The sequence below is a fragment of the Tamandua tetradactyla genome, chromosome 10 (assembly GCF_023851605.1).
Source record: "Tamandua tetradactyla isolate mTamTet1 chromosome 10, mTamTet1.pri, whole genome shotgun sequence".
NCBI classification, from domain to species: domain Eukaryota; kingdom Metazoa; phylum Chordata; class Mammalia; order Pilosa; family Myrmecophagidae; genus Tamandua; species Tamandua tetradactyla.
Genome location: NC_135336.1, coordinates 56,975,161 through 57,047,249, shown reverse-complemented (window position 1 = coordinate 57,047,249; position 72,089 = coordinate 56,975,161). Strand labels below are relative to the sequence as shown.

Sequence of the window (72,089 nt, the reverse complement as noted above, 5' to 3'; positions counted from 1 at the left end):
AAAAGACAGGGGAAATAGTAAGAAATTCCCTATTCCCAGATATTTGTAGCTCTCTATCAAGACAAGGAACTGAGAATAACCTGCTGCTTATGTTATGTCCATGTCTCAATTTCTATTAGAAGAAAAAATCTTTAATGATCCCCTTTTAAAACTTGTACACTTCTTCATTAAAAAAAGACAAAGCAAAAAAACCTTTATACTGTTAATAAAAGTGATATTTTCATTAAAAACTTTATACTGTCAACAAAAGTGATATTTTCACTAAAAGAAAAAACTGTATGCTAAAAGTCATGAAAAAATTGTACCACCAAACCAGTTGATTATATAAGCTAAGGGAAATCACTGTGGAGAAAGGAAAACCTGTCTCTGTTCCAAGAGAAGTTAGTGGAAACCCAAAAATGTATAGTAATGTAAGCCCTGATTCCCAGGAAAGTCAAACCTTTCCAGGCACCTATTTTCATTAGCCAGTCTGCCCTTGCCATTCAAAAAATGCTTCAAAACCTCTTCATGGGTCCACAAATTCCTCCTAGTGACCTCTTAAAACTGCCTTTTCTGTCTTTAACAATTGAGACAAGGCTGAGGAGGAGGAAAAGGCAGAGAAAAGTAAGCAGAAAACCAGAGACCAGTTCAGTTTATCACAGCCACTATTTAAAAGCACCCTAACCTCTCAAGGTCACCTGAATCATGACTCCAACCCTCAACGACTTGTTTAAACTGCAGGTCAGAAGGCCACTGCAGACAAAGTTCCAGAAGCCTTGAGACAACCCTTAACCAAAGGATCTACCACGACCTTTTGCCTCAAGAGTCACCAACAGGGGTATTGGGCCAGGAACTGCATTGTCTCTCAAAGAGGAGGCAGGACAGCCCCTCAAGCCCTGCTTGTGGCAAGTGAAAAAGATTGAGAACGCTTAAGGCTGCTTCTGGCTCTGCTGTTTTCACATCTGACCATCACCTAAAGGAATCTTGGGTGACACTTAATATAGCAAGATTATTAATTTCTTAACTAAATAATAAAGCCACTAACTTTGTTCTAAACTGCACTCTGGAACAAAGTGCAGAGTGCAGTTTGGAACAAACTGGACTTATCTAGTTATGGGAATTGACGGTAAAGACAAAACTATGACCTTCACCACCCCTCTCCTTTGTAAGCTTGAAAACATTCTAGTAATGTCATATTATCCTATCAATTTCTTATTTCCCCTGAATACCTGGGCCCTCTTCTAGGGAGGAATCTTCTTCACTCTCTGAGGGCCATTGTAAAACTAGTGAACCCAGCTAGTGATTAACCTCTTGTTTTCTCTGAAGCCTCTACTCTATTGAGTTCTCTTAGCGTACCAAAAAATCCTTAAGGAAATAAACCCATCTGTATGAGATAAAGGCATCCCAGGGCAAGCCCACAAAATAGCCCTTGTCTGCATTCAAATTTTCAGTCTTAGATCTTAAAGATGTATTTTTTTATATTCCTCTTCACCCTAACTCTAAATACCTGTTTACTTTTCAATGGCAAGGATTTAAAAATAAGATTCCCACCCTACTCAGTACTGCCCCAAGGATTTCAAAATAATCTCCATATCTTTAAAAATGCCTTAGCAGCAGAACTTACTGGCCTCCCACTGCCTCAAAGTATAGTCTTACAATATGTTAACTTAGTGAACTAGCATATTCTTAACATAAAAGTGGATTTTGTTTGTTGAAGACATTGCTAACTGAATGAATATGGAAAGTCAAAGAAAGTTTAAGAAAGTGAATTTTGTAGTCATTACTGACTATACACTATAGGTGGATATAAAAAGTTGCAGAAGATTTTAAAAAGTAAATTGTGTAATTGTTGACTGAAATCCCTGTATGGACATGGAAAGCTGTGAAGCACTTTAGGAGGTAAGTTTTGTTTGCGGTCACTGTTGAGTACAAAAAGTAATAGAGAGTTTATAAAAATGAATTCTGAAAAAAAAAAAGAATTCTGCCTTTCATAGTCAAATGCTGCTCTATTTTTAATGACTCTTAAAGAAAAGTTATAAAAAAGCTTTTCTTAACCTCTGAGCACTCTGTCTAAAAGACAGAAACTTTATATCATATTAGAATAATATCCTTCTATGTTGACCTTATCCTTTATTTCAGAAGACAAGTTCTCTTACTGTTAAAGGAATGCTATTATAAAAAACTTACTCTCTCATCTTGTAAAGGTGAAGTGCTAAAATAGTCTAACGTACTGCATACAAAGTGTTTAAAAGTATTGCAATAATTTAAAAAGGTTTTCTGTCTTTCTGTTGACTAAATTTGCATAAGTAAAATGTTAGTCACATATTTTTAAATTGTTCAAAATTACTAAAACTTAATAGTATCCTCACTGTCCACTTTAAATCCTAATAATAATCTGTTATCATAACTAAATTTATTGTCAGTTACACGACTTCGCTCTAAAACTTTTCTAAAATTATGTGGTCAGCTTCAAATCAGAACTTCAACATAAACTTTAAAAGAGCAACAAGGCAAATGTATAAATTATGTCATACCAGTTCATTAAAATAATCCTAGTAAATGTTTAAAAGTAAAGCAGAACAAAACTTATGCTATAATTTGTCAAATATGTTTATTTCTAAAAGTACCTTAATTAAAAGAAAGCAAAGTATGCATAGTCATTGTGGTAGTTAGATGCAGGTGTCAACTTGGCTAGGTGAAGGTGCCTAGCTCTATTGCTGTGGACATGAGCCAATGGCATGTGAACCTCATCTGTTCCTCATTACATCCGCAGTAGGCTAAGAGGTGTGCCTGCTGCAATGAATGATGTTTGATTTAATTGGCTGGTGCTTAAATGAGAGGGCTCAGTGTAGCACAGCCCAAGCAGCTCAGCATACCTCATCTCAGCACTCACAGCTCAACAAAGGCCTTTGGAGATGCAGAAAGGAATCACCCCAGGAAAAGTTGTTGGAACCCAGAGGCCTGGAGAGAAGGCCAGCCGAGATTGCCCTGTGCCTTTCTACATAAGAAAAAACCTCTGTTGAAAGTTAGCTGCCTTTCCTCTGATGAACTATATGTTAACTAAATAAATGCCCTTTTTATTGAAAGCCAATCTGTCTCTAGAGTGTTGCATTCTGGCAGCTAGCAAACTAGAACAGTAATGCAAGGATTTCAGCTTAACAAACAAAACTAATTGTCCTTACCTGAGTCTAAGAACTAGGAAAAGGGAAAAGGCTGTGCCTTCCTAGTCCTGCATGCTTGCATATTTAAGAGCTTGAGTATCTCAAGCAATACTCAAGCTTGTAAATGCCATGCTCTTATTAACAGAAATAGACCTGGCCATCAGAAAATAATATTAACATCTTTCAAGGAAATAACTAGGCTGACAAGGCAGGTATGGCTGCAACTCAATCAATCAAGCCTCTTCTAAGCCTCATTCCTGCACCTACTGGCACATGTGCCCTTATTCCTGGTTTAGCAAGAATAAGCCAATGAGCTAAGATCAACTCCTGGACTGGAAAGAGGGTCATTTTCTTCCCTCTTCTCCAGTCTCTATTGGCTAATGCACTTCCTAGGCCTGCTGACTTCTATTTTTCTCTTATTATTGATTGACCCTTGCATTTTTAAACTTCTCACCAAGTTTTTTTTTCTCCTTTCACAACAAACTTCTCATCAGAGGCTATGCTGCTGTACCTCCTGCTCAACCAGCCATCATTAATAGCATAGCCAGAGACTCCTATACACCCACAAGTAGGCCTAAAGCCCACTGACAGCTTGAAGCAATTACAGAAAACAGATCATTGGCCAAAATTCCCTAAAGATTAAAGGGAGTTAGAAGTCTCTGAGGGGGAAATGATGCAGGGTTAGAATTAGGGTGGTGAATGGCTAAGCAAAGGGCAAACTCCAAAAAATAAAAAAAGGTCAGGTTCAAGGAGAAAGACATCTCTGAGAAGAACAGCAACAAACAGCATATGGGAGTCATTAACAGAGAAGGGTGGAGTCAACTGACCCACCCAAATGTGCTGTCTACCACCAGGCACAACCCTGGAGAGAAGGGAGGGGGAAAGAGAAAGCACTGAACAAGGAAGGCAGGAAGTGTAAATAAAGCTAACTTTAATGCAAATGATCCGACATTGCCTTTTGCCTCTGGCCTTTCTCATCTCTGTGTTTGTGAAAGTGCCCACATGTCCTCTCACACATGTTCTCAATAGATTTTCTGCATGCCTGTTCTAAAAAAGAAAACACACACACACACACACACACACACACACACACAATGAAAGAGAGAAGCTAGAGAACACTCATTACAATAGTTTTGCTTCAAAAAGAAGAATATAATAAAAAAGGTAAGAGTTGGTGGAATGGGTTTAAGAAAGGCTTTTAGTTTTATTTATTTTTTATGATGAAAGAATTCATAGGATTTTTGTAAGCTAATGGGAACACAAAGAACAGAAAAGTAATAATAAGAAAAGAAAGAAAAGAAACACTAGGACAATGTCCAATTGATTGGACTTATCTAGGAGTATATAGTTTATTTGTGATAACAGGAATAATATAGACTGCATAAGAAGGTAAATATGATTATGGGAGCTTGTGAGGTTTCTTTGAAGATTGCTTACACTTTCCTAGTGAAATACGTAGTAAGATAACCTCTGAGCATAAGGAATGTGTGGCAGTATGAATTTGCATATACCCAAGAAAATCATGTTAAAAGTTAACCCATTCCTTTGGGTGTGAACACATTGTAGCTAAGACTTTTGATGAGGCTATTTTAGTTAAGTTGTGACCCACTTCATACAGGATGGATCTTAATCCTGTTACTGGAGTCATTTATAAGTGGATTAAATACATAGAGAAAAGAAAGCCACAGAAGCAAGAAACTAAAAGCAACAAAAACTGGAGAAGGAAGAGACCAGCAAATGCTGGCATGTCCCTTGCTATGTGGCAGAGGAGCCAAAGATTTCTGGAGTCAGTCCTAGTACAGAAAATACTGCCTTGATGATCACTTGACTTGGACATTTTCTAGGCCTCAAGCTATAAGCTAATAAATTCCCATTGTTTAAGTCAAACCATTTCATTGTACCTGCTTTGAACAGCCTAGGAAATTTAAACAGATTTTGACACCAGGAGATGGGGTGCTGCTATTGCAAATACCAAAAATATGAAATTGGGTAATGGATAGAGGCTGAAAGAATTGTGAGGCACTTAAAAGCCTCAATTGTTTTACAGAGTATGTTGGGAGAAACATGGATGCTGGATGCTAAAGGTACTTCTGATGAGGTCTTAGAAGAAAATGAGTTGGAAACTGGGAAGAAGGCCATCCTTTTTCCCAAGTGGCAGAGAACTTGGCAAATTAGTTCTGGGTTTGGAAGGAAGGCAGAATTTGAAAGTGATAAGCTTGGATATATAGCTAAGGATACTTCTAAGCTAAACATGAAAAGTGTAGACTCATTTCTCCTTGCAGGTTATAGTAAAATGTTAGAGAAAAGTTGATAAGCTGAAAAGTGAACTCCTGGCACAAAGAAACCAGGAGTTGATGGTTTGGAAAATTCTTAGTTCTGGAAAGAAAGTCCATAGAGTATAAATAGCATTCCACGTGAGAGCTTAATTAAACATGGAACTAATGAACAATTTCAGTGCAAGTCACAATTGAAAATGTGGTTATCCAGGAAAGTTTGTGGAAAGTCTTATGGTCTGGACTGTTATGTACTATATGCATAAGTAAAACATTTTTTGTGTGTGAGATCTGTATGAATGGAACCATTCCTAGCTTGAACTAAAAGAGGCAGAAAAGGGACAGATTTAAGGAAAAGTCATGTCAAAGGCAGGAACTTGGAAGCCAGTATAGACTGATGTTCAGGAAGAGTGCTACCACCCCACTGCAGTGTGCTCAGAGGTTGGGTCCTGTGTCCCTAGAGTTTAGAAGAACTTGGCCAACTGTTATGGTTTGTAAGCTGCTAGAATGTGGTATACCAGAAATTGAATGGCTTTTAAAAAGGAGAATTTAATAAGTTACAAGTTTATAGTTTTAAGCCTATAAAATTGTCCAAGCTAAGACATTCAGGGAATGATACCTTAATTCAAGGAAGGTCAATGTGTCAGGAACACCTGTCAACTGGGTAGTCATGTGGCTGGTATTTACTGGTCCCTTGCTCCTAGGATCCATTGCTTTTGGCCTCTGTTCCTGTGGGGAGTCCTCATTTTGCTTCTCTGGGGCTGGCTTTCCTCTCTTGGCTTCCCTTAGCTCTCTCCAGGTTCCGGCTTGTTTAACATTTCATGGTGATGTGTGCTGGACTCCAAGCATCTACAAACATCTGTGTCTCTGTTTTCTGAATCAACTTTCTCCAAGTCTACATCTGCTCTCTCTGTTGGCTCTGAAGCTTCTGTTGTTTCTGGCTGTCTCTATAAAATGTTTCCTCTTTTAAAGGATTCCAGGAAACTGATCAAGACACACCTAGAATGGATGGAGTCACGTCTCCCTCTAATCAAAGGTTATATCCACAATTGGGTGTGTCATATCTCCATGGAGATAATCTAATCAAAAGTTTCCTACTTATGGTTTGGAACAGGATTAATAAAAACAGCTGCCTCCACAAAATTGAATCAGGATTAAAATATGGCTTTTCTGGGGTACATATTTTCAAACCAGCACACCACCAACCCCATTTTTGAAGAGGGCAGAGCTTTCACCCCAGTCCTTGTGAAGAGCATGGTAACTGCTCAAGCACTTTCAAGTGGTAGAACAGCCACTCCATCATGACTAGAGGGCAAAACATTGTTCCACAGATGACTGTCAGACCTTGCAGTCTAGTAGAGTATACCATGAAGGATTTTGGAATTGCTTGGGATCCATGATTCCTGTCTTCCTTCCAATTTTTCATATGGGGATGGAATTGTTTATCCTATTCCTGTCCCTTGTCTTCATATTGGAAGCAGACAACTTGTTTTCTAGATTTCACAGGTGTACAGACTAGGGAAATTTTGCCCCAGGACAGTCTAAAACAATGTCCAATTTTGATGGGACTTGATACTTAGTATCATTACTGAAATGATTTAAGGCTTTGAGGATATTGTGATTGAGTGAATGTATTTTGAAAATAGAAAGAACATGTCTTTTAGAGGTCTAGAGGGCAGATGTGGTGGATTGAACCTTTATGTTCCTCTGAAAAATATGTTCTTAATGTTAATCCATTCCTGTGAGTGTGAACCCATTGTAAGTTGTACACTTTGACGAACTACTTCAGTTAAAGAGTGACCACCTCATTTAGGATGAGTCTTAATCCTATTACTGGAGTTATTACAAACAGATTGAATACCAAACAAGAGTGAGAGTGAGAGGAGAGCAAGAGAAAGAGAGAGAGAGAGAGAGAGAGAGAGAGAGAGAGAACCACAAAAGCAAGAAGCTGAATGCAATGAAATCTATAAGAGAAGGAAGAAACCAGCAGTTGTTGCCATGTGCCTTGCCATGTGGCAGAGGAGCCACGTATAGCTGGCAGCTGGTCTTTTGGATGTCTTGATTTGGACATTTTTCTGGCCTCAAACTATAAATTAATGTATTCCCATTGTTTAATCCAACCCATTTCGTGGTATCTGTGTTGAACAACCTAAAACAGATGGGAAAGATTTTGGAGATTTAAGGATATAAATGAAAGTATTATATAGGTAAATAGGAGGGTTTAACTAAAATACCCTCAAAAATTTTTTTCAACAAATTCCCCATGCATAGAATAGAATGTAAGGTGACTATTCTAGTTGATAGCCTCTAGAATGTGATACACCAGAACTGAATGGCTTTTAAAAAGGGGAATTTAATAAGTTGCTAGTTTATAGTTCTAAGGCCATGGAAAGACTCAAAAGCAAGTCTATAAAAATGTCTGATCTAGGGCATCCAGGGAAAGATACCTTGGTTCAAGAAGGCCAATGAAGTTCAGGGTTTCTCCCTCCACTGGAAAGACAGAGTGATGTCTACTTGCTTCCTCTCCAGGCCTCTTGCTTCATGAAGCTTCCCAGCAAACTTCTCCTTCTTCATCTCCAAAGGTCCTGACTAGTGGACTCTGGTTCTGTTATTGTTCTGTCATGATTCTGTGGCTCTCTCATTTTCAAAAGGATCTTTCACTGAAATGTCTTCTCTTTTATAGGATTCCAATAAACTAATCAAGACCCATGTAGAATTGATGAGACACATCTCCATTTAATCAAGTTTAATATGATAGAGTCAAATCTCTGTGGAGATAACTTTATCAGGTTTCCAACCCATAGTACTGAATAAGGATTAGAATAAATGGTTGCTCACACAAGATTGATTAGGATTAAAACATGGCTTTTCTAGGATACATAAATCTTTTCAAACTGACCTTGGGCAAGATCTGAGCAACATCAAAAATTAAGTTAGAGGTTGTATTAGTTAGGGTTCTCTAGAGAAACAGAATCAACAGGGAACACTTGCAAATATAAAATTTATAAAAGTGTCTCACATGACCATGGGAATGCAGAGGCCAAAATCCACAGGGCAGACTGTGAAGCCAGCGATTCCAATGGAGGGTCTGGATGAACTCCACAGGAGAGGTTTGCCAGGTGAAGCAAGAAGAAAGCTTGTCTCTTCTGAATCCTCCTTGAAAGGCTTCCAGTGATGAGATTAAGCTTCACTCATTGCAGAAGACACTCCCCTTTGGCTGATTACAAATGGAATCAGCTGTGGATACAGCTGACGTGATCATGATTCAATTCTATGAAATGTCCTCATTGCATCAGATAGGCCAGCACTTGCCCAAACAGACAAAAAGATATCACTATTTGGCTAAGTTGACACATGAACCTGACCATGAGAGTCCACCCCTTGTCAACTTGACAGCTATACATACCACCTTAAACAATACCTAATTTCTAAATAAAAAACAATAAAACACACATTTTTTTCTTTCACTTAACAATACTCAATTGTTCTGCATATAACTGGAAACACATTAAATCTCTCCAGAATAGGGCGCAAATCCTTGGGTAATCTTCATTCTTAAACTTGATATCTTACAACTTAAATAATATACCATAAACAAAACAACATTACAGTCCTTGTTTCTGTAACTGATCACATGGTTGAAGTTCATATTTATCACTACCTTTGTCCACTACCCATTCCATGTTCCCTTTACCCTCAGCAAGCACTTCAGCTGGCCATGGTTCTTTGCCTTGTGGGGTGAGCCAAACCTTCACTCCTGAAGTTTCAGAGCCATTGGTAGTCCTGCTTGGATTGGGTTCATGCAGTTTTCCACTGATTTTAATAACAGGGCATGGTAGTACTAAAAGACGCTCTAGGGGATCTCTTATAGTCCAAGAAAACACTTCTTTACCTCCATTATATAGTTGCAATCCTATTTCCCCCTGATATTCAGGGTCAATCACCCCAAACAATAATGTAATCCCCTTCTTGGCTTGTTGATCCAGTGGCATAAGTAGCCCAAAGTGACAAGGTGGCAATCTTAGATTCCAATTTGATGGAATCATTGTTGTTTCTCCTGGTGGAAGCACTCCCCATTTTGGAACAAAAACCTGTAGACCAGCAGAGCTCAGGGTCACAGGGACAGGAAGCAAATTTTTCCTAGTGGATCATTAGGGCTAATAGTGAGTGGTACCACTCCCATTCCTACCCCTTAGCTCCTGGACCCATGGATCCTGGCTATGGGAGAAAGAGCACCATACAGTGGATGCTGATTCAGAGCATATATAGCTTCGTGGAGAACATTACCCCAACCTTTCAAGGTATTGCCACCTAGTTGTCACTGTAATTGAGTTTTCAAAAGGCCATTCCACTGTACTATTAATCCAGCTGCTTCTAGATAATGGGGAACATGGTAAGACCAGAGAATTCCATGAGCATGTGCCCATTCCCGCACTTCCTTGATCAGAAGAATGCTATGTGGAATACCATGACGATGGATAAGGCATTCTGTAAGCCCATGGATGGTAGTTTTGGCAGAGGCATTGTGTGTAGAGAAAGCAAACCCATATCCAGAGTATGTGTCTATTCCAGTTAGAACAAATCATTGCCCCTTCCATGAAGGGAGTGGTCCAATGTAAACAATCTGCCACCATGTAGCTGGCTGGTCACCTCAGGGAATGGTGCCATATCATGGGTTGAGTGTAGGTCTCTGCTGCTGGTAGATTGGGCACTCGGCAGTGGCTGTAGCTGAGTCAGCCTTGGTGAGTGGAAGTCCATGTTACTGAACCCATGCATAACCTCCATCTCTACCACCATGACCACTTTTGCTCATGAGCCCATTGGGCAATGACAGGAGTTGCTGGGGAAAGAGGCTGACGGGTATCCACAGAATGGGTCATCTTATCCACTTGATTATTAAAACCTTCCTCTGCTGAAGTTGCCCTCTGGTGTACACTCACAAGGGACAAAAATATCTTCACGTTTTTAGCCCACTCAGAAAGATTTATCCATATACTTCTTCCCCAGACCTCTTTGTCACCAATTTTTCAATTATGGTCTTTCCAAGTCCCTGACCATCCAGCCAAACCATGAGCAATAGCCCATGAGTCAGTATACAAAGGCACTTCTGGCCAGCTTTCCTTCCAAGCAAAATGAATAACCAGGTGCACTGCTCAAAGTTCTGCCCACTGGGAGGATTTCATCTCAACACTGTCCTTCAAGGACACCCCAGAAAAGGGTTGTAGTGCTGCAGCTGTCCACATCTGGGTGGTACCTGAATATCTAGCTGAACCATCTGAAAACCAGGACCAAGTTTTCTCTTCCTCAGTCAATTCACTGTGAGGAACTCCCCAAGAGGCCATAGCTCTGGTCTGGGAAAGAGAAGGTAATGTGGCAGGAGTGGAGACCATGGGCATTTGGGCTACTTCTTCATGTAATTTACTTGTGTCTTCAGGACTTGCTATGGCCCTATTTTGTATATACCATTTCCATTTTACAATAGAGTGCTGCTGCATGTGCTCAACTTTATCACTTGGTGGTTCAGACAACACCCAGCTCATGATAGGCAACTCAGGTCTCATGGTAACTTGGTGACCCATGGTTAAGCATTCAGTCTCTAAGGCCCAGTAGTAGGCCAAAAGAACTGTGTGAGTTTTCCAATTTATACAGACAGAAATCAGGGGAATATGTGTGGCAATGGATTTTAAGGGTGTGGGATAATGGTGGGAGGAATATAAGGTTGGATCAGGCTGAACTTACTGATCTGAGCCCACTAAGCAGAGATTCTGCATTCAATGTTATAGCTCAAGGGGTTAGAAAAGGTATTAAAAGTTTGTTTGGATGGTTGGTTGAAACATGGATCAAAATGTGGCCAACATTACCTGAGGTTGAAATGCCAGAACTTCCCTGGTATAATGTAGATGAGGGGATCCAGAGGCTTAGAGAGATTGGAATGTTAGATGGATTTATCATGCAAAGCCTGCTCTTACACCCAGGAATGTCCAGAGGATGCACCTTCTACCAGAACAGTGAGAAATAAATTTGTGAGACTAGCACAATCATCCTTGAAGAGCTCTGTGAGAAATAAATTTGTGAGACTAGCACAATCATCCTTGAAGAGCTCTGTGGTTGCACTTCTCTGTAGGTCAGATATTACTGTAGGAACTGCTATCACTGAGCTGGAATTCTTAAACACAGTGGGGATGAGGGCATCCAAGTTGTCAGAAGCCAGGTGGCAGCACTGAATTGCCAAAGACAGAGTAGACGTGGTTATTATAATAGACAGCAAACCCAAAGCCAGCATCAAAATTACATAACTCCGGGATTTGTGGCATTGACTAGTAAATCATGGGGTACCTAGAAATACAATAGAAGGGCAGTCTACTAAATTTTTGTTCGAGCTGTATAAACAAAAGAGTTCTAGGTCAAGTGAACAGAAGTCTAACCTGAATTACAAAAACACAGAATCATGGCCCCTTAATCAATTTTGAGACTTGAAACAGTTTACAGACCCAGAGCCCCTTGAATGAAGAGGAAGCCAGGTCTCCTTGGAGGAGAACCTAGTTACACTGCCACAGATTTATACTGTTAATCTTCCTCCAAGCCTTCCCCAAGGAGAATGATGGCCTTTTACCAGGGTAGCTGTGCATTGGGGAAAAGGAAATGATCAGATATTTCAGGGATTATTAGACACTGGTTCAGAAGTACCATTAATTCCAGGGGACCCAAAACATCATGCTGGTCCATTCCATCAATGGATTTTAGTTCAGGCCCATCTCACAGTCAGTCCAGTGGGTCCCTGGACCCATTCTGTAGTTATTTCCCCAGTTCCAGAATGTATAATTGGTATAGACATACTAAGCAACTGGCAGAATCTCCACATTGGTTGTCTAACTCATGCAGTGAGGGCTATTATGGTGGGAAAGGCCAGTTCTTTTGGAGTATAACGTACCTCCTCATGTGTGATACTTTGTACCTCACCTTTAGGAGCCTGTTGCAACTTTAGTCTAGTTATAGGTCTGGAAGAAATGAGAGGTGGTGGGGGTGGGTCATGAAAAGAATTAGAAGTCTCTTCCAAGCCATTTGCTTCAGGGCCTTCATTTGCAGTTTCATCTGGTGAAACAGGATTAATCACTCTAGGGCTAATCCCTTTGGGAGGAGGTTGGGTGGCCACCTCCTCAAGGCAGACTGGAGGTGGGGTGGTTATGTCCTCAGGGCAAACTATTACAGGGTTATCTAGAGAAGACTCAGCATGATCTAGGGTTTCAACCTCACCCCCGACATCATTATCAATCCATATGTCACCATCCCATATTTCAGGGTCCCACTCCTTTCCTATCAATGTCATCACTTTAACGGCAGATAGCATGCAACATTGGGATTTCAGTTTATGTTGTAAAGTTGCTACTCTAACAATAAGATTCTGAGTTTGATTTTCAGAGATCTCAAGTCTACGGCTACAGGAAATAAGATTTTCCTTCAGGATACTCATAGAAATGTCTATATCTGTCATACAGAACTTAAGCTTCTCGTTTGAAGTATTAAGCCCATCCCTTTCACTCCTTAATGTAGCCAGTGTATGTATCTAAAAACAACCAGCCAACATCTCTATACCTCTTATTTCTACAAAACTCTGTAAAAGTACCAAAAACCTTATGTACAAGTGAAGCATTAGGAGAATCAAATGGTGATATTTTGACTATCTCTTTTGCCAACTCACTCCATGGATTGGGAGTGTCATTCTGATTATGGGAATCAGAGTCCTTAGTGTCTTTGAGTCCGGTCAGAGTAGAAAACCATTCATAAAAACCCATTTTTAAGATTCTGTTTCTTAAGAACAACTCCTGGTACCAAAATGTATTAGTTAGGATTCTCTAGGGAAACAGAATCAACAGGGAACACTCACAAATATAAAATTTATAAAAGTGTCTCATGTGACTGTGGGAACACAAGAGTCCAAAATCCGTAGGGCAGACTATAAAGCCGATGATTCCAATGGAGGGTCTGGATGAACTCCACAGGAGAGGCTTGCCACCTGAAGCAGAAAGAAAGCCTGTCTTTTCTGAATCCTCCTTAAAAGGCTTCCAGTGATGAGATTAAGCATCATTCATTGCAGAAGACACTCCCCTTTGGCTGGTTACAAATGATATTAGCTGTGGATACAGCTGAACTGAGTATGATTTAATTCTATGAAATGTCCTCATCACAACAGAAAGGCCAGCACTTGCCCAGCCAGACAAACAGGTACCATCACTTGGCCAAGTTGACACATGAACCTGACCATGACAGAGGCAAAAGAGGAAAAAAAAAATCCAGTCCACAATGGCATCACAAAATGAAGGTGCAAGAATACTGCTAAGAGAGCAAAAATGTTAAAGTCTGGGATGTTTCTGTTATATTTAATAAGACTATTGTCATTAGCTGATATTGAAGGGCTTTAAGTCATAAAAGGACTGATATGCCCATGTTTATGTCTTAGGAAAATTTGAGAACCTATTACATGGGTTAAAACTGGAGGTTGGGATACCAGTTAGGATGCTTTCGCAATAAAAAAGAGTGATAGTGGACTTAACTATGACAGTGTTAGTGTTGTGAGTTGAATTGCATATCCCCACCCCCACCAAAGGTATGTTGATGTCCTAATCCTTGGTACATAGACTGTGACCTTATTTGGAAATAAAGCCATTGCAGATGTAATTAGTTAAGACAAAGTCGTACTGGAGTAAGGTTATGGAGGGCCAGGAGCAACCAATCAGGCCCACGCAGGGAAAGTCCCCACAACATTGGGGCGGAATGTCCCCAAGAGTTAAACAGTAACCAATGTTAGGAAACTGAGGGAACGAGATATGTTTTGGCAACAGCTAATGACATTCTTCTGCTTCTATGATCATGCTTTCTTGCTAGCAACTGCAAAACCACAACATGATTTTAGCCTTTATAAGCACACCTTGAAAACCTCTGGGGGCTGCTCTCTGCATCTTCTTTCTTGGAGGTTTCTGAGACAGTTGCCGGCCGGCTAATAAAGACTCCAAGTTGGCTTGCAGTTTTGAATTGTGTGGTCTCTCTTTCAGTGTGCCCCACAACAAGGTAGGCTCTTAGTTCCATGAGACTGGTGTCCTTATAAGAGAAAAGACACAGGTAGGAGAGTGCCATATGAAGACAGAGACATGCAGGGTGAAGATAACCATGTGAAGATGGAGGCAGAGATTGGCATTATGCTTCCACAAACCAAGAAACAGCTGAGCCACCAGAAGCTAGAAAGAAGCAAGGAAATTTTCTTCCAGAGAAACTTTGAAGGGAGCTTTAATCTGATAACACCTCAGTTTCAGACTGCAGTTCTTCAGAAATGGGAGAAAACAGTTGGGACAATAACTAGATTATAAGGTACCTCTTCCAAATAAAAATCCTTAGTCCTCTGTCCTATAAGTCACCTATGACACAGAATATATAATTTGTTTCAAAATTAAATCATCTTGGTTCTCAGATATTCATAGGTTTTAAAGTACATTAAACCATATGTAGCACAGATAGATGAATAGAAGCTATTTAACTGATGAAACATGACGAAAAATAAGGACAGAGCTTCTGTGAGGAATACAAAAAGATCCTGGACCCATTTGAGTAAAACCGTCTTGCTCATTACAGTTCCTCATCTGTTGATGGACAAAGGAAGTAGAATAGAAAAATAAGTTATGTGTAAAAGAGTAAAATTTAATGTTAAGTCCAAGTTATCTTGAAGACACCAACATGTATACATGGTATTAGAACACTGTACAACCAGTGATGCTTCTAACGTGATCAAATCATTTTTTAAAAATTAAATAAAAAATAAAAGGTGAGAAATTATGTTTCAGAATGTTTTACAAAGAAATGATAAATAGTAAATATTTTATTTCAGAGATTAAGTATTAATTATCTTGAAAGTTTTACTTATGCTGAACATCTAATTTCCCAGAGGGTACAGTTTAAATGAAATAGTATGAGGCTATTACAAAAGGCAATCCATTATTGCCTATTACATAGAGCAAGCTACCATTAATTTCATTTGTCTCCAAGTAAAGCAAGAGAGTTACTCTTCAACTGATAATTAAAATATGGTAGTTGCAGCATGTTTAAGCTGTCCATAAACAGAACATATCATAGAAGGATTGTGTGCTTTTTGCTGCTTTAAGTAAGAATTATATGTACACACAATTTAATTCAAGATTTATAAATAAGATGTACATTTATCATTATTTTGGAGTATTACATATTATATTTGTCTTTGTACATTTCCATTGCCTTTTAATTTTTTTAACGTTTTTCATTGTATAGTATAACATATATACAAAGAAAAAAATAAAAAAGAAATAGTTTTCAAAGCACTCTTCAACAAGTGGTTACAGGACAGATCCCAGAGTTTGTCATGGGCTAGCATACAATCCTCTCATATTTTTTCTTCTAGTTGCTCCAGAATATAGGAGGCTAGAGGGCTTAAATACATTTTTTGTCATCACAATCAACTTTTTTTCCTTCTTTTATTTTGTGAACAATAACATATATACAAAAAAGCTATAAATTTCAAAGCACAGCACCACAATTAGTTATAGAACATAGTTCAGATTTTGACATGGTTACAAGTTCACAATTTTAGGCTTTTACTTCTAGTGCTCTAAAATCCTGAAGACTAAAAGAGGTATCAATTTAGTGATTCAGCGTTCTTATTCATTTGTTAAGTCTTATCTTCTCTGTATGAGTCCACCATCACCTTTGATCTTTCCATACCACTCTTTGGGGCTGACTGGGTTATAGCAATTCTAAATTTTTGATATTGGAAGGGTCTATCACTAATATAGGGTAGGGAGATGGAACTACCTGATGATCTGGTGAGGCTGGAAAAGGCTTTAGGATTTATCTGGACCAGGGACCCACCTGGAGGTTGTAGGTTTCTGGAACGTTACTCTAGTGCATGCAACCCTTGTGGAATTTTATATATTGCCCAAGGTTTAAGATTGACTGGAATGATACTGGTTGGGTGTTGGCAGGTTATGATAAGTAGCAAGATCTACCTGAAGCTTGCATAAGAGAAACCTGCAGAGTAGCCTCTCAATTCTATTTGAACTCTCTTTACCACTAATACTTAATTAATTACATTTCTTTTCCTTTTTTGGTCAGGATGTAATTGTTGATCCCATGGTGGCAGGTATAGATTCATCCCTGGGAGTCATCTCTAAAGTCACCACGGAGACTTTCAACCCTGGATGTCATGGCTCACCTGGGGTGGGAGGGCAATGACTTTGCTTGCAGAGTTGGGCTTAGAGAATGTAAAGCCACATCTGAGCAACTAAAGAGGTCTTCCAGAAATAACTCTTAGGCACACCTATAGGTAGTCTCAGATTATCTGCTACCTACATAAGCTTCAGAAGAGAAAGCCTCATGATTGAGGGCATGGCCTATTGATTTGGGTGCCCCTAAAGTTTGACACAGTATCAGGGGATTCCCTGATGGTAAGGTTTAATAGTTTAATAGTTCCATAATCTTTTCCCCCTCTCTCAGGGGACTTTGCCAATACTCTTTGATTATCTGCTTAATATACTCTAGGATATTTCCAGGCATTACAATAATCTCTACAGAATTAAAGGACCTCTTTCTTTTTCTCTGCTTCCCTGTGTTTCAGTTGTTCAAATGAGCTATACAGATAAGTTGAATTAGATTATGCATTACAGAAAATTTCAGTTCCAGATCAAATAAACCTTTCTTCCATTGGTCTCAAAGCATATGTGAGTACTTTCTTCTTTACCCCTATGTTCTGAATTACATTAACCCCAACCTGCTTGGCTTCATTCTTATCTCTAAATATCAGGCTATATATGTAAAACAGCCTCTCAAAATCCAGAAATAATATGGACTTAATATGTCTGCTCTAAAAGCTTACAATCTAGGCCCCTGTTTCTTATAAACATTATACTAAAGGTGACCATACCATTGCTGTTTTCTTGTTTCTGGCTCGTTTTGTCTTACCAAATGTCGCACATGTTCATTCATGTCATTTCGTGCCTCAGAACATTCTTCCTTTCTGTTGCAGTACAACTTTCATTCATAAGTATACACCATCATTTGCCAATCTACTTCTCCATCAGTGCATCCTTCAGCCACTTGCATTCATCAGGCATCACGTAGAGGACCCAAAGTCCACGGTCCATCAATATTCTCAATTTTAGATAATTTCATTGTTCCTAAGAGACAGAAAACCAATAAAACCAACCTCACCAAACAGGAAATCTGAATTTCCTCTTAACTTTCCATTGACTTTTTTTTGGGGGGTGGGTATGCTGTATGGTGGGGTCACATGTCATTCTTTTTCCATGTGAGTACCCCATTATTGTAGCACCATTTATTGAATTTTTGTTTGTGTGTTTGTTGGTTGGTTGGTTGTTTTGTTTGTTTTTTGGGGGAAGTGCACAGGCTGGGAATTGAATGCGGGTCTCCTGCATGGCAACCAAGAATTCTACCACTGAACTACCCTCACACCCCCTCCATTGGCTTTTAATTTATCAATCAAGTTTATTACTTAATATTAATTTATTACTTAAATATAGACAAAAAAGCAAATTCTTTGCATTCATATTTGTCCAGTGCCAAGGAACATACTGGGGATTTTCTCATGCAATTTTATATTAATAAATACAAAGCACCTCAAGATAAACATAAACATTTTCATTTTAAAAATGAAATGATTTATTTAACTATCTAATAGATGAATGTCATATATAAATAGATAAATACATAATATCAGAGAAGTTGAAGGAATTATTCACGGTTCCACACTACAAAAAGCAGTCAGCATTCAAAACCTGGATATTCTGAATCTATGGATCAGTGGTTCTCAAAGCTTGGTCCCTCAAACTGTTGCAATAGCAAACCCTGAAAAATTGTTACAAAGGCAAATTCTTGGATCCCAGCCTAGACCTTCTTATCAGACACTCTGAGGGGGTGATAAATACAGCAATCTGTATTTTAGCCACCTAGATATTTTTAATGCAAGATATAATTTGAGAATCGTAGTTACATTCAATGCTTCCTTCTCTGTGCTGTAGAACTCATATGATTTAATAAAATTCCATTCACAAAAATATCCATGTGCTGCAGTTCTTCCACATCCTTCTCAAAACTGTGTTCCAAATTTCTGCACCTTACTCAGAGAGGATGACCTGCATGGAACATGGCAAAAACTTCCTTTGCTTTCAGACTTATGACTGGGTTATTTCAGTAGAGGGCAGTGGAAGTTTTGAGGAAGAGAAGATTTGTGTGTGTTTATTATTCCAATTCCTTCCCTATCAGGTTGCTGTGGGTTGACCTCAACCTTTAATAAATTTTCAAAGCTGCAACTGGCACAACATTTTCCAGACAGTTTTCTCTTTACTGTATGGTAAATATCTCCATTATTACAAGTAGAAATGAAACCCTTCTTATACAATGGTGGAGGGAGTTGCTCTATGGTGCCTTATGGGAACACAGACTCAGGCCCAATAGAGGCTTTCAGCAAGTAAACATTTTATTATTTAAACAGCACAAAGAGCAAAGAAAAAGATTACACCTTGACTGGTCCCCTTTGGAGGCCAACTGATTGGATTAAGGTCAGTGAATGGCAGCTCTGCACACCTCTCTTCATATCAGAGTTTATAGAAACATACACTGACTGAGTGTTGAGCTCTTATATACTCCAGAGGGTGGGGGCTCTCCCAATGAGCAACCTTTGTGACCTGGTAAAGATCTGAGACTAGTCAAGATGTGACATCTCTTCCCAGGTGCCCATGGGTTCTTGTAAAATAGAAATATATGAAGCCTCTTCATGAAAACAAGCAAGAGTGGGAACATAAAAAACATTTTGCTTATACTCTGTTAAAAGCTAAAACACAGAACTAACCCAACTGCAAGAAAAACTGGGTAAAATGGGAATTTTTAAATTTGAGGAGCTCCCATTTATCTGTTTCTTTTTTCAGAGCTTGTGCTTTGTGTGTAAGGTCTAGGAAACTGCCTTCTATTATAAGATTTATGATATTTCCCTAGATTTTCATCTAAATGTTTTATGGTTTTAGTGCCAATGTTTATGTCTTTGATCCATTTTGAATTCATTTTTGTAAAGGATGTGAAATATGGATCCTCTTTCATTCTTTTGCATATGGATATTCAGTTCTCAAAGCACCATTTATTGAAGAGACTGCTCTGTCCCAGGTGAGTTGGCTTGACTGCTTTATCAAAGATCAGTTGTCCATAGATGAGAAGGTGCAAATCTGAACACTCTATTCAATTCCACAGGTCAGTGCATCTATTTTTGTGTGTATTTTTATGCCAGTACCATGCTGCTTTGAAAACTGCAGCTTTCTAATATGTTTTAAAGTCAGGTGTGTGAGACCTCCCAATTCGTTTTTCTTTCTCAAGATATTTTTAGGTATTTGGGGTACTGTACTATTCCAAATAAATCTGGTTATTAGTTTTTCTGTTTCTACAAATTAAGTTTTGGGGTTTTTAATTGGTATTGCATTGAATCTACAAATCAATTTTGGAAGAATTGACATCTTAAATATATTTAGTCTTCCAGTACATGAACATGGTATGCCCTCCATTTTTTTTTTAGGTCTTCCATGATTTCTTTTAGGAATTTCTTGTAGTTGTCTGTGTATAGGTCTTCTGTATCCGTAGTTAGATTTATACCTAAATATTTTATTCTTTTGGTTGCTATTGTAAATGGAATTTTTTTCTTGATTCCCTCTTCAGATTGCTCATCACTAGTCAACATTATTATTTTTGGGTGTTGATTTGTAACTTGACACTTTGCTGTGCTCATTTATTAGCTCTAATAGCTTTGCTGTTAGATTTTCAACATATAATATCATATCATCTGTAAAGAATGAGAATTTTACTTCTTCCTTTCCTATTTAGATGCCATTTATTTCTTTTATTCTCTAAATGCTCTGGCTAGACCTTCCAGCACAATGTTGAATAACAATGGTGACAGTGGGCATCCTTGACTTCTTCCTCATCCTAAAGGGAAAGCTTTCAGTCTTTCATCATTGAGGAGGATGTGGGTTTTTCATATATTCCCATTATCTTGTTGAGGAAGTTTCCTTCTATTGTTATCCTTTGAAGTATTTCCGTCAAGAAAGAATGTTGAATTTTGTCAAATGCCTTTTCTGCATCAATCGAGATGATCATGTGTTTTCTTTTTCCAATTTGATTTGTTGATATGGTGTATTATGTTAATTGATTTTCTTATGTTGAACCACCCTTGCATACCTAGAATAAATTGTACTTGGTCAGGGTGTATAATTCTTTAAATGTGCTGCTGGATTCGATTTGCAAGAAGTTTGTGAGGATATCTGCATCTATATTCATGAAAAGGATTGGTCTATAATTTGCTTATGCTATCTTTGTCTGGCTTTGGTATTAGGGTGATGTTGGCTTTATAGAATGAGTTAGGTAGCTTTCCCTCCTCTTTAATTTTTTTGAGGTGTTTGAGCAGGATTGGTACTAATTCTTTCTTGAATGCTTGGAAGAATTAACATGTAAAGCTATATTCTTTTTTGGGAGCTTCTTGATGACTGATTCAATCTTTTTATTTGTGATTGGTTTGTTGATGTGTCTATTTTGTCTCAAGTCAATGTTGGTTGTTCATGCCTTTCTAGACAGTTGTCCATTTCATCTACATTGTCTAGTTTATTAACATATAGTTTCTCATAATATCCTCTCATTATCTCCTTGATTTCTGCAGGGTCAGTGATTATGTCTACTCTTCCATTTCAGATTTTGTTTACTTGTATCCTCTCTCTCTCTCTCTCTTTTCTTTTGTCAATCTAGCTAAGGGTACATCAATTTTATTGATTTTCTCAAAGAACCAACTTCTAGTTTTGTTGATTTTCTCAATTGTTTTCATGTTCTCAATTTAATTTATTTCTGCTCTAATACTTATCATTTCTTTCCTTTTGTTGGCTTTGGGGTTAGTTTGCTGTTCTTTCTCTAGTTCTTCTAAGTGAAACAGTTAATTCCTCAGTTTTCACTCTTTCTTCTTTTTCTAATATAAGCATTTAAGGCAATAAATTTACCCCTAGGCACTGCCTTTTCTGCATCCCATAAATTTTTGTGTGTTGTGTTTTTATCTTCTTTTGCCTCAAGATATTTACTGATTTCTCTTGTAATTTCTTTCTTGACCCACTGTTTGTCTAAGAGTGTGTTGTTTAACCTCCATATATTTGATAATTTTCTGGCCCTCTGCCTGTTATTGATTCCCAACTTCATTCCATTATGATCCAAGACAGTGTTTTGTATGATTTCATTCTTTTTGAATGTGTTAAGACTTGCTTTGTTACCCAACATATGGTCTATTCTTGAGAATGATCCATGAGCACTTGAGAAAATCATGTACCCTGCTGTTGTGGGATGTAATGTTCTGTAAATATTTCCATTTAGTCTTGTTCATTTATTGCACTATTCATATTTTCTTTATTGATCCTTTGTCTAGATGTTCTATCATTTTTTATGAGGGGGGATTAAAGTCTCCAATTACTATGGGAGGTGTCTATTTTTCCCTTCAGAATCATTATTGTTTGCCCCATGTATTTTGGAGCACTCTGCCTCAGTGTATAAATATTTATGACTGTTATGTCTTCTTGTTGAACTGTTCCATTTATTAATACATAGTTTCCTTCTTTGTCTCTTTCAATTGTTTTCCATTCGAAGTCTAATTTGTAAGATAGTGTAGCTACTTCTGCTCTTTCCTGATTGTTGTTTGTATGAAATACCATTTTCCAAACTTTCACTTTCAACCACTGAGCCAGAGCCCAGTCAATGTCTTTTAATTGGGGTGTTTAATCAAATAACATTTAATGCTATAACTGTAAAGGCAGTACTTTCTTCTACCATTTTGTCTTTTGGATTTTATATGTCATATCTAATTTCTCTCTCTCTTTTTACCTTTACTGATAGTCTTCATTTCTACACTTTTCTCCAGAACTCTCTCTTTCCTGACTTTTCCTGTCTGTCTGCCTATTGTGCTTCCTTTAGTATTTCTTACAAAGCCAGTCTCTTAGTCACAAACTCTCTCAGTGATTGAAAATATTTTAATCTCCTCTCATTATTGAATGACAATTTTCTTGGGTATAGGATTTTTGGTCAACAGTTTCTCTCTTTTAGAATCTCAAATATATCATACCACTGCCTTCTCACCTCCACATTTCTGCTGTAAAATCCAAACATAGTCTTATTAGGCTTCCCTTGAGTATGAAGGATTGCTTTTCTCTTGATGCTTTCAAAATTCTCTCTTTGTCTTTGATACTTAACAATTTGATTAGTAAGTGTTTTGGAGTATGTCTATTTGGATCTATTCTGTTTGGGGTATGCTGCACTTCTTGGATCTGTAATTTTATGTCTTTCATAAGAGATAGGAGATTTTAGTGATTATTTCCTCCATTAGTAGTTCTCCTCCTTTTCCCTTCTCTTCTCCTTTTGGGGCACCTACAACATATATATTCATGGGCTTCATGTTGTCATTCAATTCCCTGAGTCCCTGCTTGTATTTTTCCATTCTTTTCCCTTTACTTTCTTTTGTGTGTCAGATTTCAGATGTTCAGACCTCTAGTTCACTAATCCTTTCTTCTGCCTCCTTAAATCTATTTCTATTGTTATAGGTTTCCATTCCTTTTTAATCTCTTCTATTGTGCCTTTCATTCCCATATGTTCAGTGACTTGTTTTTCAAGCTTTTGATTTCTTCTTTTTGTTTGCCCAGTGTCTTCTTTATATCCTCCCTCAACACATTGATTTGATTTTTGATAAGATTTTCCATATCTGTTTGACACCCTAAATTAGTTGTTTCAACTCCTGGGTATCTCATTTTATGTGTTGGTTTGTTCCTTTGACTGGGCCATATGTTCGATTTTCCCAGTATGACTCATAATTTTTTACCAGCATCTAGGCATTTGATTTCCTTAATTAGTTTATTCTGGAGGTTGTTTTCACTCTTTTATCTAGGATTTTCTTGTTGCATGACTTTGTTCTCTATCTGTAACTTGACATTCAGTTCATATTATTCTAGACCTCTTGCATAGGTTATGTTTATCTTATCAGAATTTTTCATTTCTTGTTTTTATGTTTCTTGCCCTACTTATACAGACCTTTTCCCCCTAAATTCTGTGCTTTTCTTTTTCTGCCCAGCATGTGGCACTTGTCTGCCTGCAGCTTCCCACCATCTTAAAGTGATGTGGTGGCTTTAATTTCAGCAGATTCTCCCTGCTAGGGACATGGTTGAGATAGTGGTGAGGTAGTATGATGGCTTTAATTGTTTCTGTTTTCTGTTCTCTGGGGCTTGAATTCCTTGCAGGAGGGATTCCACTTGAGTTGGGCCCTGCCCCCATTTTTCTTGGGGAAGATACACCCTTTAAGGAATCAACTCCTTTCACCTGCCTAGTTACTTTGCCTCTCAGACACACTTAATTCTCCCCTTGCCTGGAACAGTGCTGGAGCCTGAGAGTGTTTCTAGTTCTATCTAATATGCATTAAAGAGAAAAAAAAAAAAGCAAAAAAAGTCTTTCAGAGCTAGGCCCCACTCCTCAGTTTGTCAATCAAGAGCTTAAGTTTGTATGTGGCTGTATATATCTTCAGGCTCTATGTGCCTTATTTTATTGTTGTCTAGCCCTTTTCCAGTATTGTGTGCTGTCCAACTCAAAAAGCCTCTCTTTCTCTCAGCAGCACCACCCCTCCCCTGACCATCAAAAACTCCTAGTTACTTTAGTTCTTATTCCAAGTTTATCTGTGCTGGGGCCTCTTTTAGAATTTTTTAATTAATTCTGTAATTGGAGCTTTGTTGAGCTAAGCCCTTGCTGATAATAAATGCCTGCTGGGAAGGGATGCTGACATCTGAGGCTTGGGGGGCTTACACTTCTCTGTGGAATCTCAGAAATTCCACCTGGTCCAGACTGGTGTACACTATGTGTCCAGTCACTGATGTTCCTCCAGAAGTTGATCTGTACCATTCCTGGCTATTTTCTAGCTGCTCTGATGGACAAAATAAATTTCCCTCCTTGCTATGCTGCCATCTTGCCCCTCCTAGAAAAATTGTCCTCCATATTTTCTGATGAGAACTCAGCTTGTGTGTCATGAGATATTTTTCTCTTGTTGCCTTCAAAATTTTCTCTTTATCTTTGGTTTTCAAAATTTTTAAAATATTGAAATAGTGTGTATCTCATTTGGAATTTGTTTCACTTCTTCAATATGTAGATTAAGGTTTCTTATCATTTTTTTCTTTCTCTCTTCTCCTTCTGGCACTCCCATTATGCATATTTTGGTGCCCTATATTTCTCTGCAGCTTTGATCATTTTTCTTCTTTATTTTTTCTTTCTGTCCTTTGGATCATCTACTCTCTTTCAGTCTATCTTCATGTTCACTGATCCTTTCTTTGCCAGTTGAAATTTTTTTGAGTCCTTCTAGTAAATTTTTTGTACCATTTACTGTATTTTTCAACCTAGAATTTCCTTTTTCTTCTTTTTAAAAAATGATTTCTATTTGTCTATATTCTCTATTTGTTGAGACATTATCATAACTTCATTTACTTATGTAATCACTTAAAAAAATTTTTGAACACATTTATAGTGGCCATTTTGAAGTATTTTTTCTGCTAAACTTGACATCTATACCCTTTTACAGTTTCTGTTGCCTGCTTTTTTTCCTGTTTATTTTCCACATTATACTGTTTCTTTGTATGTGTCATAGCCTTCTGTAGAAAACTAGCTATTTTCTGTTAATACTGAATACTGATCTCATCCACCCCCATTTGCAGGGCTTGCTGTTGTTACCGTTGGCTGATTTATTTGTTTAGTGTCCTGGTAATACTACCTTCAGCATGTGCATATTGCCTGGGGTAACAGTGGTGTTAGTAGGGCTTTTTGACTCTTCCACTGTCTCTTTCCCTGACCTTTGCAATAAGCTGTCTGACTCTTTGTATCACACCCACTGTTATGTTCCATTAATTGCTGGCTGATAGCATTTTTTTTTGACAATGCCTTGGGGCATAATTTGCTCCAAAGTTTTATAAAACTAAATTTAGGCCCGTTACAACGGTACTTTTAAGGCTAGTCTTTCAGGTTCATTTTGAGCCCCTCTGCTGTTTCTCTCTTAGTTTCTTTCTGGCAAACAAGTTGGTTTATGTCTTAGCTTGTTGCTTTTTTTTTTTTTTTTTGTAGCTACAAGCATTACCTTAATTGCTTACAAACAAAATCTCCATTGTGTCCTAGAGTGTCCTTAAGCTTCTAAATTTACAGTCCTTAAAGCCTACCTCTCCCTCTGGGCAAATCTCTGAGTCACTGCTCTAAAACAGGATGGAGACAGTGTCCACTTTTCTCTGAATAATCCCACTAGTTTAGGAGAGGGACTCTGGCAGGGTCCTGTGGCCTTTATGGCTTGCATGTTCTGGTGTGGAAACTTCACTCAAGAATGAGTTAGGATGAGGGACATCTTGGCCCTAATATTCTTGACCTGCTGGCTCTGTATTAGAGCCTCTGCCTATGAGTTCCCACTGTGTGGAGGAAGGGAGCCCCTAACCTCTTTCAATGCATTCTCCTAAATTAGCCACTGCACCATGGAGCTGGAAAGAAATCAGAAATGCTGGCAGCCTGAACTTCCTCATGAGAAATTCCAGCTGTTGACTGAGAGCTGGGGGAAGAGAGATCTTCGTCTTCCTGGTCACACCTCCAGTGATGGAACTTGTCATGCTGAGCTTGAGGGAAGTAAGGATAGGGAGGAAGACAGATTTCCATAGTACCACAAATACTAATTGTTTATAACTAAATTAATAGATTTTATTGGATGAAATATCTTCATATGTTGTTTTCCTTCAAGGTTTCTAAACTTTAAGTGTATTTGTTGTTTTTTAAAATAATTTTCTCCGCTTATTGTTTCTTTGGGGAGTGGTTCCAGGGTAGTACTCACCTTACCACTCTGGAACTGCGTATGGATTCGTCACACATTTTAATTTCATTTTTTTTCTTGAGGATTTTTTTTCTGATTAGTTAGAAGACCAAAATCTCTGTACCTCCATAGCCCATATCCTATTAAAGCCCAGGAGTATATTCAGTATGGAGGGCCATTAGTATTGCCATGGGAAAACAGGGAAAATCTGCTCCTTTCCTGGTACTTAATGATACTAGCATATGATGTTGCCATTGAGTGCTGATCCCCACATTGTAGTAAATAGCTGCCCATAGTGAAACCTCTTATCACTTTTAAAGGCCCAGCTCATGTTCATATGTCAGGATGATTCTAGAAGACACTGCCAGCTGCAGCCACATATTTAATGGAACCAGCCTCCCAGTGAAAACATCCAGCCCTTGTGATGAGACAGTATTCACAATGAGGATTCCCTTTCCTTCATGGTGGCATTTTTTAGTGTCCTTAATAAGTATCTTTGACAGCAACATCAGACCAATCACATTCCATGACAGAAGTTTTAATATTATTATATTTATTCTTATTATATTGTAATTCAATACTATTAAACTTGAAAAGATTATGGTCTTAATCCCTCTCCTCTCAGGTGGTTAATTTGCCCCAATGCAAATAAGTCCACCTCCTACCAGTGCACCAGTTATGCATCTCAAGTGGCTTTGGGTGAGATTCAAGGCAGAAATGTCTTATTAGACCATTCTCCAGTAATGATAGTATATTAATTGCCTCCTATTTACATGTGTAATAGGGACAATTCCTATGACTTTTCCCTGAGCAAATTCTCTTTCAAGGTGATTTGCTCTGTTCAGCAAGACAAAAAGGGCTGATAGCATGACTTTATAGGATTTTTAATTTCATTTTCTTTTTATTAAGAAATTCTATTACACATTTAGGAAAACTTTAATCAAAAGATTAGCAAACCTAAAAACTGGCAAATCATGGAAAATCATTGTAAAATATAATGCCTTCACAGTTCTACCATATTTTATTTATTATCTCTATAAGTTCTGCAAAATAAGCAATGATGTTTGGGTTCTTATCCTCATGGGTACATGTGCATTTTACAAGGATGCTGGTGATAGATTTTGCTACACAAATCACAGCATATGGTTTATGTAGAGATGAGATATTTTTATACATTCTCCCAAAAGGGAGTCGCATTTGATAAATTGCTGATTGAAATCTGAGGCAATGAAATGGTGATGACCTTGAAATACCAGTGAATGCATTTTCCATTAAGACAACATCAGTCCTTTAATATAGGCTGCTTGTGTGGGGAAGAGCCAAGTTAGGCCCACATCACATTTAATTTCTGCTCCCACAAATACACACACTATTTTAATTCACACTAATCAAATCTACCTGGAAGGGCTTTGCTTTATTAGGCTAATTTCAATATATTGCTCAGAATTTCCATTTTTTAAATTGGAGTAAGGGCTATGAATCACCCATAATGAGAATTGTATAGGTTACATTGCATTGGTTTTATCTCTGGTTTTCTTTTTTTAAGACTTTAAATAGAACATTTCACTTGTATTCTACATTTTTATAATGATAAAATATTTTAAAATATTTTGGTTATAAAATATTCCAATAATATCCTAGTTTCTAGAGCAAAATATGGTCATTCACTTTCACCCTTCATTCCTACTCTCTTCTTTCTCCCCAGAAGTAACTATTCTTGCTAGTTGTTGTGTGTTTTCCCACTACCTTTCTATTAATTTCTAAACTTATTTTACCAGATGGAATGGAAATTCCATTATTTGGGATTTTGACTAAAGCCTTAAAGTTAATCACAAAATGTTGCTAGATACATTGCCATGGGTTGAATTGCATCCCTCCCAAAAGAAATTATCGAGTTTTAACCCTGATCCCATGAATGCGGCCTTATTTAGAAATAGAGTCTTTGAAGATGTAATTAGTTATGATGAGATCAAACCAAATCATGGTGGGCCTTCCTTAACCCAGTATGATGGTTTCCTATAAAAAAAATTTGGAAGCAGGCACAGACAAACAGATGGGAGAAAACCGTGTGAAGATGGAGGGGACAGAGATTGAAGTAATGCATCCACAAGCCAAGGAATATCAACAATTGACTGCAAACACCAGAAGTTAGAAGAGGTAAGGAATAATTCTTCCCTATGGGTTTCAGATGGAGCACTATCTTGCTAACACCTTGATTTCAGTCATTTAGCCTTCAGATCTGTAAGACAATAAATTTCTGTTCTTTAAAGCCACTCAATTTGTGGCATTTTCTTATAGCAACCTTAGAAATTAAGACATAATATTAATTGGTGACCAAAAGAGTTCTTTAATCTTAACCCCACTACATTAACTAGTGTGTGTAAGAGAAGAAAAACTTATAGGCCTCTCTCATTCTCAGACAGGGGTTGGGGAGGACAGAAGCAGGGTTATTCCTCATCTCCCCAAACCCAGCCAACTGAATAGCTTCAAGAGACAATTTTAGAGATTAGGAAGGTATGCAAGAAATAGAGACAAACATTTTTTTTCTTAGATGGATGTATTCCAAACGGCAAACATTCTTCAATTCACTCCTATGGTTTTAGATGGAATTTGGGAAAAGAATACTTGTAAGAGATTAACATGTGACCTAAAACAGAAAAATGGTTGTGACTCTCTTAGAGTATTATCAGGGCTTTACCAACCTGGATAACAAGGGATGGAGAGAGAGTAGCTAAGGAGAAACTGTCTTCCCACTGTTTGTCTTTGAAAGTTTCATGATAAATGCCATGGGCTAAATAAGGCTACTGTGAAAAATACTACAAACCAGTTTCAGCTTAACAACAGAAATTTATTGGCTCATGATTTTAAAGGGTAAAATTCCAACATCAAGATATTGGCAGGGCTTGCTTTCTTCCTGAGTCTATAGCATTCTGGTAATCCTTTATCACATGGTGAGCTCACTCTCTTTGTGTCTGCTACTTTCTGCTGACTTCTGCCATGTTCTGGGTCTTTCTCCTCACTGGCTGTATCTAAATTTCCTCTCTTTATAATATCTCCGTTTGTAAGGATCAAGAGCCACCAAATTCAACCTGGACACACTTTAATAATAACATCTTCAAAAGGTTCTAATCACAAATGGATTCACGCCTCAGACACACACATTAAGGTATGAACCTGTATTTTATGGGGGATATTATATTCACTCTATCATGGATACTGGGAAAAAGCAGGAAAGAAATTCTGTTCAAAAGAGACCTCAGCAGTAAAAGATTGTAAAACATGTCTCCACAGATAAAAACAGAAGACATGGTTCTACTGATTTCTCATTACCTCATTGTTTCTTTTTTGTTCATATCATATGTATTTTATAAGTTGAACTACATCACACATTTTATTTTATTTTAATGTGTATTTAAATAATTTATTTAGGATAGTCCTTTATCTCATACATTAATTGTAAGTGTAAGGAAGTGTACTGGTTTGAAACTGTTATGTATTCCATTAAAGGACATGTTATTTCCATTTGCAAAATACATACTTTCCATGACAATATCACAAAAGTCTAAATCATTTCAGTGACAATAAATAAGTACAAAGTCTTATCAAAATCAGTTTCAGGTGTGGTTTGTCCTAAGACAAAATTTCCCTCTGGATGTGGACTTGCAAAACTTAGAACAAGTTATCTGTTTCCAATATGCAAAGGAGGGACACTGATAAGATAAATGTTCCCATTTCCATAGCAAAAATTTGAAAGGAAAACAGGAATCATTGGACCCAAATAGTTCTGAAAACCTTCAGGGAAAATTCTATTAGATTTTTAAAATATGAGAATCATTTATAGAATGTTTTATCCTCAGGGCTTGAGAGAGTAGCAGTTCCACACTCTCCAAGGGCTTAAACAGTAGCCTGGATCTCTCCAAACACTGAGGTGGGGGCTGCACCATTGGGGAGCATTGAGAAGGCAACCTTATTCTCCATTCCACTCATTTAAAGCATCTGGGTTGTACCCAGACCTTCTATCATCTCTGAGGCACAGGCCCACCCTCTCCAAACAGTGGGGTCATGGACAGACTATCCCCAATCACCAGGAAATGTGCTTCACCCTCTGTGAGGCCTGGAGCAGTAACATTCTTCCTGAACAATGGGGCAGAAGGTCCACCCTCTGCAAACTCCAGGTCAAACTCACCCTTTCCATGTGCATGGCTGGGTCTGCTCTCCTGGCTCAAGGTGTCTTAGCTGCAGACCTTGGCCACAATGTTTCTGCCTTTGAAATGATTTTTCCTTCAATCTGTCCCTTTTAGTCCAGACTGCAGTACATCTCTTCTCGCTTTGGGGTCCAGAGGGTGGAGTGTGCTGGTTTGGAGCTGTTATGTACCCCATGAAAGGCCATGTTCTCTTAATCCATCCCTGTAGAGGCAGGCTTATTGTTGGGTGGGACCTTCTGATTAGGTTATTTCCATGGAGATGTGACCCTGCTGATTCAAGGTGTTAAGGATGTACTTGTCTGAGAAATTAATTTGAACCTATAAAAATAAAACTGTAAAATAAATTTATAGTGTATCAAGTTTTTAATATACTGATTAGCAACTTGTTGGTCATTTTTGGTCTAGATGAACTACCATTTAGTAGGGAATAATATTAAAATTTCCCATAGTAGCTATATTTTCAACTGGTACACCTTGTCTTTATAATATTTTTTAATATACTCAAATGCCATATATAGTTGATATACAAATATTTATGAATTTATAATTGTGTGTTGTTCCTCTTTATCACAGCATGCTTAATTTTAAATTCTATTAGACTGTTATAAATATTACCAGCATATTTTTTGTTTATAAAATTTCAGCCCTGTACTTTCAATTATATTTTAATCATTCTTTTGTGTGTTGCTTATCAATATCATAATGGTGGATTATTGAGTTTTAAACTAATCAGATAACTTCCGTCATTTAATGACATAATGCAGTTTATTTCAATTCAGTAAAATTGCTTGCACTTTCATTATTTATTTTATATTGGTGTGTCCTCTTTCCTGATCTCTTCTGCTTGATTCAGCTGTCCTGTTTCTGTATTCTCTATTAAGCATTAGTGGTTACCTTACCTTTGCAGTCAATTCAGAAACCTTCTTCTCTATTATTATTTAAAAACTACTGATTAGTATGTGTCTCTGAGTAAGTCTTAGGATTTATTCTGTTTGAAGTATGTTGTGCTTCTTGAATGAATGTATATCTGTCTTTCATAACAGTTGGGCAGTTTGGGGCCTTTTTTATCTTGCACGGGCAGGCACCAGGAATCGAACCAGGTCTCCAGCATGGAGGGCAAGAATTCTGCCACTGAGCCATCATACTGCCCCAGGTCATTTTTACTGCAGCATTCATTCAATGCCTTTCCTCTTCTTTTCTCCTTCTGGGACACCCATGATGCCTATATTTGTGTACTTCATGCTGTCATTCACATAATCTGAGACTCTGCTCAATTTTCCCATTCTTTTCTCAACCTGTGTTTCTGAGTTTAAGATTTCAATTGTCCTTCTCTTCTAGCTCACTGATTATTTCTGCCTCTTTGAATCTGCTGTTGTATACCTCTATTTTTTTAATTAGATGACTTTTACTAAATTAGGAAACTACACTTAAAATGTGCTTTAAACAAAAAATGTATTAGAAAAACGATGTATGCATTTTAAAAAATTTTTCACAGTGCTGAAAATCAAATATCTCTTGCAGTAATACAATGTACCAATTCATAAAATGTTAACAGAATTCTCAATTTAACATTTTCAAAGACAATATTAAGGTCAAGAATTTTTCATCTATAGTAGCACATATATAGAAAGGCATTATAAACCTGATGTCCATCCTTATGAAGTTCACAAATTTGATAATGCTCAATAAAAGCTTTAAAAATCACATCTAATAGTGTCACATCCAAAGAATCACAAGTCTATGTCCCATAAATTCTCCTTCTAAAATCTTTATGTTGACTTTTCTATTCTTTGTCATTTGTTAATACTAACCCTTAAAAAGAGAGACATCAGGAAAAGAAAGACTGCAATAAGCAGAAATTATTGCTACTACAGTTCACTACAAAGCATGTCTATACAAAATCATGTGAACTTTGATTATGAAAAGTCAGATTAAAAATCTTTAGTGACATAAGCCTTAACAATAAACTGTATAAAACATCCACATGGCCATATTAGACACTTTAAGCACCCAATATCCAAAGCTGATAAAATGTCCCACTGACCAGCATTCATTTAAATACAGCCTTATAGAGGGGTACAAAATGCGCTAGTGTTAGCTTTCCATGACCGGTTAAAAAAGGATTCTCATGTTCTCTTGATCTAAAAACAAATAAACAGCAACAACAACAAACAAAGAAAAGAAAGAAAGAAACAAACAAAAAACCAAAGTAGGTGAAGGTGTTACCAGATAGTCAAGCATGCTAAAAGATGTTTCATGTGAATTAAAATCTAAAGCTAAAGGGGCAGGCCATGGTGGCGCAGTGACAGAGTTCTCACCTGCCATGCCGGAGACCTGGGTTCGATGCCCAGTGCCTGCCAATTCAAAATAAATAGGTAAAATTCTAAAGCCAAGTTACCACATAATGACATTATCACCTAGTGGGGTAATACTATATGAGCTGTGCTGGTTTGAAAGGAGGTATGTCCCCTAGAAAAGCCATGTTTTAATCAAAATCCCATTTCATAAGGATAGAATAATTCCTATTCAATACTGTATGTTTGAAACTTTAATCAGATCATCTCCCTGGATGATGTGATTTAGTTGAGTGGTTGTTAAACTGGATTAGGTAGAGGCATGTCCCCACACATTTGGATGGGTCTTGATTAGTTTCTGAAGTCCTATGAAAGAGGAAATATTTTGGAGAACGAGAGCAATTCAGAGAGAGCAGAGCAGAGCAACATAGCCACGAGAAGCAGAATCCACCAGTCAGTGACCTTTGGGGATGAAGAAGGAAAATGCTTCCTGGGGAGCCTCATGAAATAGAGCCAGGAGAAGAAGCTAGCAGATGATGCCATGTTCGCCATGTGCCTTTCCAGATGAGAGAGGAAACCTGACTGTGTTTGCCATGTGCCCTCTCACTTGAGAAAGAAGCCCTGAACTTCATCGGCCTTCTTGAACCAAGGTATCTTTACCTGGATGCCTTAGATTGGACATTTCTATAGACTTGTTTTAATTGGGACATTTTCTCGGCCTTAGAATTGTAAACTAGCAACTTATCAAATTCCCCTTTTTAAAAGCCATTTTGTTTCTGGTATATTGCATTCCAGCAGCTAGCAAACTAAAACATGAGCCTTATATGAAAGTTAAATGAAATGCTACTGCATAATAGAGCATCAATAAGTTAAAAACTAGTGCATAAATCCAAATCAATGGGAATTTCTGTATGAAGCAAAATATTCACTATCAGCTATAATGTTTTCCCAGTCAAGCTGTTTGATTACTTCACTGGATTGGATTTTTTAAACTGTCAGTCTCTAAAATTCAGTTTTACTGAATTGAGGCCTAAGTTTTATTAGTAAGATCAAAGAGGTACATAGGTAGATGAGCAAGAGGGAAAAAAAAAAGAGTTGGTAAATGTCTGTAAAGCTCATCCCACATTTCACTTAAAAAATGTTTAGTGAGAAAAAGATTTTAAAAATTTGCATTATTCTAGCAAAAACAAAACAAAACAAGCCCCAAAGAATCAACCAAGCCACACTGAAACCACATATAACAGATACATTATAATGCTTTCGTCTGGCTTAGCTATCACATCTAGTTTAGTTGGGATGCTTTTCAACTTTAAAAGTTGTGATATGTGAAGATGTAAGTTTAATGGATAATTTTGAATTTGAATTTAACTTTGCTGAATATTATACCAGAGTGCACTCAGTGTGGCACATCTTTCTATTAGAAAAAAATTTGAGATCCATTACTCCTCTCTTTGTTACAGGTGTGACATCACAAAGGTTGTCAAATGACTGGATAGTTTTACAGTACACACATATATTATGAAGTATGTCCTTAACAAATCTAATGGTTTCTTTACAGAATTGTTTTCTTCACCTTTCCTTCAGTGCATTAGCTGTCCAAAGAGGAGTGACAGGATGTCCAGAATTCAGTCCAGCATACTGTAACTTAGCTTTCTTTTCAGATGGCTTCAATATCTGAGAGCATGACAAATCAAGTCCAAGTTGTGATGATTCAGAAATTTACGGAAAACATCAGCTCCAAAAGTAAAGGAAACACCACAGTCATTTTCTCCCCAGCCTTACACATCTTTAAATGGGTCAGACTACAATAAATCATAGAAAAAATCTATATTAGGAATATTAGTAGGTCTCATAATCCTTCGAATCTGCTCCATTGATTACAGGTCTGGTGACAGTCCTTCATGAGAGCAGATTTCTTATCCATAATGGCAGCTATAGGCAGACAGTTAAAACAATCAGTGAAAGTCTTCCACAATTTAATATTAAACTTTCATTTGCATTCATCATAGAATCCGTAAATGTGATTGATGCTAGCACACTCATGGTTTCCTCTTAAGATAATGAGGTCCTCTGGATATTTGATTTTCTAAGCCAATAGCAAACAGATAGTTTCCAAAGACTGCTTTCCTCTGTCCACATAATCTCCTAAGAAAAGAGAGTTGGCTTCTGGCAGGAAACATCCATATTCAAATAATCACAGTAAATCTGTATACTATCCATGAATATCCCCACAAATTTTCAATGGTGCTTCAAATTCTGAAAGAACAGCATTGCTGAGAATGATCTCCCAAGACTTGATACACAAGCCCTGAACTTCTGCTTCAATCATATGCACATTCTTTCCTGGATGACATCCTCATTCCATCAACAATCAGCTGATGAAGCTGTCCACTTTCAGCTTTCCATCTGCCAGTTTGTCAGCACCAGGCTCTGCATCCTGGCAACAGGAACAAGGGCTTTTTTTTTTGTGCCACAGCCTCAGCCTTCTTTTGCCAGCATCACTGACTGCCCTGCCACAGCAGTGCTCCTCCAGGTCCTTCCCCTCCACGGGGCCATGCAGCTCTCTGTGCAGGTGCCCTGTCCCATTCCTCTAGTGTATTTTTAATCTCTTCTATTGTGTCTTTCATTCCCACAATTTCTGTTATGCTTGTTTGTTTTTGTAATCTCAAATTCTTGTTTATGCTCATACAGTTCTTTTTTAATACCCTTGGTCTCTTTAGTCATATTTTTCTTCATCTTGGATTGATTTAGAAGAGTGGTTTGGACATCTTCAATTAGTTTTTCTAAATTCTAGTCTTTCCTGAAGTTTAAGCTGTGTCTTAGCATGGCTTGTGTGACAGTTAGGTTCAGGTGTCACTTGGGCCAGGCAAAGAAGGAAATTACTATACTGCCTGCAATGAATGATCCTGACTATCAAGATGAAATAGGACTGCATCTACACAATGGATATAAAGAAGAGTTTTCCTGGAATACAGGAGATCTTCTAAGGCATCTCTTAGTACTGCTATGATCTGTGATTGAAGTCAATGGAACAGTGCAACAACTCAATCCAGGCAGGACTACCTGAATGGCCCAGAAATTTCAAGAATGAAGATTTGGGCTACCCCTCCAAGCAAAGAACTATGACCATCTGAGGTGCTTGCTAAGAGAAAAGGGAGCATGGGATGGAAAATGGAAGAAGGTAGTGATAAATAAGAACTATGACCACATGACCGGTTACAGAAACAAGAATTATAATGGTATGAATATTTCTTCCTGTTTTGTTATAAGTATGTTCGTATTTATACATAAGGCAAGTATCATTGTTTTCCTCTCTATCTTATATCCTTTATCATCTGACATGAGTTGTATTTTTCTTATAGAATATCAAGTTTAAGAACTAATATTACCCAAGGACATGCACCCTATTCTGGAAAGATTTAGTGTTTTGTATGCAGGACAGATGAGTATCATTAGGTGAAAAATATGTCTGTAATTGTTTTGTATGTAGAGATTTTCTATTTAGATTTAAGGTGATATATATAGCTGCCATGTAGACAAGGGGCAGACATGTGATAGTTATGTTCAGGTGTCAACTTGGCCAGGTGATAGTGTCTAGTTGTTCTGTTGCTGAGGAGTTAAATAATCAGCATGTGAATTTCATATATGGCTGATTGCATCTATGGTTGGTTAAGGGGAGTGCCTTCTGCAATGAGTACTATTTTAATCTAATCGGCTCTAGGCTTAAAAGGAGGAGTCAAAAGAGAGAATCTGTCTCTCAACTTGGCCAGTTAGCCTCTCCTTGGGAATTCAACAAAGACCTTCATCAAAGTTGCCAGCTTGCAATCTGCCTTGTGGAGTTTGACCTCATGCTTCCCCATGGTTGAGTGAAATACTTTTATAGGGACTCATATTTACAGATATTTTCTGTTGGTTCTATTTCCCTAGAGAATCCTGACTACTATGGCTTGTAATTTTTTGTTGCTGTCTAAGCATCTGATTATCTTGATGAGTTTACTCTGAAGGTCATTTTATTTCTCTTGCCCAGGGTTTTATTCTGCATTGGCTTTGTGTTAAGGCTCTTTTTTGACACTAGGTTCAACTTAATATATGCACTTAGGATAGCCTGGTTTTAACTGACCAAATTTTTTTCAGCACTGCTTCTCTTGTTCTTGCCCTGGATATAAGGTTCAACTTTTGAGATTGTGCTATTTGTGTAATTGTTTCACACCCAATAGAAAGCTTCTTTTCCTCTGTTTCTTCTCCAGAAACATTTATCTGTTCTGTTTGTTTTTTATTTGGCTTTATGCTTTTTTAACACTCCTTTCATTGTCTCTGGCTGCTTTTGTTCAGAAGGCCAATTCTGCAGGAGACCTGAGTCTCACCTGTACAGTACTTTCTTAAGTCAGAATTTTCCAGTCAAAACATGGCCAGTGACCCATGAAATGGGTGTAGAGTGGTTCCACAGTGCCCTGGGTAGGCAACCAGAAAGGATGCCAAATGTTTCTTTGATGGCTTTCCAAATCTATGCTTTCTTGACCTGCCGAGCAGATGATATGCCTCAGCAAACTTCACTGCAGTCCTAAGGACTTATTGTGCCTTTAAATCTTCCTCCTGGCTCAACTCCTTTTGAGGGTAAGTTTGGAACAGCAGCTGCCAGCTACTTTTTTGGGGAGCAAGTTGAAATTTTAGCTCAGAGCCAGGACCCAGTGACTGAAATTCACTAACCAAAAGCCACAGTCATTGCTCATCTGTGATCTCCTGTCTTCTTGGAGGAGAGCCACCCTTCAGCAAACTGTTCTCTGTGGTCCTAAGAAGGCACTGAATTTTTAAAATTATCCCTGAATCCATGCTTGTTGAGGGTAGAGTTAAAATTTTTGTTCAAGGTGGGGAAAAATAATAGCTACTCTTAGAGCCAGGCCCCAGTGATCCAAGTTAGCTATTCAAATGCTGTGATCAGTGCTCACTCATGCTGCCCCATTCTTGGGGAGGAGAACTTTTATGTCCCTTTCTGACAGCAGCAGCCAGCCAGAGACTGGATCCCTAAGCAGCTTGCCACAAGAGTTGGGGATAGGCACCCATCACCACCATGGAGTGAGTTACTCACAATTCTTTACCAGTTTATCAGTCTCTTCTCCTACTCTTTCCTGGATGCTGTACTGTGTTACCCTGGCCTCCAGAGACCCAAAGCAGTTGTTTCAGATAATTCTGGATGTTTACCAGCTGCACTGGAGGTCAGATTGAGTCCTGGAACTCCTTTCATAGCCATCTTTGCCAGAGATCTAGGCATCTTGTTTTAAATGAGAAGTGGTAGCTCAACTTTGTTGTCCAATTCAAAGCACTGTTGGTGTCAGGAGGAAGTGAAGGTTGTTTTTTCTAGAACAGCCTTATAATTCTGTTGCCATTGTTTCTGGCTATATAGCATTTAATTCTGACAATCTGGGCTTCCTGGTGAATTTTACCAAACACCCCAAGAAGTATTTACACAAACCTCACTCAAATTCTTCCAAAAAATTGAGGATAAAGGAATATTTCCTAACTTATTCTATGAAACCTACATGTCCCTATATCAAAGCCAGATAAAGACATCACAAGGAAAGAAACTTTCAGACCAATATCTCTTATGAAAATAGATGCAAAAGTAATCAATAAAATTCTAACAAGTTGACTCCAATTCACTTAAAAGAATTGTATTCCATGATCAACCAGATATACAAAAGTGGTTCAACATAAGAAAATCTATTAATGTGATATGTCACATTAATAAAATGAAAGGAAAAAAAAGCCCACAAGATCATCTCAATTGATGTAGAAAAGGCATGTAACAAAATCCAGCACCTTTTTTTTTGTATAAACACTTAGAAAGGAAAATTCCTCAACATGATGGAAGATATACAAAAAATCCACAGCTAGCATTATAGTCAATGATAAAAGGCTGAAAGCTTTCCTTCTAAGATAAGGAACAAGACAAGGATGTCTACTATCACTTTTGTTATTCAACATTATAGTGGAAGTTTTAGCCTGAGAAATTAGGTAACATAAATAAATAAATACATATATGCATACATACATACATATTGGGAAGGAAGAAGTAAAACTTTCCCTATTTGCAAGTGACATTACCCTACATATATATATATATATGTATAGATATATATATAAAATTCTGAGAATCCACAAAATATTACTAAAGCTAACTAACAAATTCAGAAATAGTTTAGGGCACAAAATAAACATGCAAATATCAATACTGTTTCTATATACTGATAATGAACAATCTAAAGAAGAAATTTAAAATCCATTTACAATAGCAACTAAAAGAATTGAATATCTAGGAATAAATTTAAGTAAAGATCTAAAGGAGTTATACACAGGAAATACAAAGATTTGCTAAAAAAATCAAAGAAAACATTAAAAAAATGGAAGAACATTCCATGTTCATGGATTGGAAGATGAAATGTTATTAAGATGTCAATTCTACCCAGAGCAATTTACAAACTCTATGCTATCCTAATCAAAATTCCAGAAGCCTTTTGGCAGAAATGACAGAGTTAGTCATCAGTTTTATATGGGGGGGTAATGGGACCTTGAAAAGACAAGAACATCTTGAAAAAGGACGCAATTGGAGTACTCACACTTCCCAAGTTAAAAACTTATTACAAAGTTACAACAATCAAAACAGCATGGTACTGGCACAAGCACAGATGTATAGACCAATGTAATCGAATTGAGAGTTCAGAAATAAACCCGCATGTTTATGGCTAATTGATTTTTCACAAAGATGGTAAGTATACTTAATTGTGAAAGAATAGTTTCTTCAATAGATGGTGCTGAGAGCATGGGATACCCATATGCAAATGAATGACAGTGGATGCCTACCTCAATCAATAACAAAGATTAATTAAAAATAAATCAAATGCCACAATATAAGAACCCAAAACACAGAAATACCGGGAGAAATATGCAGATGTATCTTCAGGAACTTGCTAATGGTTTCTTAGACTTTACACTAAAGTCACAAGCAACAAACCATAGAATAGACAAACAGGGAGAAATTAATTAAAATCGGAGAAATTATTCAGAAATAACATATCTGATAAGTTTAATATCTAGAATATATAAAGAAGTTCTATTATTCAAAAAAGACTAAGGGCCTGAAAAAAATCTTGAACAGTCATTCTCCAAAGAAAATATACAAATAGCCAAAAAGCACATGAAAAGATACTGGACATCATTAAACTCAAATCAAAACCACAATGATATACCATTTTGCATCTACTAGAATGACTACTATTTGAAAAAGGGGGAGTTAAGCAGTGCAATGCAGCTCCCATTTCCCCTTGCTAGGTGAGAAGTGTTATGGGACACTCAGCTACTGCTGGTGCTACTGCCACTGCAGCCGGCTGCTGTCTCTGTGGCAAGGAGGAGTGTGATCTTAGCAACACAAGGGCACACATACAGAATAAATTATTTTATAAAATAAATCTCCAATCAAGTATATAACATTTTGATGGTTGGCATTTAGACTTCCTTGTGTCCCCATCATTCCAGCAGCAACCGTAGATCATAGCCAAAGAATTTGTGAAGTTTGGGCTTGCAACTTGGACAAAGAGATGAAGAAAATTCATCAGATTATCCAAAAATATAATTATGTTGCTATGGACACTTAGTTTCCAGGTGTGGTGTCAAGGCCCATTGGAGAATTCGGGAGAAATGCTGACTATCGGTGTAATGTAGACTTGTTAAAGATAATTCAGCTAAGACTGACATTTATGAATGAGCAAGGAGAATACCCTCCAGGAACTTCAGCATGACAGTTTAATTTTAAATTTAATTTGACGGGAGACATGTCTGCTCAGGACTCTTTAGAGCTACTAACGACATCTGGTATCTGATTTAAAAAAAAAATCAAGAGTGAGGAATTGAGACCCAGTACTTTGCAGAACTTCTTAGGACATATGGAATAGTCCTCTGTGAAGGGGTCAAGCGGTTATCATTTCAGAATGTTTATGACTTTGGCTATTTAATCAAAATCCTGGCCAACTCTAACTTGCCTAAAGAAGAATTTGACTTCTTTGAGATACTTCAGTTGTTTATTCCTGTCATTTATGATGCGAAGTATCTCATGCAAAAATCTTAAAGGTAGATTACAGGAAGTTGCTGAGCAATTAGAGCTGGAACGGATCACAGTATCAGGCAGGATCTGATTCATTGATGATAGGAATGGCTTTTTTTCAAAGTGAAATAAATATTCTTTGAGGATTATAGAGATGATGCTCAGTTTTGTGGTAATTTGTATGGCTTTGGTTCTGGTTTAAACAATGGCACAGGTAATGCATTTGAAGAAGCAGCCAACAAGCAGTCAAGGCATGAAGTAACCCTACTATTTTTATTTTATTTGAGCTTCACAAATGCCTGTTTATAGGTTTTATCTCTGATTGAATCCCTTAAAAAATAGACAGTAGCTTTTTTTCCCTTTCATAGACCAATTTATTTTTTTTTTTACTTTTCAGAACTAAATACGCTCAGGTCTTAAGAAATAGAAAAGTATGCAGGGTTAATTTGGCCTTAACTTAGTGTACTTGTTAGTAAGCACACATGACTAACATGGAAAAAGCTATATCATATTGAACATTTTGATAAACTTTACCTACTTGGAGTTGGCTTGTTTTCCACCCTTGCTAAATTAACTAGCACTTATTGTAATTAATTTTCCTGTTTCACCTCTCTCCCTTCCATTCTGCAGGGGTTTTAGCTATTTGGGATTGTGGACCAACAATTTTGCACTTTAGAGTGTGACTCTAATGCAAATCCCCTGTTGTATAAGAAAATTTGCTTTTTCTTCTTTTAGCTGGAAAAATGACCATCTACCAACTTTATACAGTATTTACTTATTTTTGACCCCTGGGATATATATATACACATACATTGTGCAAACAGATGATTCTGCAAAACAGTATTAAAAAAACACAAAAGAAAATATGAAAGAGCTTAGTAACTGCTGTTTCCTCAGGTAGTGTTTAATCTTCCCAGCACATCTAATGTCTGTCAGTTTCTAATTGAAATGTGTGTGTTGCTCTGCAATTGAAGAATTTTTGAAACCAGCTTATACCCTTCAGGAAACTGTCCCTTGTCATTAGATTTTGAGTATCTGTCAGGAAGCTGGTATCCAAGATTTTGAAATTGTAGTTATTTTATGGTAGCACATTTCCCTTGATTTACTTCTTTTTTATTCCATAACTGCTTACCCTTATTTTTTTTTTAAAATTATGCCCATACTTATGTTCTTGATTTGTTGATTCCACATATCCATTTCATTGAATCCAAGGATAAGAAATTTGTAGGTCTATTTTGTATCAATTTAAATTAGAAAACAAAAATTGTGATTTCATCATTGCTGCAAAGATAAATAATGGGTAGATTTGGTGCAAAACAACAAAATATTAACATATATGATAAAATTACCTGAGGACTGTAATTCTTGTTTATGTTTTGTGAATTGTTTAACAATATATTTTATATATTGGCAAATGAGACTGTGAAATGTTTAGCCAGAACTGAGTATGTGTGAGAAGAACTTTTGGTAATCATTAGCTGTACCCTAAAATGATGGATTACAAATTATGATGTGTGTTATCTACAGTACAATCAGTAATATCAGCAGATCTCCAAATGTTAGGCAGGTTGGTTTGTTTCCCTTGTACATTCCTTATTCATGATATTACAGTGCTATAACTGGGTGGTCCTTTTAAGCAAAACATTATATGTAAAACAGAGGGTATTATTTGGTTTTAAACTTTTGTAAATAAAAGCTTCAGAAATGTTTTATTAAAAATTTTTTAAAAGGGGGGAATACCATGTGTTGGAGAGGATGTGGGGAAATTGTGGATGAAAACATAAAATGGTGCAGCTGCTGTGGAAAACAGTTTAGTGATTTCTCAGAATGATAAATATAGAATTATCTTATGATCCAGCAATCCCACTTTTGGGCGTATATCCTCAAGAATTGACAACAGGTCCTTGACAGATATCTGTATACCAATGTTCATAGTGACAGAATTCCCAATTGTCAAAAGATGGAAGCATCCAAGATGTCTATCAACAGATAAAGGGATTAACAAAATATGGTGTGTGTGTGTGTGTGTGTGTATGAGAGTATTATTCAACTCTAAAAGGAATTGAATTTAGATGCATATGATAATGTTGATGAACCTTGAGGACATTAGTTTGAATGAAATAAACTGGACACAAAATAATAAATGTATGATCTCACTGTTATGAAGTAATTAGGTAAGCAAATTCTTAGAGTCAGAAACTAGAATCTGGCTACTAGGGGTCGTGGTGGGGGTAGGGAATGGGAAATTAGTGCTTAGTTGATACAAAGTTTCTGTTGGGCGTGATGGAAAAGTTTGGGTAATGGATAACGGTGAGGCTAGAACAACATTGTGAATGCAATTGACCCTGATGGATTATATATTTGAATATGGTTAAAAAGGGAAATTTTAGGTTGTATACATATGTTACTCAACATTTAGAAAAAAATCATAGGACTATATACAACAAACAGTGAACCTTCATGTAAACTATGGATTATAATAAATAGTGTTGCTATAATAATTTTTTATCAGTAGTAACAAATTTATACACTAATGCAAAGTGTTAACAATAGGGAACAGTGAGTGTGTGTGTGGAGGTATATGTAACTCTGTATATTCTGCATGATTTTTCTTTAAACTTACAGATTCCTTAATAAAAAATAATCAAGAATGTATTCTGCTGGTGATAGTAAGAACCCTGAATGGCACTGAGGCTTTTCTGGACATTTTTCTTATTCTTTTCATAACTATTAAAATTTCAACTAACTGACAAGTCAGTGGGGAATAAACATGGAGTAAGGGGCAGCTTTGTGGTGCCTGTTAAATCACACCACATGGGTATTCATGCCTATACTTGCCTTGCTTTTAGCATCTTGCCTTTGAACATTTTGTTTCCAGAATATCGAGCCTAAATGTTCACTTTCCCCATCCTCCAGTTGAGATTATATCCATTTTAACATCTTACATTATCATGAAACATATACTCTCAAAATAGCTTGGGAGATATCCCTTTGACTTGCTGATAGACAGCTATTTGAAATCATTTCAGTCATTTCTGAACATGGAAATAAAAAGAGAATCCCTTTGAGATGTATCTTTTCAGTCTTATTTTCCTTGTTCACACAGGATAATGCACTCCTTTGATAATAGCAACTATTTTTAAAACAGACTGCATCTTGTTCAGTACTTAGCTCCCTCCCTGACTTTACTGATCTCACTAAGTTGGATTTTTAAAACTGCAATATATTAAGTATTTTGCTAAATTTACCCATATTTAGTCAAAACATTTCACATGGATAAACTTGTGGATTTAGTAGGTTAATGGTCTACAGTATTTTAGTAGCATTTTAAAAACATTCAATAATAATTACAAATTTATTCTAATTTTTCTTTTACATTGAAGGTTTTAATCAATCTGGAATATATTTTTATAGTTTTAAATGATCTCAAAACTGGTTTAATTTTTTTCCTATATAGAAGGATAATTGATCCCTGCATGATTTATTGAAAAATCTGTCACTTTCCTACTGACTCTTATGATGTTTTTAAAAATATGTCTTCATATTTAGAATTATTTACTTTTATGATATCAATTCTTGTTTATTGTCCTTTATGCATTAACTTTACAAGTAAATTATAGACATAAAATTTTAAATCTGGGTGGTGACTTCTAAATATTAAAACAAAGGGAGAAACATCAACCAAATCAAAAGGATACAATCATATTTTCTTTTGTTGTTGCCTAAATTGTTTTGATTAAAGTAATGATTGTACTCACTTTAAGTCTAGTGGAAAATTTTCTTCCGAATGGTTCTAGATCTTGAAGAGTGTTTTATACATTGAATAAGTGAACAAAGTGCCCATCTCACTTTCTGCCATGTGACAAAAATAAATAAGTAAAATTGTCCACTTAGAACTGAAAATGTCTATTCCTCTGTAATACCATGTGGAAGGAACAGAACTAGTTTCACAGAGTTTCTGTGTGGTAAAGCTGAGTCTCAGAAAAGGGAGACATAAAATCTCTTTCAGTATCAGGAAAATCTGACAAATAGGATATGGGCACAGTGATGTGATACACACAAATATTAACGTAGAAGAAAGTGAAATTTATAAATTGATACTTTCTGCCGCGTTTGGAGCAAAATATTTATTTTCACTCTGAATGTGCTAGGTGTCAATCACAAATCTGAATATACCACTTTATTCAGGTGCTATGTTTTATTTTTAATTTGAAATGCAGTTATAGAATCATCTTTTCGATTGGATATGTCACTCTTAGACAGTGTAATGTCTGGTCTAATTACTGCAAGGTATTGATAAAGCAGTCATAGCTAGTTACACATACTGAGAGTGAAAAAAAATCCATTTTGAGTGCTGTATCTTTGAATTAATTAACAAATAATTTAATTGTGTACCTCAATGAGTAAAGGAATTGTTCAGTGTCTCTGATTGCTTAAGGCATATATTTAAGCAAAGTAGCAAATTCAGTATCAAAAATAAGGAATTCGCAAACTTTTCTTAAGAAATTTCATTTATAGGCTAGTAGGAAACAATGTTCAGGTGTCTTATCTGTTTGAAAAGATAGAATGGTATAACTTTCCCTAGAGTAGAAGTGAGGACATCTTTGACTTTGCCTCAGGTGGTAGAGCACATTTAATTTGAACTTCTTATATTTTATTTCCCTTACGATGGGTCCTACAGATGAATGGAAACAGAACAGCTGCTTCATCCTTGTTGTAGCAGGTAATATCAAGTACCTACCAGGAATCTGGCTCTCTGTGATTATACTGGCAAATATATATTTCTCCAAGGACCCAATCTATGGAGACAATATTTCAGAAACATATGGATTTTAATAATCTCAGGTTTAAGTTAAATTAACCAACTAGGTGAAGACAGGTTTAGCATTAACTAAAATTGTCTAGCATTGTTATTTGCCAGGTGGTTTAGACCAAATTGCAAAGAAAGTCAGAAATGCATATCAAAAACTTCCATTTGAAAACTAAGCATCCCTTGCCAGACACATGAATACATATGTATTATATTTTAAATGTATTATGCTACAAATCTCAAAGCCCTGAGCTTTCATTTACTTGATTAGCAAAAAATCCAATCATTTTCTGGGATCTCCTTTGTCAATTATGTAGGGATCTGAGGTGGAACACGTATGTGGATAGGTATTAGGGATTTAATCATGTCCCTCACAAAAGGCATATCTAGTTTTCAGCCTTTAGCCCTGTTGGTGTGAACCCATTTGTGAATAGATCCCTTGAGCATGTTATTAAAATATGCCCTAACTGAATGAGGGCTGTCCTTAAACCAATATGACGCAAGTCCTTATAAGCAAAGGAAATTGGATATGGAAAGAGAAGCCACAGCGAGCAGTCAGAAGCTGGAGGTCAACAAAACCCAGAAGAAAAAGAAGATGCTGTCAGGTGATGGTAAGACCAAGGAACCGCAAAGATTTCTAGACAGCCAGAAGATGCTGGCCCTGGGAAGAAGTATGCCATCTCGGCTCTGAACCATGAGGCACACAATTCTTGTTGTGAAGCTAACTCATTGTATGGTATTTGCTTTAGCAGTTGGGAAACTGAGAAAATATATGAAGGCCGTTTAATTTGATACTTGCAACATTCTAGATCCTTTGCCTCACTGTTGTTGACTTATTTATTCAACAAATACTGATAGAGGTTGAATTATGAACAAGATATGATTCAAGACGAAGGGCTTAGTTAATGAACAAGATGGTGAATGTCCCTGGCATCCTGTGTCACTGCCTGCTGTTTTTCCAGACCTTTGCTATTCTTTGTTTTCTGCCCAATTCCTTGGGTCCCAAACCTTTGTGCTGCTCATCACCTACCTCTTTGCAGCTTCAGATGACTTTTGGACTGCTCACCAAGGTGCTCTTTCTGTGCTCAGGTCAACAGAGAAGCCTCTCATGCCTCCTCAGACAAGCTCTTTCAAAGAGATTTATCGCAGCAGAGCTTTGTGTCCTTTGTGATGCAGTTTTGTTTTTTTTTTTCATTTACACCAGTGGTTCCTAACTTTGACTGTGAATCAAAATCAGTGAGATGTTAAAAAGGTACAGATTCTTTGGTTCCACTTCATATTGACCGAATTATAGTAATTGGTGACAGATCCCAACAATCTATATTATTATAAAACTTCCCAGATGATGTTGATGAGAGCAAAGGAGAGCCTCATCTTTCACTGGAATCATTACTCCCATCAAATTTGGACCTTGCTGTTCAGCTTTACTCACTCTGACAATCTTATTTATGTGTTTTTTGTTTTGTTTTGTTCCATGGCCTATTTGTTTGTTTGTCTCCAAATCTCAATATTCTTTTCCATTAGTCAGACCCCATGTGATGATTTTCAGTCCATCAAGAGATTTTTAATCTGCCCAAACCTTAATTATGGACTAAGTTCAAGTTCATTCCTACAGGGCTTCATAAAATTCAGTGTTGTGGTTTACATTTTTATGTCCCTGGGCTGAGACCAAATTCCACAGTGTCTGCAAGGTTCTTCAATATTTCCTGAAAATGGAAAAACTGGTGTCTATGGAGAACAGAGAAGGATTCCAGAGACTGATGATGTCCAAAACCTATGAAACTAAATAAATGTCATCTTTGATACTGCCAAGTTATAGTTACTCATGAAATTTCAGTGGGAAAGAACATTATTAGAGATAAGGATGGATAATCTAAGCATTAATCTGAGGAAAATATCTTCATATTTGGCTTATCTCCCCTTCTGGGAATATGTTATCCTGACAGAGACAGAAAATTTAATGGTGATGAAGAGCACACACCAAACTAGAGCTATTTGGAATCAAGTCCTGGCAATGATATCGTCTAACAGGGTGGCCAAGACAAAATATTTAATCTCTAAATTGTAATTTCCCCTCACTAGAGCAGGAATGCTAGCAGTACCTACATTATAAGGTTATCCTCATTATTATTTAAGAAAATGCATATAAAGGGCTTAATAGAGTACTTAGCACTTATATAAGGATTCACTACTTTAGTAAATTTATAATAATTTATAAATTTATAATAATTTATAAATTTATAATATAATTATTATTGATATTATTATTATTATCATAAATAAATATATGAAGTTGGGAGTCATACGTAGGATTTCCATAACCAAAGTTAACCTGGTATGAAACATGAAGATAAACATTTTCTTTCAGTGATCTTTATGCAAAAATTTTCAGCATTTCATAAATGTTCTCCTTCTCTCTCTCTCTCTTTTTTTTCCCCCCCTTGGAAGAAGAAATTTCTCTCAGAACATTGGGACATCAGGAAGAGGCCTGTTCCCATCTAAAGTTAAAAAAAAAATCAGCCTGTTCTAGTTTAAATATCAAATATGTTTATACTCACAAAATGTCTGTGATAATTTAGGGCTGCACTTAATAAGCTTTTTCTGGTCCATTTGGAAGGTTTCACAGTTTACAAAATTTGTATGAGACTCATTCTGAAAACTTTATTATAGGCATATAAAAGTCCTTGACAAGTCCTGTTATCAAAATACTTTTTAAATTTATCTTATTCAAATCAATATCAAGGGAAAATTTTAAATATTAATAATGGGTGAGGATTGTTTGATTACTATTTGTTTTTTGTGATACTTGCAACATTCTAGATCTTTTGCTCCACTGTTACTTATTCATTTGTTCAACAAATATTGATTAAAAGATTATTTTAAATATTATGAATAATATAATCTGCTGTTATGAAAACCCATACACTTGAGAATTTCTGAAATTATAAATCAAGACTAATTTTAATAATAATAAAAGTTAAAAGAATACCATCAATATGATATAGCTTCCTTTATGAAGATCATAAGGGAATTAATCCATCTAACCCCACCTATATTTAATTCTACAAGAGATTTGAGCATGCGATATAAATATGATTGCTTTCTTCCTTTTCACCTTGAATCGATATTTCCCTAAGAAAATAAGTTTATGATATTCTGAATCTATTTTCTATGCTGGATATTTGACTTTTTCAGAGAGTAATAAAATGGTTTGTTCATCCCACAAAGAAAGGTAAAGTTTTGGTGATCCAATGGATATTTAAGGAATTAATTATTTTTTAATGAAACTGTCTATTTCATAGTATAATTAACGACTTTGGTGCTCAAAAGAAAATCTCCTATAAAATATGTATTAACCATTTCTAAATTACTTTTTATCTGAATACAAGAAAATAACCTATATTCAGAGAAATTACCATGCTGGCATTCATACTCTTTCCCTGGATTTTTTTTTCTGAAAGATTGCTGAAAAAGATGCTAGTTCCATCATTCTAACATCTCAGTACAGGACTTGAGGGATAAAAACAATTACCCTCACCCAGCCTAAGCTGAATTTCCTGGCTTGCAAAACTATACACAGGTTGTTTCTGTTTACACCAGTCTATGCCATGAATTTCTAGGTTGCTGGGACACATCTACCACCCCCCTTTACTTCCCTACCCCTTTTACTTTCTTAGTATGAAAATCTACGTCTAACTGTTTATGCAACAAATAAAAGACTGGACCACGAGGCAGTCCATCTAATGAGATAGAGAATCAGGGTGAATGTATTTGATTTTTCCTTTGCTCTGTAAGTTCTAAAGGCAATATGAATAAATTCAAAAAACAAAATTATTACTAAAAGGAAAAGTGGCTTTACAATCTCATCTTATTGGAATACACAGAAGAAATATGAATCATATTGCACAGGGGTTACATTGGTGAAATGTTAGGCTGATGGATGGTTATGGAAAATATATATTCTTCCTCAGGGAAGTTTTCAGAGCTTCCACAATACACTTGAATGATGCTTCCTTTGTTTTCTATATAATCACACAAAGCAGAAAAATCTATAATGGTGGAGTCTAAATTTTCGCACACTATTTTCATTCAAAATACTCAGGTGCTGTTTTGTGAATTACTCTCTAGTGAATGATTGTGAAAAACATAACTGACATCGATGCTGAGATTTATCTCTATGACTACCATAGCAAGGTACATACCAGCTTTCCTCACCTGTGATAACCTAACTTGCAAATAAAAAGCACATTGTTCAATTGTCTACAAGTTTACCTGACTATTTTTAGACCATGCCCCAGTTTGTAGGACACTTCTGACAGAGTAAAGATGAGGAAATTGGTTCTGGTAAGGATCAGGTTCTCATTAAAGTGAATTGAATTCTTTAATCAACAACATATTTTTTTACTAAGACATTAAAACCAATGTTTGGAGATTTCCAGGTTTAATTAATGGTTTGACTTTTTCTTCTTAAAGTAACTTAAGCAAAGTAAAGTTGAAGTTGGAAAAAAAGAAAACAAAAAAAGAGTTATGCAATCCAGAAGTTTGTTGACAAGACTTTTTTGATGTCTCCCATTTTATAATGGAAGGTGAATTTCCAAGAATTGTATGAAAAGAAAGTGAATTACATTGCATTGTTCTTACTCAAAAATGTATATGCAAAGCAGTTCTAAAAATGCTCAAATTGTAGTTTTGAACATTTGAGCCAAACTCTCACTTTATGAGCAGTTTCTTCTGTGTGAAAAAATATGTGTTGCTATGGATTAAACTCTGTCCCCTAAAAGACATGTTTGAACTCTAACTCCCCAACCCGTGACTGACTGCATTTGTAAATAGGATATTCAAAGATGTTTTTAGTTAAAATGAGGCCAAACTGAATCCAGATAGGCCTTAATTACTGTGACTGTTGTCCTTCTAAGAAGAGGAGACAGACGGTGAGAATGGCAGCCATGTGTTGGAGGCAGGGATCAAATTTTGCCAGGAGCCAAGGAATATCTAGGATTGCCAGCTACAGCCAGAACCCCACAGACTTTGGATGAAACATGGCCCTGCCAACACCTTGATTTCAGACTCCTAGCCTCTAGAAATGTGAGTTAATAAATTTCTGTTATTTAAGCCATCTAGTCTGTGGTACTTTGTTACAACAGCCATGGAAACAAGTACATTTATATTCCTATCTGCAAAAATACTAAACAGAGATGGTAAATCTATCTTACATAGTAAGAAAAACTCAAATCCCAACTTAATTGGCCTTTTGGGCATGTTCTGTATTTGAAGCAAATTGATTTTAAATTGAGGTCTTTAGCCATAACCAACATTAACATTAAAATGCATACTTTTTTTTAAAAATCAATTTTCTTTCAAAATCATGTTTTCTGTAATTCAGTGATCCAGTATAGAAGTCTACATGTCTGAGGCCAATCTGCATCTCCACCACCCATCAATGCCAGAAGAGAATTGTAGTGGTAATGACTCATTTCAACCAGCCTTTATTTATTTATTTTGTAATCTATTCTTTCATTATAAGTAAATCCAGCAAGTCCAAGTAGAGGTGCCTGTGTTAAGCCCCCATGTCAGCAAAATGAATATCTCACTAAATTTCTGTTCCCTATAGATGCCTGGCTTGCCCAGGAAACAGGATTCAAATCAGCTAATCCACTATGACAACTCTCTATTCTTATACCAACTAACTCCTTTATTACTAAGCAACCACTTGCACTAACCACATTAGGATATGTTGTCTGCATTAACCAATGAAAATTTCCTCCCGATGTATTCCTATTTTCTGTCTGTAAAAGTCTACTGCTTTATCTGTTTAGTGGAATTCTTATCCATTTCATGGAATAAGAATTCCCCAATCGATGAACTGATTCAATAAAACTCTCTGAGATCTAACCAAATTTTGTTCAAGTTCTTATTTTAACAATATTGTGGGCAAATGCTCTCGCTTGCTTCTGCGTTATTCACAAAACTGTAATTTTTCATTATTTTGTTAAGATATGTCTTCTGAAATACTTTTCTCATTCTTGTAAAAAGCATTTTTTGGAATTATGTTTTTTAATGAGCTTTCAAGTGGATATTCCCTTCTATATAGGTTGTGATATTTTAAAGTAACTTTTATGCTCTCTTTTAATAATATTGCTATAATTTAAGTAGTATTTTTCACCTCCTTTTCTTTCTCAGCATTTATGGGGATAGATTTATAGATTTATCCAGGTCTTTATTTTGCAAAATATCAGGATGGGTGGAGAGTTCTTTAATTCTTTTCACTGTTTTATTTTTTTATTTTTTGATATTTATAGCTTCCCCTTTTCAGAATTTATCCTAAATATAAGTTGTTCTGCATAGCACTTAGCCATATCAACAAGGGCAATTTGGCATTTATTTAGGAAATAACTCTTTTTAAGACATTTTCCACTCCACTTACTGGGCACTTTACATAGTCACCTAAACAATTTATTTTTCTTTGGGCTTTTTTTTTCTTTTTCTTTTTTTTTCAAATATTCCAGTCATACTCTCCCATCAAAAGCATCCATTACTTCCAGAAATCCACATCAAGGGCCTAATGAATTTGTTTGCCAACCATAGCTAAGCATCACAGGATGCAACATGCTTGTGTTCATTCTTTTATACTTCTCATTTTGGTCCTGAAAATTTGTATTGTTTGAAACAATTTTAAAAGACTGTAACAGTTGGAATGGGGTACAGAACTCTGGCTATGGCTGGCTCATAATTACCAAGTTTTCTTTTGGTCAACTTAGGACAGGCACTCTGAACCTAAATTCAGAAAATGGATGTGAGATAAATCCATTCCCAACTGCCTAGGAGCACATGGGAGCACATTTCCCTTATTCTGGTTGAAAATCCATTGTGAATGAATACTGGACACAGCTTATCTGCCACTCCAGACCTACTAAGCCATGCCAGCCCAGGGCCTTGGCCACTTGCCTTGCTTCTTGGCCAGAGCAGCTCTAGCAGAAGGTCCTTGCTGTTCTCACAGTTGTAAAGATCTGACAGCCGATAGCCACCACTGATATCAACACCACAGACTGAGGGACCCCTTGCTTAGTGCCAACTGACTAGGAGAGACTTCTATGTCTGCAAAGTGGCTGGACTACAGCCAAAGAATCTCTGATTTCCCTGATGATTTCTTAGAGAATAGGTCTGGTTAAACACTGGCATGTGGGGATATTAATGCCCTGTGGGAAAGGCTTTGACCAAGGACAGAAAAAGGCAGAGAAACGTCAACAAATATATTACAACCTCTCCTTCTCTTGTTAACTCTTTCTAGAGCTAAGCATTTCTGTGTGACCTCTCTGGATATCTCCCAAACTAATGAACTACAAAATGAGTTATAGTTTAAGTGTGGCCATCTCAGTAATGCACCATCTTGTGTTTCTTCTCCTGCCTTCCTTGCTTCACTTTTCTTTATCCTTGACTCTTACTTCTCTAGGGATGTATCCCCAAAATTCATCCTTACCTGTGAACATTTGTCTTGGTCTCTGTTCTCTGTTTTCTAAGAAATCAAAATTAAAAAGTCAATGTAACAGGGAGCCCAGAATAAGAAAAAGGTCATTTAATCTTGTATAGATTATTGTAATGCCTGGATACATCCTAGAGTATATTAAGCAGATAGTCAAAAAGTATTGGCAAAGTCCCTTGATGGAGGAGAGAAAGAATATGCAGCTATTAACCTTTACCATCAGGGAATCCCTTGATATTGTGTCAAACTTTAGGGACACCCAAATCAATAGGCCATGCCCTCATTCCTGAGGCTTACTCTTGTGAAGCTTATATAGGTAGCAGAGAAGCTTAGACTACACATAAGCATGCCTAAGAGTTACTTCTGGAGGACCTCATTTGTTGCTCAGATGTGATCACATTCTCTCTAAGCCCAATTCTGCAAGTGAAATCATTGCCTTCCCCCTTATGTGGGACATAACCTCCAGGGGTGAAAGTCTCCCTGGCAACGTGAATGATGACTCCCAGGGATGAATCCGACCCTGGCACCATGAGATAAACAATTTCATCCTGACCAAAGGGGGAAAGGAAGTGTAACTAATAAAGTACCAGTGGCATAGAGAGTTCAAACAGAGTTCAAAGGCTACTCTGGAGACTCTGGAGGTTGCTCTTATGCAAGCTTCAGTTAGACCGTGCTACTTATCATAACCTGACAACTCCCAACCAGGACCGTCCCAGTAAATCCTAAAGAACACCTTGAGCATTATATAAGATTCCACAAGGGTTCTACGCACTAGAATAACTTTCCAGAAACCCACAACCTTCAGATCTGTCCCTGGTCCAGGTAAGTTCTGAAACCTAGAAGGGCCCAGCTTCTCCAGAACATTAGATAGTTCCATCTCCTCACTCCATATTAGTGACAGACCCTTCTAATATGAAAAATTTAGAATGGCCATAGCCCAAAAGCTATGGCCATAGCTAAAGAGAGGGATGGAAAGATCAACAGTGATGGTGGAGTTATACAGTGAAGATAGGATTTAACAAATGAATATGAATACTGAGTCATTAAATTGATACCCATTTTAGTCTCCAGTATTTTAGAGCAGCTCAAAGTAAAAACCTAAAATCGTGGAAAAATTATAACCAATGCCAAACTTTGAAATATGTTCTATAACTAATTGTGGTGCTGTGCTTTGAAATTTATTGTTCTTTTGTACAGATGTTATTTTTCACAAAAAAAGGTACAAAAAAAGTCGATTGTGATGATAAAAAAAATATTTAGGCCTTTTAGCCTCCTGTATTCTAAAGCAGCTAGAGGGAAAATCTGAGAGGATCATATGGTAGCTCATGATAAACTCTGGGATCTGTCCTGTAACTACTTGTTGAAGAGTGCTTTGAAAACTAATGCTTTCTTATTCCTTTGCTTTGTATATAAGTTACACTGTACAATAAAAAAATAAAAAAGTCAGTGTGGGTGTATGTGAATGTGTGTGTGTGAGAGAGAGAGATCCAAAAAATGTTTTTCATAATGTTTCTTTTCAACATCTAGTCAATTCCCTGCCTGACTTCTCCCAACTGAAGATTTTCCATTTGTTCCTTTAGCACTGGCTTACAGTCACACTGAAAATATCATGGGAATTTTGATAGTATGCCTAGAATGGATAAGTTTAGACCCTCTAATCCACCATTATTTTGTCCTGGGGGATAAACATTTTCTTCTATTACTTAAACTTTAAACACATTTCTACTTCTCTGTTGAAGTAGTTTGGTTAGGAAAATGGCAAAAGAAAACAGAAGAGAGAATGAATACAGTAGAAAATGTATTTCATTTTCTTTGCTTCTTTATATTTCTTGTGCAGAATACTAACTCTTGTTTTGCCTTTGAAACTTAATTCAGTATATGAAACTCTTTCTGTTCTTATTCCTATGCAATTTGACTATAATGAAAATGATTTACCTTTTTAGTTTGGAATAGAAAATAAAACAGAACAATGTTAATCTTTGATTGTCCAATAACTTAAAATTGGACAACCAAAACTAAATTTCAAATAAAAAATGAAGTTACTGCCTACTAACTAAACAAGCATTGAATAATATTTCTGCCCTAAATAACATAATTATCCCAAATGGCTTTTTACCCTGAATTCCAAGTAGCAGAAGGTGAGAATGCCCAATATTAGACATGCTCCTCCTCTTCTCGGCAACACTTTTTTAACCTATTCATTTATGTATGGTTGTATTTGAGGTTTGGGCAGTGAAATCTTGTTGGAAGTGATAGATACCACTTTAAGTCTATAAATCTAAATTGTGTAGCTCCATTCCTCCTGTCTTTACCTGCCAGTCATGATGATTCAGAGGATCCAGTGACAAGCTCTGAGTCCCTTTGACATGGTGAGCTGTTAGATAGAAGGCATCTAGCTTCCAGAAGGATTCTATGGAACAGAGTTGCACACTTCTTCCCATCAATCATATTGGAATATATGGAAAATGAGAAATGTCCTTTTGTTTTGTTAGGATATTGTAAGTTTGGTGTTAGACGCTACAGTCAGATATTGTTAACTTATTTATTTAACACTCAATAGTCACTTTATAGTATAAGATACATTCCAAAATTAAGGAAAAGTATATTTGGCATTGAGATTATAATAATCATTAATACAGTACCATGAACTAGAGAAAATACTAATTAGAAATCTTAGTTATGAATTGGTCTGTGGATTAGTAAACCTGAACTAATTAAAATGCAATTTTTATTTTCCATGTATAATAAGCGTATGCATATTTTGCTGTTAATGTAAATGGAAAATGTTATTGCTCAAAAACCATGCATCAGAAAGTATAAATTTATTATTGTGAAACCTTAAATGTTTTTTAAAGCTATTTTGAATATATATTCATATAACTCTTTTTATTCTTAAAATTTGAGGGAATAACACTATCCAGTTATGTACGAAAAAATTAAAAGCAAAATAATTTTCAATAATTAAAATATGATGTTATAGTAAATACTCATACTAAATAAATTATTTTAAATGTAAAGATAGGAGTACACATTTTTATTAACGTAGAAATAGTTTGTCTCTACTGTCATTTAAGAAGTGTTAAATAAATATTGACAAATATGTATTTCAAATTCTGTTTTAAAGTGGTGAGTAGCATAAAATACAGGATCTCCTTTTTTGTCTCAAAACCAAGGTATGATTTCTTATAGCTATTTTGAAATTCAAAACAAATGTGAAATCAGGAAGAATAATTTCTTGATATCAGAGATTATAAGAAATTCTGAGAAATAGAAAGCATCTGAAATTTGTATGGAAAATTGAAACCACAGCTTAAAACAAAAGAAAAGAATTCTTAGATATATTTGAGACAGCTCTTAGAGTACTTCCTGCACAGAGGTGAAAGCTAGCAAGAGCGTGGAGACTGCTGGGGAATCAATAAGGTAATTAGTTGGGGTACAAGGTAGGTTCAGTAGAGTGCGTTTATTTTTATACGTCTTTTTTCCTCCATCCTGGACAAGACAGAAACCCCAGAAAGGAATGGTTTTTGTGACTATGAGTGTATAAGAGTGAATGGACACAGCTGGGAGAGTAAGGAGCATCCATACCTAGGACAATAGTAGGTCTTACCCACTCCTTATCCTTAATGAAAATAGGTTGCACTGAATCTGCACAATCTTCTCTCAGACATTGTGCAGAAAGAACAAGTATAAATCTAGCAAATGATGCTGAGGAAGAAAATCTCACAATCAAGAGTCAACAAAGACAAAAGCAGATGCTAGGTGAATGGCTTTTCCCCTTATTCAAGCCATGTACCCTACCCATAAAGTCACTGACATGTTGTTGGACATAAATAAGTCAGAAGTTCTTCATAGGCTTGAGTCTTCAGAGTCTCTCCACTCTCAGGCTGAAGAAGCTGCACTATTATAAGCCCACGAGGCTAAAGAGGCTGTGCAGAAAGCAGTTATCAGTGGTTAACAGTGCTATTGATGTTCCAACTGCTTAAAATTGATTAGGGACCATCAAAAGAAAGTTGTGCTTCACTGAAGAAAAATATCTAAACATCAAAAAATTAAAAATTGTGGAGAAAAACATTGCAAAATATAAAATAAATTTAAAAAGGAAAGGAAACTTTGAACCTTATGTACCCTGCAAATGCCAGGTCTAGCAAATATAATCCTAGCCCTAGATTACTGATTGATTTTAAAACAACAAAAAATGCAAAAAAAAAAAAGTATATAAAAACAAATTAATGTTTTGTAGACCCTGGGAAAAAAGAACCTTCAGCAAAGCAGAAAAATTTGTAGCATTCCTTTCTTTTATTTTGTAATTCTTTACTGTAGAATAACTCAGAATGTCACTTCTGTTTTAGTTAACAGAATTGATAACTGAGCAAGGAAACCTAATTTGGATTATAAAATTCTTGCTTTGATAAAAATTCCTTAAACAGTTAAATAAAAAAGAATCAACAAAAGGACAACCTACTCAACAAATTAAACAACTTAGTTATCCCTGAGGAAATTGGGTAAACACACCAAGGAAAACAAAACTTTAGAATAACTGTGATTATAAACCTCTAAAAGCATTTGATAGAATAATATATTAATAAAAGGAATTAAAAAATTAAAATTTTACTATTTAATTTAAAACTTAGACATGTTGGTCAATTTCATATGTCAACTTGGCTAAGTTATGGTGACCAGTTTTAGTCAAGTAAGCACGGGTCTAATGATCTACCAACAAAAAAGGGAGCCAGAGAAATACGAAGATTGCTTAGCGTCAAACAAAATTATACCAGTGAACATATAGATATTCATATTATAACCTGCTTTTGTTAGATATTATGTGAACTATATTCTGAAATATAGCATTTGCAGTGCTTGTATTGGTTTAAAATATGGAAGTTTACATTCCTTCCATATTTCATTAAGACATTTCAATAAAATCTGGCTAACACCTTAAGAAAAAAAGGGTGCGCTGCTAATTGGAATATTTGATCCAACAGACTCAAATGGTGTTTGGGTTTGCAAGCTGCTGAAATGCAATATACCAGAACTAGAAGAGTTTTTAAAAAGGAATTTAATAAGTTAAAAGTTTACAGTTCTAAGCCTATGAAAATGTGCAAACTAAGGCATCCAGGGATGATAACCTTAATTCAAGAGAAGCCAATTCATTTAGAACACCTCCATCAGCTGGGAAGGCACACTGGTCCTTTGCTGGTTCTTGCTCCTGGGCTCTGTTGCTTTCAGCCTCTGTTCCTGTGAGTGTTCCTCATTTTGCTTTCATCTCTTGGCTTCCTTTGGCTATCTCCATTTCTGCCTTGCTTAACATTTCATGGTGACATTTGCTGGGTCTCAAGCATCTCTAAACATCTGTGTCTCTGCTTTCCAAGTATCAGCATCTGTGTCAGCTTTGCTCTGAAGTTTCTGTCTGAAACTTCTGCTTATTTATGTTGTTTCCAAGGTTTCTCCAAAATGTTTCCTCTTTTAAAGGATTCCAGTAAGCTTTAAGATTTACCCTGAATGGCAAAGTTACATCTCCATCTAATCAAAAGGTCATACCCACAGTTGGACATGTCATATCTCTGTGGAGATAATCTAATAAAAAATTCCCACCTACAGTATTGAATCAGGATTAAAAGAAATGGTTGCTTGAACAAGTTCAATCAGGATTAAAACATGGCTTTTCCAGGGCCCATAATTCCTACAAATGAGCACAACTTGTGTGTCGGTGACAAATAGAGATGCTCTTTGGAAACTTTGGCAAGCCTCTGTAGGAGAACCAGAGTGCAGATCCTTCCGATTTTGGTGTGAAGCCTTGTCATCTTCTTCAGATAGTCTTCTGTGGAGAAGTAACTTTTGGCCTGGTACTGGGCCTTAGTAGGGAAGGAATGCTTAATCATGGGCCACTAAGTTACCATATGACCTCTTTTGGTTTACTAATGCTGCTGGAATGCAATATACTAGAAATGGATTGGTTCTCATAAAAGAGATTTAAATTACAAGTGTATAGTCCTAAGACCATGAAAATGTTCAAATTAAGGCATCCCAAGAAAGATACCTTAACTGAAAAAGGCCAACGTCTTTCAGGGTTTCTCTGTCACATGTGAAGGCACATGGCAAAGTCTGCTTTGTCCTTCACTTATGGCTTCTGGTTTCAAACAGCTCTCTCAGCACCTGTTTCCAGTGATTTTCTCTGGTATATCACATTCCGGCAGCTTACAAATTAAAAAATATGTGAATGTGATTTAACAAACCATCAGAGAGTGATTTAACAAAGGAGGATTTTAATAATCAAATAGATAGGATAGCCCATTTGTGGATACCAGTTGGCCTCTTACCTTAACCATTCCTGCTGTTGCCCAATGACTCATGAACAAAGTGGTCATGGTGGTAGGAACAGATGTTATGCATGGGCTCAGCAACATGGGCTTCCACTCACTGAAACTGACCTGGCTGTAATCACTGTTGAGTGCCTATTCTGCCAGCAGCTGAAACCAATGCTGAGTCCCCAACTTGGCACCATCCCCTAAGATGAACAGCCTGCTACCTGGTGGTGGATTGATTACGTTGGAGCACTTTCATCATGGAAGGGACAGTGCTTTTTTCTTATTGGAATAGATACTCAATTGGAATATGTTTATTTGACAGGCAAATAATAATTAGTAATGGTAGAAAGTATGCGGCTAACACAATTTAAATGTTCATATAATAGAATAAAAGGGGTGATAAGAGATTAGTAGAGAATGAACATTCCTTCAGCTCACATGTAAAATTTATAAAACTTGACCATGGCCTTGACCATATGGTAAAACTAATAATATACATATATTTTCTTTTCTGTGTTAAATAGTCACAATAAAACTGTAGAAATATCATAATGATAAAATACTCCTAAACCTGAAACTTAAAAGAAAAATGTACCTCTAAGTGATATTTAGAGTAAACATATTAAATAAATTTACATGAATTTAAAACTTAAGGATGATAAGAATCCTATAAAATAAAACTTCTGATGCATATAAACACCAGAGGGAAATTTATATCACAGATATAGATATTAGGAAAAAAAGAAAGAGTAGAAATAGGACATAAATCTTTAACTGATGAATTTATAATGTGGAAAAGAAAACTCAGAGTAGAATAAATTGTTATTAAAGATTAAAATTAATAAAATATAACAAAGGACACAATAAACTGAAAATTAGCTATTCGAATAGGCAAGTACGATGTAGAATGTTTTGATAGTATGATCTTTAAAATGACAGAAGACTTACGTGCACAATTTTTGTTATAAAAACTTTTGGAAAAACAATTTATGGAGTGGACAGTCTACTATGAAGCATGCTTTACAGGGATGACATCTTCAACATGGTGACATAAATAGCATTGAAAATCTCTCCCCTGAGATTCAACATAAAAGTCAATTCTGAATTGTTCAGGACTCTGGAGGAAGATAAAGACTGGAAAATAACCATACAAATGATGAATTGAAGAAAGAGAAAAATATCAGGTAGGAAATTTCTGCCTTAGACCAATTGGTCCTCTCTCCTCACCCACACTTGATCACACACATTGCAGAAGGGACACAGAAACAGCAGCCAGGAACTCTCTCACCAGGCACATAGAATGTAAATTCTCTCACAGCAGTGAGACAGATGCTCACTGCTTGGAGGCCCAGGGGACAGGGGAGGACATTTCAAGGCCCAGGAGAGTGAGGGAAAAAGAATGTGAGAAAATTTAGATAGAGAATGTGCTTTCCAGTCCTGGGTCCAAAATATCTTGCCCCATCCCCTAGGGAAATGGCAAAGGTCAGGCAGCCTGATTCCTGCCTGGAGCTTGGTGGAAAACTGGGACAGCAGGGGGAGTCCTCTGCCATTGGTAAAGTGGTGGACACAGCCCCACATTGAGTCAGAATGTGGGTGGGTAAGTGAGAGTACAGGAGCCCTGAAACTTCAGCCTCACCCATCCAGATGCATCCTGGTCCATAAGACTTGGTCTAGACTCCTTTCATAGGAACCCAACCCTGCTTTGGATGAGAAATGCAGGCAACTGAATTCTTAAAGCAGTGCTGTAAACAAACTCACATCATGGGGGCTGTCAAAAAACAAAGCACCAATGGGAGGCAGCAGACTTGTTTTACCCACAAACAGAGAACCTGCTGTGATATCTGGTGCCTAACCCCATTCCTGAGGCAGGACTCTGTGTGAGTCTGCTTGCTTATTGGGGGAATCTCAGGGGCAGAGCCATTCTGACAACTGGCCAGTGAGAGATGAATAAACAGAGAACACAACTAACCAACAAGAAACACCTTAGGATGAAGAGATAAAATGGCCTCCAGAATAAATTTAGCAAGAAAATCTGAAGTCTCGACACTAGTTAAAATTTCCAATTCATACCAGGAAGCATGAAGATATTTCCCCTCCAAAGGAACAAAATAACACCTAAACTAAGGTAGAGGAGCTGAAACAAATAATTAAGATGTTCAAACAAATCTTCTAAATCAGTTCAAGTTGAGGGAAATGTGGAAAAAGAGAAGAAGGATATAAAGAAGAACCAGGATGTCTGTACAGAAGAATGCAAAAGCTTGAAAAAACAAATAGCAGAAATTATGGGAATGAAAGACACAATAGAAGAGATCAAAAACACAATGGAGGCAAACAACAGCAGATTTGAAGAGGCAGAACAAAGGATTCATGAACTAGAAGGCAGGACATCTGAAATACTACACACACGCACACACACACACACACACACACAAACAGGTAAGGAAAAGAATGGAGAAATTTAAGCAGAGTCCCAGGGAACTGAATGACAACATGAAGTGCACAAATATACTTATTATGGGTGTCCCAAAAGAAGAGTAGGGGAAACTGGGCAAAAAGAATGATGGAGAAAATAATCACTGAAAAATTTTCAACTCTATGAAAAACATAAAATTACAGGTCCAAGAAGTGCAGCATACCACAAACAGAATAGATCCAAATAGATCTATGCCAAGACACTTACTAATCAGATTGTAAAATGTCAAAGACAAAGAGAATTCTGATAGCAGCAAGAGAAAAGTGATTCATCACATACAAGGGAAGCTCAATAAGACTAAGGGTGGCTCTCAGCAGAAACCATGGAGGCCAGAGGCAGTGGTATGATATATTTAAGATACTGAAAGAGAAAAATCACCAATCAAGAACTTTTATCCAGCAAAACTGTCCTTCAAAAATGAGGGAGCATTTTAAATGTTTACAAGTAGACTCTGGGAGCTTGTGAACAAGAGAACTGCTGCATAAGAAATATTAAAGGGAGCACAATAGGCAGAAAAGAAAAGACAGGAGAAAGAGGTTTCAAGAAGAGTGAGGAAATTAAGATTAGCAGTAAGTCTAACTAACAGGGTAAAATAAAATCCAAAAGAAGAAATGGTTGAAGAAAGAATCGCCTTTACAGTAATAACATTAAATTTAATGAATTAAACTCCCCTATCAAAAAAATATAGATTGGCAGAATGGATTAAAAAACAAAACAAAACAGGATCCATCTATATGCTACTTACAAGAGACTTAAGATCAAAGGGCAAAAACAGTTTGAAAGTGAAAGGTTGGGAAAAGATATTCCATGCAAACAACACTCAGAAAAGAGTGGATGTAGCTATACTAACATCAAACAAATTAGACTTCAAATATAAAATAATCAAAAGAGAAAAAGAACAACATCATATATCAATAAAAGGGAAAAATCAATCTAGAAAATATAACAATAAAAACATCTATTCTCCAGGCCAGAGTGCCCCAAAATATATAAGGCAGGCACTGACAACACTAAAGGGAGAAATAGACACCTCTACAATAAGAGTTGTAGATTTCAATACACCACTCTCATCAATGTATAGACCATGTAGACAGAGGATGTGCTGGTTTGAAACTGTTATGAGCCCCCCAAAAAACATGTAATTTTTCCTAATCAAATTCATTGGTAGCAGACTTATTATTTGGGTGGGATATTTTTAATCATGTTGTTTCCATTGAGATATGACCCACCTGATTATGGGTGGGACCTCTTGATTAGGTGGTTTCCATGGAGATGCATCTCTGCTTACTCAAATTCAATCTTAATTTGCTTCCAGAGTCCTTTAAGAGGGAACCATTTTGAAAAAAAGCTGAGAGTTGACATAGACAGAGACATTTGGAGATGCAGAAAAAAAAATGTCCCCAGGGAAGCTGTTTGAAACCAGAAGCTGGAAGACCAGCAGACACCAGCCACATGACTTCTCAGGTTGACCTTTCTTTTTCTGGATGCCTTAGTTTGGACATTTTTGTAACCTTAGAACTGTAAATTCCTAATTTAATAAACTCCCAACTTAATAAACTCCCCTATAAAATGAATATAAAAACCCATTTCTGTTTTATTGTAATTCTGGCAGCCTCAGCAAAGTAACACAGAGGGTGAATAAGCAATTTGAATTTGTGACATTTTGAATAATATGATAAATGAACTAAACTTAACAGACATTTACAGAACATTGCATCCCACAACAGTAGGATGTACATTTTTCTCAACAGTTCATGGATCATTTTCCAGGATAAACTACATGTTAGGTCACAAAACAGGTCTCAGTAAATTTTAAAAGATCAAAATTATACAAAACACTTTATCAGATCATAATGGAATGATGTTGGAAATCAATGACAGGAAGAATGCTGGAAAATTCACAAATACATTGATGCTAAGCAACTAACTCATAAACAACCAGTGGATCAAGGAAAAAATTACAGGAGAAATAAGTTAATATCTCAAGGCAAATGAAAAGGTGAATACAACATATCAAAACTTATGGGGGGTGGGGGCAGCAAAGGATGTGCTGAGAGAGAAATTTATTGCTCTATATTAAAAGAAGAAAGAGCAAAAATCAAGAAATTAACTGCTCAACTGGAGGAACAAGAGAATGAATGGCAAACTTGCCCCAAAGCAAACAGAAGGAAAGAAATAACAAAGATTAAAGCAGAAATAAATGAAATTGAAAACATAAAAACAAGAAAGAGAATCAATAAAATTAAAAGTTTGTTCTTTGGGAAAAATCAATAAAATTAGTGGACAATTTGCTAAGATGACAATGAAGAAAGAGAGAGGATGTAAATAACTAAAATCAGAAATGGGAGGGGGGATATTATTACTGACTTCACTGAAATAAAGGGAATAAGAGGATACTATAAACAAATATATGCTAACCAACTAGACAACTTAGATGAAATGGAGAACTTCCTAGAAAAACATGAACAACCAACATTGACTCAAGAGAAAATAGAAGACCTCAACAAACAAATCACAAGTAAAGAGATTGAATTAATCATGAAAAAACCTCCAAAAAAGAAATGTCCAGGACCAGATAGCTTCAAGTCCTGAAACCTAGAGGGACCGAACTTTCCAAGAATATGAACTAGTTCCATCTTCCTATCTTATGTTGACACCCCTTTTCAACATGAAGACGTTATAATGGGCATAGCCCCAAAAGCCCTATAGATTGGGAGGTGGATCAAAGGATAAGGAGGAGTTATAACAGAGAAGATAGAATTTAATAAACAAGTATGACTGCTGAATCACTATAATGATATCTCTTTTAGTTTCTAGTGTTTTGGAGCAGCTAGAAGGAAAAACCTGAAGTGTGTGAAATGGTAATCCATACCAAACTTTGAAATCTGTTCTGTAACTAACTACTTGTTAAAATGTTCTGAAAAACTTCTCTGAAATATATCATAATATATATTATATAATAGAAAATGTTTAAAAAATTGAAGAGGAGGGAAAGCTACCTAACTCATTCTAAGAAGCCAACATCTTAATAACAAACACACTAATACCAAAGCCAGGCAAAGATACTACAAGAAAAAAAAATTATGTCCCAACCTCTAATGGATACAGACACAAAAATCCTCAGCAAGATGCTTGCAAATTGAATTCAACAGCACATTAAAAGTATTACATACCATGACCAAGTGGGTTTTAATCCCCAAGGAACCAGAAAGGCTGGTTCAACACAGGAAAATAAACTAATGTAAGAACACCACATCAGTAAGTTAAAAAGGAAGAACCACATGATAATCTCAATTGATGCAGGGCAGCCATGGTGGCTCAACCTGCCATGCTGGAGACCTGGGTTCAGCAGTGCCTGCCCATGCAAAAAAAAAAAAAAAAAAAAAAAAAAATTCAATTAATGCAGAAAAGGCATTAGACAAAATTCAGCATCCTTTCTTAATGAAAACACTTCAAAGAATAGGAATAGAAGGAAACTTCCTTAACATGATAAAGAGAATATATGACAAACCCATAGCTAACATCACACTCAGTGGAGAAAGACTGAAAGCTTTCTGTATGGTTTGAAATGCTTATGTGCCCCAAAGAATCCATATTCTTTTACTCTCAATCCAAGCTTGTGGGGGCAGACCTATTGATTGGGTGGGATCTTTCGATGAGATTATTTCCATGGATATGTGACACATTCAATTGTGGGTGGATGGAGATATGACCCTGGCCACTCAAGGTGGGTCTTAATTAGTTGCTGGAATCTTTAAAAGGGTTCAAAGAGAGAGAAAGAACTCAGAGCTGATACAGAGAACAGATGCCTAGACATGGAGACTTGGAGATGCAGAAGGAAATGGCCCGAGGAGATACCAGAAAGCTCACAGGTGCTGAGAGAGCCATTTGAATGCAGGAGACAAGAGAGGACAGCAGACATCACCATGTGCCTCCCCATGGATAGAGAAACCTTTTATGAAAGACCATATCCTCTTCTTGAGGCCTTAATTTGTACATTTTCAGTTCCTTAGAATTGTAGCTTGTAACTCATTACCCTATATAAAAGCCAATTCATTTCTGGCAGATGCATTCCAGCAGCTTCAGCAAAGTGAAACAGTTTCCCCTTAAGATCAGTTGTCCACTGTCATCATTGCTATACAACATTGCATTGGAAGTTCTAGCTAGAGCAAGTAGGCAAAAAAATAAATAAAAAGGAGCTAGATAGCATAGGAAGATGTAAAACTTGCACTGTTTGCAGATGACATGGTCCTACATGTAGAAAATCCCCAAAACACCCATGAACCTATCAAAGGTAATAAACAAGTACAACAAAATGCCAGGATACAGGATCAACATGCAAAAACCAGTAGTGTTTTTTATACATCAACAATGAGCAATATGAGGAGGAAATCAAGAAAAAAAATTCCATTTACAGTAGCAACTGAAAGAATAAAATATTTAGGAATAAATTTGATCAAGAACATAAAAGACCTATACACAGAAAACTGTAAAACACCACAGAATGAAATCAAGGAAGACCTGAATAAATGGAAAGCAAACCATGTTCATGGATTGGAAAATGAAATATAGTTAAAATGTCAATACTACTCAAAACCAATAATGAGATTTATTAGGAAGGTCAGGGTGCCCCAAATAGCTAAAAAGTATAGTTTAGTGGTAAAATTCTTGCCTGCCATGTGCCACCTAAAATATGTTATATATTCCATGGGTGCATATGCACAAGTATTTTCTTTGAAAACCTTAGCAACATACATTGAACTCATAAATACGGTTATTTGTAATTGTGGGACCAATATTAGCATTAAAACTAAAAATAATTTTTAATCTTATTAATATATATACTCTTAATTTTTTTATTATTTAATTTTTTGGCGTGGGCAGGCTCTTGGAATTGAATGTGAGTCTCTAGCTCAGCAGGCGAGAATTCTTGCCACTGAGTCACCATTTCACCACCCAGCCACTGTTAAACCAACCTAATATATTTTAACGTTTTATATTGGAGCTATTGATGCATTACTTGTATAATTTAAAATTAATTTGAAATATAAATATAAAGAAAATAAGTTAGAAAGATAATAAAATTATTTAGTTGACCTAGGGCATGAATGTTCCTCATAGTGTCTGTCCCTATAGCACAGAATTCTTGGAGGATTAAAAACATAAAATATATGATAAAACACTATGAAATGTAAAACAGAATAGAAGTACTAGTAATTTCCATCAATACATTTTTTATTTCAATCAAAAAACTTTTCCACATTCTCAGAATTTAATGAAATTCCTGCCAATAGGAATATTAGTGACAATTATATGATTGGAAAATATCTGGAGCTAAGAGAAAAACAAATTTTCTCTCAGTTACTTTTCCTTCCAGAGCTGCATAAATGGCAATCTTCTGGTAGACATAATAGACTTATAAAGGAGCAGTTTTTGTGAGCATGGAATGGAATAGGAGTTTGAGGTATGTGGGGTAACAAGTAATGTTGATATAATTAAGGTTGCATTAGTAGTAGAAATTTTAAAAATAGGTATTTTAGGAGGAGAACAAGATAGAAAAACTATAAAGGAAAAGTGAAAGTGTGAGGAAAGTTATGGTTTGCTGAATTAATCAAGGAATTGTCTATAGCTATATTGGGAGTAGTAAGCCAACCCGAAATTCATAAAAAAATATAAACTTCCAAGATAAAAAGGTCATCCATGACTCTGGCCAAAAAATCATTTAATCTTCAGATGGGGATTATGTGTCTAAAAACAGACCATCACATGACTTGATCAAAGCTAGTTTGAAAAGCAGAGGTGGTATGAGAAACCACAATTTTTTTTGTCATAATCCAATGAGATTTCTCCTTAAATAATAGGGAAAACTCCTACTGATAGATATTTTTCTTTTTATTTTAATCATGCACAATGACTTTTTTAAAACATGACAACATACAAACATGAACATTCTTACCATATGATCATTCCATTCTTGGTATACAATCAATAACTCACAATATCATCACGTAGTTGCATATTCATCATCATGATCATTTCTTAGAATATTTGCATCAATTCAGAAAAAGAATTAAAAAGAAAAAAATTCATATGTACCATACCCTTTACCCCTCCCTCTCATTGACTGCTAGTATTTCCATCTACCCAATAATCTTTGTTTCCCATTTTTTTTTCTATACCCCTTAGCCCTACCTTTCATCAATCACTAGCATTTCAATATACTACATTTATTTTAACATTTGTTCCCCCTATTATTTATTTATTCTTAATCCATATGTTTTATTCATCTGTCCATAAGGTAGATAAAAGGAGCATCAGACACAAGATTTTCACAATCACAGTCATATTGTGAAAGCTATATCATTATACAATCTTCTTCAAGAAACATGGCTGCTAAAACACAGCTCTATATTTTCAGGCACTTCCCTCCAGCTTCTCCATTATACCTTAACTAAAAAGGTGATAGCTGTATAATGTGCAAGAATAACCTCCAGGCTAACCTCTTGACTCTTTGAAATCTCTCAGCCATTGACACTTTATTTTGTCTCATTTCTCTCTTCCCCCTTTTGGTTGAGAAGTTTTTCTCAATCCCTTGATGCTGAGTCCCAGCTCATTCTAGGATTTCTGTCCCACATTGCCAGGAAAATTTACACCCCTGGTAATCATGTCCCACGCAGAGAAGGGGAGGGCAGTGAGTTTGCTTGTCAGGTTGACTGAAAGAGAGAGGTCACCTCTGAGCAACAAAAGAGGTTCTCTGGGGGTGACTCACAGGTGTAATTTTAAGTAGGCTTAGCTATCCTTTGTGGGGATGTTTCATGTGAACCATTCCCAAGATTGAGGGCTCAGCCTATTTCTTTGATTGTCCCCACTGCTTGAGAATATCAAGAATTCTCCACATAGGGAAGTTGAATTTTCCCCCTTTCTTGCCATTCCCTCAAGGGGACTTAACAAATACTTTTTTATTCACTTTTCAAATCACTCTGGGATTTCTTGGAGCGTCACTCTGGGCAAACCTACAAAATCTCATGCTCTACTCAAGGTTCTATGTACTTATGATGTTCAATCAAACTGTCCACATAAGTTATATTAGGAAATGCATTAGTCAAATATAAATTTTGTACCAAATAAACATTTTTTGGTTTTAGTCTCACACATAAGTTAAAGTTTCAAAATAAGAATTGCCATCTATTTTCAACACCCTGCAGTGTCGATATTCCTTTTTTCTTCCTCATGCAAAAATATTTTTAAATTTTCAAGCTTAGTCAGTATCATTATATACTCCACACATTTGTAGATTATACCATCTCAGTCTTTATCATCTATCTTTCCTTCTGATTTCATTTATGTCCCCAGCCCTCCTGCTTCTATCATTCTCACACTCAGCTTCATTCAGTGTACTAACATTATTATATCGCAGTTAGGTAGTATTGTGTCATTCATTTCTGAATTTTTACAATCAGCCCTGTTGCACAATCTGCATCCCTTTAGCTCCAAATACCCAATATCTACCCTGTTTCTATCTCCTGATGGTCTTTGTTCTTAACTGAAATTCTCCAAGATCATTCACTAATGTTAGTTCATATTGGTGAGACCATACAGTATTTGTCCTTTTATTTCTGGCTAACCTCACTCAGCATAATGTCCTTAAGGTCCATCCATGTTGTTATGTACTTCATAACCTTATTCTGTTTTGCAGCTGCATAATATTCCATCACGTCCCACATTGCCAGGAAGGTTTGACTTTCCCACCAACAGTGGATAAGTGTACCTCTTTCTACACATCCTCTCCAGCACTTGTCATTTTCTGTTTTATTGATAATGGCCATTCTGGTGGTGTGAGATGATATTTCACTGTGGTTTTGACTTGCATTTCCCTAATAGCCAGGAAAGCTGAGCATCTTTTCATGTGCCTTTTAGCCACTTGTATTTCCTCTTCTGAGAAGTGTCTGTTCATGTCTTTTGCCCATTTTGTAACTGGGTTGCCTTTCTTTTTGTTGTTAAGTTGAACACTCTCTTTACATATTCTGGATACTAGACCTTTATCTGATATATTATTTCCAAATATTATCTCCCATTGTGTAGGCTGTCTTTTTACTTTCTTGACAAAGTTCTTTGATGCACAAAAGTGTTTAATTCTGAGGAGTTCCCATTTATTTATTTACTCTTTAATGCTTATGCTTTGGGTGTAAGATCTAGGAAACCACCTCCGATTATAAGGTTTATAAGATATTTCCCTACATTTTATTCTAAAAGTTTTATGGTCTTAGATCTAGTGTCTTTGATCCATTTTGAGTTAATTTTTATATGGTGTGTGAGATATGGGTCTGCTTTCATTCTTTTGCATGTGAATATACAGTTCTGTAGGCACCATTTATTGAAGAAATGTTCTGTCCCAGGTGAGTTAGTTTGACTGCCTTATCAAAGATCAATTGTCTGTAAATGAGAGGGTCTATGTCTGAACACTCTGTTTGATTAACATTGGTCAGTATATCTATCTTTATGCCAGTACCATGCAGTTTTGACCACGTAGCTTCATAATGCACCTTAAAGACAGGTAGTGTGAGACCTCTTATTTCATCTTTCTTTTCAGGATTTTTTTAGTTATTTGGGGCACATTGTCCTCCCAGATAAATTTGGTTATTAATTTTTCTATTTCTGAAAAGTAAGTTTTGGGGATTTTAATTGGTATTGCCTTGATTCTATAAATCAATTTAGATAGAATTAATGTCTTAAGTATATTTAGTCTTCCAATCCATGAACCCATTATGCCTTTCCATTTATTTAGGTCTTCTGTGATTTCTTTCAGCAACTTCATGTAGTTTTCTTTGTAGAGGTCTTTTGTATACTTAGTTAAATTTATTCCTAAATATTTTATTCTTTTAGTTGCAATTGTAAATGGAATTTGTTTCTTGATTTCCCCCTCAGATTGTTCATCACTAGTGTATAGAAATACTAAAGATTTTTTGAGTATTGATCTTGTAACCTGCAACTTTTGCTATACTCATTTATTAGCTCTGATAGTTTTGCTGTGGATTTTTGGGGGTCTGTATCATATTATCTGCAAACAGTGAGGGTTTTACTTCTTCCTTTCCAACTTTGATGCCTTGTATTTCTTTTTCTTGTCTAATTGCTCTGGCTAGAACTTCTAAAACAATGTTGAATAACAATTGTGATAGTGGACATCATTGTCCTATTCCTGATCTTAGAGGGAAATTTTTCTGTTTTTCCCCATTGAGGATGATGTTAGCTGTGGGTTTTTCAAATATTCCCTTTATCGTGTTGAGGAAGTGCCCTTCTATTCCTATCTTTTGAAGTGTTTTCAAGAAGAAAGAATATTGAATTTTGTCAAATGCCTTTTCTGCATCAATTGAAATGATCATATGGTTTTTCTGCTTTGATTTGTTGATATAGTGCATTACATTAATTGATTTTCTTGTGTTTAACCATCCTTGCACACCTGGGATTAATCCTACTTGGTCATGGTGTATAATTCTTTTAACGTGGTGCTGGATTCGATTTGCAAGAATTTTGTTGAAGATTTTTGCATCTATATTTATAAGAGAGATTGGTCTATAACTTTCTTTTCTTGTAATATCTATGTCTGGCTTTGGTATGAAGGTGATGTTGGCTTAATAGAATGAGTTAGGTAGCCTTCCCTCACTACAATTTTTTTGAAGAGTTTGAGCAGGATTGGTACTAGTTCTTTCTTGAATGTTTGGTAGAATTCACATGTGAAGCTATCTGGTCCTGAAGTTTTCTTTTTGGGGTGATTCTTAATGACTAATTCAAGTTCTTTACTTGTGATTGTTTTGTTGAGGTTGCCTATTTCTTCTTGAGTCAATATTGGTGGTTTATGCCTTTCTAGGAAGTTGTCCATTTCATTTACATTGTCTAGATTATTAGCATAAAGTTGTTCATAGTATCCTTTCATTACCTCATTTATATCTGCAGGACCTGTGGTTATGTCTCCTCTCCTATTTCTGATTTTATTTATTTTCATCCTCTCTCTTCTTCTTTTTGTCAACCTCACTAAGTGTCCATCAATCTTATTGATTTCCTCATAGAACCAACTTCTGGTTTTGTTGATTTTCTCAATTGTT

The 72,089-nt window shown here is 36.4% G+C and overlaps 2 pseudogenes; one reads left to right on the top strand and one right to left on the bottom strand.

Moving 5' to 3' along the window:
* Nucleotides 1-34,294: 34,294 nt before the first annotated feature.
* LOC143647936 (serine/threonine-protein phosphatase PP1-beta catalytic subunit pseudogene) lies at nt 34,295-35,249 on the bottom strand (annotated as a pseudogene).
* A 2,645-nt stretch (nt 35,250-37,894) lies between these two features.
* LOC143647675 (CCR4-NOT transcription complex subunit 7-like) lies at nt 37,895-41,668 on the top strand (annotated as a pseudogene).
* The last annotated feature ends 30,421 nt before the right edge of the window (nt 41,669-72,089 follow it).